Here is a 52,480-nt window from a genome sequence, read left to right on the forward strand (position 1 = left end):
TTTTGAATTGTTGTTTACATACTTGTTTTTACTTTTTATTGTTTTAATGTTTTCTTTATGTATCTAATTTAAAATGATTTTTAGGGTATTTTAAAAATTTTGATTTTTTATTTCTAAGGCTCATATAGGCAAAAACATTGATTTTTTAGGATTTTTAGGCTTTTTTAGGTTTATTTTTTAATTATTTGGAACAATCACAATAAAGCCTCTTTAATTTAGACAAAAAGATTAATAACTTTTTTTTAAATGAGCTAACTTATGAAAAAAATAATGGGCTTATTTTAGGCCCAATACCTAAAATAAGCTCCAAACACTAATTTTTTTCAAAAACCGGTTACCGGACCGGGTAAAACCGGAACCGGGACCCCGGTTAACCGGGGTCCCGGTTCCGGTTCCGGTTTCCCAAAACCGAGAACCGGGGTACCCCGGTTCCGGTTTCGGTTTTGGCCAAAAACCGAGAAACCGGACCGGGTTAACACCCCTAGGTAGAGGATTGGTTATTGAACTGCGGATATTCAAGATGATGTAGTTCATCAAATTGGGGAGTGTAATTCCCATAGCATGAGCTTGCCACGAGAAATCAGAATGGTTGCTCCAGTCTGGGGTGTAAAAATTGAAATTTGATTCAGACCCCGAACTACAGAAATTGGTGTTCATCTGCTCATGAAAAATTGGAAAATTGTCCCCAGGATGGACAATTACGAGAACTATGATAAGGGTTTGAGCAGTATAAACATGGTCCATGTGGGTGGAAATTCTAAGGGTTGTTGGTAGGAGCGGGTGTCCTACAATTAGGAGTAGCATTAAAATTACCAAATGGAAAATTCATGCTTACCCTCACCCTTTAAAACAAAATACACCTCCACATGAAACAGTAACCAAAAATGTTTTTATTTTTATTTTTTAAAGAAACTAAACTAAACAAAAATGAAAAGTAACACAGAAACACAAAACTAAACAGAAATACCCAAAAAAAAACAAAAGACTCAAAAACTCACAAAACGGACCAAACATAAGTTTAGCAAAATTTTAGGTGCTAGCAAGTTTTGATGCAGTTTGCGGAGGTGTGCTCGAGCACAGGTGATGTGCGATCGAGAGTAGATGCGCGGGGGGTGTGCGCTCGTGCGCAACTGCGGAAAAGTCGAGTGCAAGCACGCGGGATGCTTGCTACGAGCTCTTTGGTAGGGACTAGTTCCTTCAGCAAAATTGCAACAAAAACAAACAACTTTTTCTTTTTCTTTTTTGTCAGTAACTGTAAACAGAAACAAATAAAGATAAAAAGAAACAAATTTTAAAAAGAAAATAACTAGTAGAAAAATAAAATCAATTTAAACAAAACTCAATTTTCACAAACAAACAACTCCACGGCAACGGCGCCAAAATTTGATGTACAAATGTAATTGTACTCGCAAGCGCACAAGTCGTTTGCAATAAAGTGTGTACAAGTGCGAGGTCGAACCACAAGGAGTTGGGTTGCAAAAAACAATTTTCTAATTTAAATTAACCCGATTTCAACCTAGTTCCGAAGCAAAATAAAATAAACAAGGCGGTTTAAAAACAATAAATGGAAAAGCACTTGGATTTTCCAAATCCGCCTCGCCAAATCAAACAACATATTCTTGCATTTTATGCATACACCCGACAAATATTTGGTTTTATACATTGTTCAAATTTCGTAAACATGCATATTAAATAACTCGATGAATCCAACCATTAAACGAATCACAACGAATATAAAATTGAGATCAAATCATCCACTGTATCCGCAGATCACAATGGATATAAGTCTCAATCAAATCATTCGACGTATCCAAGGATGAAACACAACGAATATAAAACTTTGCATAAATAAAAGACAAATCATCCACTATATCCGTAGATCACAATGGATATAAGTCTCAATCAAATGAAATTAATCAAGCAATTGAATTAAATTTGAACAACAATTTTATTAAACATCGAATTATATTCATAAAATGATAAGAACATGAATGTTTATCAATGACGAGACTTCATCTTCAACCATAGTTGAAGGTTTTAGCCTCTCATGATAACAAAAATCATAACAAAATGAATTGACATCATGAAAAAAACGTAAAAATTACAATAGAATTGGGGTTTAAAGCTCCAAAAACCCAGAAAAGTCGAAAATTGGCAAAGTATGGCACCCCTGGTGTGTCTCTGTACGTTTACAATAGAAATGAATGATATTTATAAACTAATTTTAGGGTTTCAACGCTGCCAGGTCGGCCGGGTGCGCTTGATCGCACTCTAGGTGCTCTCGATCGCACACTAGCATGCACTTCCACTTTCGATGGGCACAAGTGCGATTAATCGCACTATATGTGCGCTCAAGCGCACTACCTGCAGAATTAGCCAACTCTTGTGAAAAATGACTTTGTAAATCTTTGAGTTAGCTTTCCAATGAAACCAAGATCACTTCAATCCGAATTAATGGATTTTTCCTTTAAAGGCGCAATTTTCCCTTAGCAACCTACAAAACACTAAAACACCATAACTAACTAAAAAATCAAAAAATAATAAAACTAAAGGCTTAGCAAATGCAGATTAAGAGGTCCAAATATGCAATATTTGGTATTCATCAATTACCCCCAAACTTACATTTTGCTAGTCCCTTAGCAAAACAAAATGAAAAAAAAAGAAACATAAGTCCGCTCTCGTGGGAGAGACGATTGCATTTAGCATATGCAACAAGCCTTTTAAACCCCTAGGCATCCCTAGTGGACAAGTGAAGTCTCGTGAGGGTTTAACAGAAATGATACCCACAAACATTGTCAGTGTTATGTCATTGAAAAGAATAAAGTTTCACACAAACCATGGATCTCATTCATAAGCAAGCTTAACAAAACAAATACTATCATCATAATCATTAGGGAACCCAGAATCAAAGAGCTCATAAATGGATAGTTGAGATAACAAATGCTCAGATAGGTGCAAAGTGAAATTAGCATACAGTCATGAGGCTTCAATTTATTCTTAAGATAAATACCTCAAAATTCATTGGAATCCCTATCAAATGAAACAACCAAGGAAATATATGCATTTTTTTTTTTTTTTTGGGTGTAGGCTGTGCAATGCTTAGCTCCCTTAAGCTTTCTAATTGACCCATGTAACGAGTGTTAGGCCAATGACTCCCAAGCCAGATGGTTTTAGGAAACTAGATGTAAAACATCCCTAAGGGTTTAATGACTCAAGTCAAAAAGGCTACGAAGCTAAACTAGCCATACAATCAACCAATCTTGAGTTTCACACATTTTTACGCGAACACTGAATGCTTAATGAGGGAAGATGTCCGGTTACTCAGTGAGGACTCAGAATGATGATTTTTTTTTTTTTTTTTTTATTTTCATGCCAAGGTTATTCATTAACAAATCATCCAATAAATCTCAAGATACACATGATTCAGTTCAAATTTCATACCTCACAGACTCTATGCTAATGTGCTCATGATAATCAACTCAAAACAAATGAAGTCTCTCTAACCCAAAAATGAGTCAAATGATTCAGATTCCTAATGACCTGATGCTATTTTCAAAATGTTAAGTAAGCCAATGAAAATTAAACCACATGTAGAGCTAACTCATGCTTAAAAACAACGTTGCAATTTTATTTTATTTTAACAGATAAAAACAAACAAACACAAAAAAAAAACAAAAACAAAAAAACAAAAACACAAAAACACAAAAACACAAAAAAAAACAAACAAACAAACAAACAAACAAACAGACAGTGTGTTCTTCCACACCCCCAAACTTAAATGACACATTGTCCCAATGTGACAAGAGATACAATACCGTGGGATGAGGAACCGGAGTGTGCAAAGGCCTGGGCGTCCCCCAAACTTGAACACCAAAACACTTGTCAACAAAACTAACAGCAATATTTTTTCACAGAAAGACGCATCACATGTTAATTGTTGTTAGAAATAAAAATAAAATGACATGAAATAAAATGAAAAGAAGAAATAAAGAAAATATGCATAAATTAAAGTGGGGAAGAAATTTTACAGTGCTTTCCCCAATCATTTGGATGTCCAACCAATCCCTTCCACCCTTTCTTCTTTAGAATTTGATATCCCTCTGGAAGGATGTTTCACCACCTTAGTTAGTCTACTTGCTTGCTTCGAAGGATCTTCTTCAGAACATGGTTCCTCAATTTGTGATCTTGTGTGCATAGATCCTTGAGACGTTCAGCTTGAGATGGCTCTTTGAGACATTGAAGAATTGAAGCTTGTGGTTCATGAACTATCTCAAGAGGAATTGTGACGAAGGAATGAGCTTCAGTACTCACTTCCTTGTCATTGGACACTTTTGGAGTTTTCGGGGGGTTCAATTTACTCAACCTGCTCCTCTTTTTCTTCCTCCTCATGGTTATACACATTGAAAGGCTTAGCTGCTAATGAAGATGAGTTAGGGAATGATATCTTAGTGGTTTTCACATTCTCAGTTCGCACCTCTGGAGTAGGATCCAATATTGCATCTGCTTGCTCAAGTAACTTATCCAAATCTAAATCATCTCCAAATTAAACAAGGCATGCTTTCAATGGATCATCTAGACTTGGCTCATTAACAGCCTCCTTGACAACTTCCTCACTTCCAAATGTGTTGGTGGCTTGGACATGCTAATGATAAGAATTGCTGGTGTCATCCTCATCAATCATGTATTGCCCTCTCGCCATCTCCTGATTTTGAAGCTCTTCTTCCTCTATTCTGTTGAGTTCAGCAACTAGATGACCAAGCTGTCCTTCCAACTTTTCAATTGCTTGAGTGTTGGCCATGGCTTCATCCTTCATTTCTTGAATGGATTGGGAGCTGACCATGATGGCATCTTTAAGCTCTTGCAAGATTTGGCCATTAGATTGCATGAACGCTCTGAGGGTGTCTTCCAATGATAAATCTTGTGGAGGATAATTGCAAGGTGATGGGGTAGAGGATTGGTTGTTGAACTGCAGATATTCAGGATGATACAGTTCATCAAATTGTGGATTGTAATTTCCTGTAGCATGAGCTTGCCACAAGAAATCAGAATGGTTGCTCTAGTCTGGGGTGTAGAAATTGAAAATTGATTCAGAACCTCGGACTAGAGAAATTGGTGTTCATCTCCTCATGACAAATTGGAAAATTGTCCCAAGGATGGACAGTTACCAGAACGATGATAAGGGTTTGAGCAGTATGAACATGGTCCATGTAGGTGGAAATTCTAAGGGTTGTTGGTAGGAGTGGGTGTCCTACAACTAAGAGTAGAATTAAAATTACAAGACGGAAAATTCACGCTTACTCTCACTCTTTAAAACAAAGCACACCTCCACATGAAACAGTAACTAAAAATGTTGTTGTTGTTGTTTTTTTTTTTTTTTTTTTTAACGAAACTAAAGTAAACAAAAATGAAAACTAACACAGAAACACAAAACTTAACAGAAATACCAAAAAAAACAAAAGACTCAAAAACTCACAAGACGGACCAAACAAAAGTTTGGCCAAATTTTAGGTCTGGCCCATTTTGATGCAGTTTGCGGAGGTGCACCTCGAGCGCAGGTGATGTGCGATCGAGCGTAGATGCACGTAGGGTGTGCGCTCACGCGCAACTTCAAAAACGTCGAGCTTAGGCACGCGGGATGCTTGCGGCGTTCGGCTCGAATGCGCTTGACTGCAGGTGATGTGCGTTGAGCGCTTTGGCATGCACTAGTTCCTTCAGTAGAACTGCAACAGAAACAACAAAAACAAACAACTTTTTCTGTTTTTTTTTTTTTTTTTTTAGTAATTGTAAAAAGAAAATAACTAGTGGAAAAATAAAATCAATTTAAAAAAAAAAATTAATTTTCACAAACAAACAACTCCCCGGCAACGGCGCCAAAATTTGATGTACAAATGTAATTGTACTCGCAAGGGCACGAGTCGTTTGCAATAAAGTATGTGCAAGTGTGAGGTCGAACCACAAGGAGTTGAGTTGCAAAAACCAATTTTCTAATTTAAATTAACCCTATTTCAACTTAGTTCTAATTTTTCAAATTGTGTCGTGCAAAATAAAATAAACAAGGCGATTTAAAAACATTTAATGGAAAAGCACTAAGGTTTTTCGAATCCGCCTTGCCAAATCAAACAACATATTCTTGCATTTTTTGTATACACCAGACAAACAATTGGTTTTATACATTGTTCAAATTTCGTAAACATCCATATTAAATCATTCGATGAATCCAACCGTTAAACGAATCACAACAAATACAAAATTGAGATCAAATCATCCACTATATCCGTAGATCACAATGGATATAAGTCTCAATCAAATCATTCGATGTATCCAAGGATGAAACACAACAAATATAAAACTTTGCATGAATAAAAGACAAATCATCTACTATATCCGTAGATCACAATGGATATAAGTCTCAATCAAATGAAATTAATCAAGCAATTGAATTAAATTTGAACAACAATTTTATTAAACATCGAATTGCATACATAAAATGACAAGAACATGAATGTTTATCAATGACGAGGCTTCATCTTCAACCTTAATTGAAGGTTTTAGCCTCTCGTGATAACAAAAATCATAACAAAATGAATTGACATCATGAAAAAAACGTAAAAATTACAATAGAATTGGAGTTCAAAGCTCCAAAAACCCAGAAAAGTCAAAAATTGACAAAGTACGACGCCCCTAGCGTGTCTCCGTACGTTTACAATAGAAAGAAGTGATATTTATAAGCTAATTTTATTGTTTCAGTGCCGTCAGGTCCGCCGAGTGCGCTCGATTGCACTCGTGCATGCACTTTCCACTTTCGATGGGCACAAGTGCAATTGATCACACTATATGTGCATTCGAGTGCACTACTTGAGGAATTAGACAACTCTTGTGAAGCATGAATTTGTAGATCTTTGAGTTAGCTTTCCAATGACACCAAGATCGCTTCAATCTGAACTCTACAACTCTAAATATGGCCTTTTTTGTGGGACTCGTCGGGTGTGAATCATCGCTCTATCCAAATTTGCTACCAATTTTCTTTGAAGTGTCTTAAGCCCCAGAATTAATGGATTTTCCCTTGAAAGGCGCAGTTTTCCCTTAGCAACCTACAAAACACTAAAACACAAAAACTAACCAAAAAATCATAAAACAATGAAACTAAAGGCTTAGCAAATGCATATTAAGGGGTCCAAATATACAATATTTGGTACTCATCAAAGGTCTATGGTGAAACCATAGCACTCTTGAGTTCTAGAAACGAACTTCCTATAAGAGTAATAACAGCATAAGTCTAACGATTTTGTAAGTAAACCTCACGTTAGGGCATGACGTGAGCTCATTATTATTAAGCAGAAATAAACGTGCAGCTTTTGGTAAGCATTTAAAAGAGTTGTTGTCTTCGTTAATACACCATAAACGTATTGTTTAGTTTGATAAAGGGTTGGCTACTCCTGGCGACAATCATCTAAGTATTTTTATGCAGAAAAACTAACGTTTTATAGGTCATAACTATCATGTATAGTCTACCCGAGATATTACCCTTTCTTAGCAGAGTTGATGCTGTCTCGAAAGACCTGTAATACAATGCCGGTGCCCCGACCATTGTACGCTACCGTCCATAACACTAGCAGCCCGACCGAGTCCGACCTCGGGTGGCCCACGCTACTAATGATGTACATTATATAGTGACCGCCTGTTAAGGCTGTGCCGGTCATGAAACAACCATTGGATCCAAGGCCTGTATCATGTCATACGATGCATCTTATCAACCAGTTATTAAAAGCAGTTACCAAGTTATTACAAAAATGTAGACATGTTCATATCATGCACGTGGTCGGTCAACTGACATATCCCACGTTTTTTAAGGAAAGTGTTCGTAAGTGTTTACTTACCTCATTCGTTCGCTCGAGTCCTCCAACATCACAAAACCCTTCTATAACGAAATATGAAACATCGTTACGCGTAGTACTAGAGGACTTATATGAGTATGATACCAAGCCTTATAAAAAAAAAAGGGTTGCTGGACCCTAAGTTTGCATAAGTGGAACTAAGGGCGAGTGCCCTGCCCTTTGGTCATACGAACGGCCTCGAGAGCGTATGTCCGGCCAATGAGTTTGGTATTCCAGCCAACAACTCCAAACCGTGTTTTGAGGCTTCTATTCAATCTAAGGGTTGATACATCTCATCCTAGGCTACGAAGTAAACACATGCATCGTAAGAAAATTCAATATTATGCAACGCAAAGAATCAAAGAGGTGTTTTAAATTCTTTTGAAAATGTTTCTTTGTTTTTGTAAGAAAATGAATACAAAAGCTTAACATAGTGTCTTTAAAACTTACAACATTAGGAAAGCAACAAGAACAACAAGAAAGTTATAAAAATGGGCAAGGGTTACCTTTTTTTGGTGGCAAGAACACCAAGCTCCCTTCCTTCTCCCTCTCCAAATCACTTCTCACATTAGGTTTTTAGGATTTCTTGAGTGCAAGGGAGGCTGAAGGTCGAAGGGTGAGCTTATATAGGGGTTTGGGGCGTGCACTTGTCTAGAAAAGTGGATAATGGGTTAAAAATGCTTTTCAGGGTGTCAGTGTACGTGCGGGTACTATTGAGCATATGTGGAGGTACTATTACACATTAGGTAAACGGGTTCTAGCGTACGTTCTAAGGTATTGCCCATTGGGTCAAGGATTGGTCAACGTACGTACGGGTGGTCCCCTAGCGTATGTCCTTACTGAAGACAGGTGCGTACGTACGGGTGGTCCCCCAGCGTACGTCCTCATTGAAGACAGGTGCTTATGTACGGGTAGCCATAGCGTACGTACGGTCAGAAGGGTGGAAATTTAGGTTTTGCCTCAAGGTTTTTTGGTTATGTGTGAGGGCTTCAGTCTGTTGTTTTCAAAACTATGTTTTATGAAATAATAACCATAATGAGTCTTTAATAAAAGCGGTTGTTTTTATCAGGGTATTACACAAAGCAACCCTCACTTCTTGGATCATGCGGCAAAGGAACAATCTCTTCAAGAAGCTCTTCAGGAACAATTGTTGAGAGAAGAGGCCCTCTGGAAACAGAAGTCCAAAGAGTTTTGGCTTACTTGCACTAATCTTAACACCAAATACTTTCATGCGGCTACAACTTGTGGAAGAAGGTACAATTAAATTTCCTTCTTAAAAACTTATGATGGTTCTATTTTTACAAGCAAAGACAATATTGGTAACTATATGGTGAACCATTTCAAAAATTTGTTCTCTTCTACTGGTCCTATTTTGGATGATTCCCTGAAAGAGATTTTTGAGGAATCTATTACTGATGAGGATAAGTCCAATTTTTGTGTTATTCCTGATGAAGTTGAGATATATTAGGCCATCATAAGTTTAGGTCTCAACAAAGCCCCAGGTCCAGATGGGATGATTGGTTTATTCTACAAAACTTATTGGAACATTGTCATACACAATGTAGTAGCTTTTGTCCAATCCTTTTTCCGTGGGGGTTTCATGTTAAGAGAATTCAACCATACTAATATTGCCTTAATTCCTAAGGTGGATAATCCTTCTCAGATGAATCACTTTAGACCTATCAGTCTTACCAATTTTAACTATAAAATCATTTCCAAGATTTTGTCCAACAGATTTAAGCTTATGCTCCAAAAACTTATCTCTCCCATGTAATCAGCTTTTTTAAAAGGGAGATCCATTAATGATAACACTGTTCTGGCTCATGAGATTTGTTGTATAAATTTTAAAACTCACAAGTGCACGAATAGTTTGCAATAAAAGGATTGCAAGTGCGAGGTCAATTCCACAGGGAATTGTGTTTTAGAAAACAATTTTTATCTAAACTAATTAAAATCTTAACCTAGTAACAAAAATTGAGTGATTTTTGAATTAAAAATAAACAAACATGAACTGAAACAAGTTGAAATTAATCAATGGACGAACACTAAGGTTTTGGAATCGGCCCTCACAAACTCATAGCAACAAATTTCATGTTCATCAATATTTTCCAAAGTTTTCAACGACACATTTTATGTATATTCTATTTTTGCGTAAAGGATGAATTAAATCATCCAAAGTATATGTTCTTTGCACAAATCACAAAGGATACCCGATTTAAATTAAATCATCCAATGTATCCGTGCTTTGCACAAATCACAAGAGATATCCAACTTCAACCGAATAATCCAGTGTATCCGTTGAATGAATCACAATGGATATCCAATATTTAAACAAATAAACCAAGCAATCAATTAAAAGTGATCGGCAATTAATTGAATATAGATAGAACAATCAGAAATACAATTCATATCATTGGAAAAATATCAATTTACATGAAACAAACTGTTGCTAATCATCTGTGAGGCTTCATCCTCAACCTTAGTTGAGGGTTTAGCCTCTCATGGAATTGAAAGAAAATGCAACAATATAGGAATCCATAGAAGTTGAGAAGCTTACAAAGAGAAAATTCAAATTGAAAGCCACCAAAAACTAGAAAACCCTAGCTTTTTTGCTCTTATTCTCTCCAAATAATCGTCCTTAGCAGCCTCCCTCAGCGTCTCATACCCTTTTCTTTTGTCTTTTCTTTTTATATAGCTCCTTAGGGTTTTTTTTTTTTTTTCTCAAAATGGCGCTGCAGAAAATCGTATCTGACGCGTCTATTCGGAAGGTAAAAATGCATGTCCAAATAGGTGCTGCTCCCAAGTCTGGATGGGCCTATTGGCCGTCCGGACGGGCACTTATTTGGTCTTCTTTGCCTGAGTGCGCTCGAGCGGCTTGGATGTGTGCTCAAACACATGGTCGTCCGGACATGAATGTTGGCCGTCCAGATGGGTCTTGCTTCCTTGGTGGCTTTCTTCCAAAAAACTGGCATTTCTCACATTAAATCCACGCTTTTCCCTTGGCAACCTTCAAAACACTAAAACACCAAAACTAACACAAAACATCATATCATAAAAAAGCTAAAGAATTAACAAATGCAAATTAAAGGACCCAAATATGCAATATTTGGCACTCATCAAGATTTTCCATACTATGAAGCATAAACTAGGAAAGAGTGGTGCTTCAATACGGTCAAGGCAAAAAACTCCTTCCATTCAAATGTTGCCACCTCACCTATTGCATCTTAAGAAAATAAGATGAAAACACTGGATTAAAAACCAAATTGTTATCAAACCACTAATAAAAAAATTAACCCCCCGTGGGTAGGTGGGGGCCCTGACCCACGCCTGGATCTGGCTCCCCTCCAACGTGGGTCTAGCTCCCCTCCGGCATCAATCTGGCTCCCCTCAGCTGCATCCCGACCAGCATGGGTCTCTCTTTTCTCTAGCCTGGGTCACGGCCGAACCCAGGTGTGGGTCGTGCCTACCCACGCCTGGGTCTAGCTCTCCAACATCGATCTGGCTCCCCTCCGGCGTCGGTCTTGCTCCCCTCAACCGCATCCCCTCCAGTGTGGGTCTCTCTTTTCTCTCTCTCTCAACTCATAATCCAGTGTTTTGCTAGTAGGAAAGTTTTGCACAATTTTTATGCTCAAGCCAACGTGTCTTTCTTTCATTGGTGGGAAGAAAACCCCTCATTTATGCAACGATCAAATAGAAGATATTCTCACAAGGAAATGGTGCTCTAATGGCTATAAAATTGGATATGGAGAAGGCTTTTGATTTGATGGAGTGGGGTTTTCTTTTGGAAATTATGAAGTTGTTAGGTTCTAACTCCAAATGGATAAACTGGATCCAGCGATGCATTTCAACTTCTTCTTTCTCTGTTTTGCCGGATGTTAAGTGCCAAAATATTCATATTTTAGCCCTTAAACTTATATGTGTTAATTCCTTAGTGTTGTTAGTTTATGCCATTTTATTCATTTTCTGTATTTTTTGTGTCTTTGTAGGCCTTCGGAAGAAAACCTGGAAGTATTGAGCTTAAAGAGCAAATTTGGGAAAAGCTGAAGGCTCTAGTAGTGCGATCAATCACAGGAGACCTGCGATCGAGCGCACACAGGCTGCAATCGATCGCACCCGTGTGCTGGAGAACAATGAGCTGCGGCCAGAATGCCCTTTCCTTCCATATTAGGGTATTCCAAGTCTCACTTCTAATAGGACTAAACCCTACGAATTTCTAGGTTTACTAGTGTAACAAGGACTTCTAAAGCCCTATAAATAGACCTCTAAACCCTGAGAATAAGGATCCTTGAAAGAAGACAACTTTGGGAAGAGAAATTGGAGGCTACTTCTAGGAGCGGTTTTCGGTTCTTTCTTTCCCTTTTCTTTTTAGTTTTATTTTAATTATGTGTAGCTAACTCTTAAGGAGGGCTAGATTGAAGCCATAATTATGTTTATTTAATATTTCAATATTGGCGCCTTTGTGATAATCATATTGTGATGCTTAACTTGATTAATGCTTGTTTTCTTGAATTCCTCAAATGTGTGAGATTGGCCATTATATGGATGTGGTATGGACTAGTTAATTAAATCAATTTGGATGACCAAGTCCTGGGTTTAATAAGAGTAACAAAAGAAATCCACACCGGGTTCTTGGGTTAATCAACATGGAAAACTGGGAGTATACACCCATGCCCTAGGTTCCATGTGTTTGTCGATTTCTATAGATTTATACTTTCTTAAAGAACAACTTAGTATACACACATGCTAAATCCTTTGAGAAAGAAAAGAGTTAGAGTATACACCCATGCCTAACTCGGTGCTTAGGGAAATCAATAGCTTAAGGAGTATACACCCATGCCCTTAGGTTGGTAAACATTAGGTATTCATAATATGATAGGATCATTAGCATATTGTTATATTATTTGAGCATAATTAGTGGTGGATATCAAAGCCCTACCTTTACTTTATCTTTATATCTTTTTATTTCTTTTTCATAATATCAATTTAGTGACAACTTGATATTTTTAATCAATTCTAAATAAAATCAACAATCCTCGTGGGATCAATCTCGTACTTGATGCACTATATTATCATTTGATGTTGTGCACTTACGAGTAAAACATACTGAATATTATCTATTAATTTAGGTAGTATTTGGCACAACAAGTTTTTGGCGCCGTTGTCGGGGATTGTTTGATTTTGTTTGGAATTTTTTTCGTTTAATTTATTTTTGTTTTAAATTTTTCTTTTTTTCTAATTTTTTCTGCAATTCCTGTTCTGCCTCTGGAGGTGCGCTAGAGCTCCCAACTAGGGCGATCAAGCGCATCAATGCGATCGATCACACATCCGAACAGCAGCACAGTTACTGTACTAATTCTAGATCCGTTTTTCTTTTCTTTTCTTTTCTTTTCTTTTCATGCAGGGTCAGTCGAGTCTGCATTTTCGTAAGTTTTTATTTTTAATTTTGTTTTTATTTCCCTTTAAATTTTAACTTCATTTTGTTATTTTATTTTTGTTTTCACATATGTAGGGAAACATTCCGACACCCCATGGACCATGTTCATTATGCCATGACCCTTATCACCATGTTAGAAATTGGCCCTCAATAAGACAAGTTTCTAACGAATTTTTTGGGCAGAGGAACATTGGGGAACGACAACTATTTTGATTCTTATAACCCGTCATGGAGCCAATAGTCTAATCTCTTGTGGCAAGTTCAAGCTCCTGGAATTCAAGCACCACAATTTCATGAAGAGGAGCCATCTCCACAGTTCTATGATCAATCATATTCTTCTCTCATTGATTGGTCTCAACAGTACCAAGAGCAACAGCAATACCAAGAAGAACCACCTCCTCCTAAAAGGCCTACCTTAGAAGAAACAGTGTCATCTTTTCTTAGCCACAGTAAGGCCTGCAATCAACGGTTGCAATCCACCATGGCCAAGATAGAGGATCACTTCAAGCAAATATCAGATATACTTAAAGAAGAAGAAGAAGAAGAAGAGTGTCAAGGTCAGTTGGTGGCCAATCCTAATGAGCACTACATGGAGGAAGAGTGCACCTACTATCATGAGCAAGCTGTCACATTGAGGAGTGAAGCGGTGATTGAAAATCAAGTGGAAGAGGGGAAGAAGGAGCAAACCAAAGTTACACAGGAGCCACATCAGGAAAGAGAAGAAAGAACTAAGATTTTTTCACCATTAGCTCGTATTCCTGAAACACCAAGAGGCTAGGAGAGAAGTCTGTTAGAGCTACCACATGAGCAAATTGAGGACATCAAGATAAAGAAGCTCCCTGAGTTTTCTTCCTACTTTATTCCAGTTCATGATTCCCCACAGGATGAGAAACTATTTGAGAAAACTCAAAGTGGTCCTCCCCGATCTATAGACATTCGGAAGCATCTTGCAATAGGAAGAATTCATTCCCTTTGGTGCAAGAGAAGAAAAGGCCGGTGCTTCAAGTTTAAAGTGCCATAGTCTGGCTGAAGACATTAAACTTAGCGCTCATGGGAAGCACCCCATAGTTTATCCTATTATCTTTCTATTTGTCTATTTTTATGTTTGTCTTTAGTTTTTTTTTTTTTTTTTTTTTTTGTTCCTTTTTATTTATTTTAGTGTTTTATTTATTTTAAGGTGTGCTTCATTCAAGTTTGGGGGGTGTGCTATGAGCCATGCTATTCCGCATAATTTCGTCCATATCCCGGGTAAATTCTTTCCATATTATAGACACATTGGGGACAATGTGTAATTTAAGTTTGGGGGTATGGGGAGACACTTTACACACTTTGTCCCAGTTTTATTTTATATATATGCATGTTCATGTTTGTCTTAAAATTTTAGTTGATCTTAAGAATTGTGATTTGATTTCATTGGTGAGCTTAAAATTTTGAACACATGATCTGATAATTGAGTTTTTCAGTTTGATTACTTGCTTAGGACAGTTGAGAATTCACATGTTTGATCTGATCTTACACAAGCACATTAACACATAATTTGTAGGGTATGACATGAAGTCTGATGTGTGTGTTTCTATGTCTTGGGTGAAACTGGATAATTTATTAGATGGATACTTTGGCATATATATGTGTGTGTGTGTGTGTGATAAAAAAAAAAAAAAATGATCATTGATAAGCTTTTCTCTAAGTAACTGGACCTCTTATCTCAAAGTATTGAGTATTCATGTCAAAATGCGAAGAATTTTGATTTGATTAAAAGTCATGATTAGTTTGGTTCCGTAGCCTTTTTGACTCGAGTTAGTAAGTCCTTAGGGGTGTTTTACACCTAATGCCCCAAAACCACTTGGTTTGGGAGTCATTGGCCTAACACTCGCTACATGGGTCAATTAGAAAGCTTAAGGGAACCAAACATTGCACAACCTGACGAAGAAGAAGAAAAAGAAAATGCCATTGTTGTTCATTCTAATAGGGATTTCAATGAACGTTGAGATATTGAGACATTGCACATTGGAAATAATTGAAAGCTTCATATTTATGTGCTAATTCACTTTACACTATTCGAACATGTGATGCCTTAGCATGTCTTTTGTAAGTGATTAAATTTTAAAATTCCAATTCATTGTGAAGATGAAGTTTATCTTTTTAAGCTTGCTAATGAATGAAAATCATGGTTTTTGAGTGATACCTTAATTTTTGGATAACATGAATTCTTGCATGATGTTTGTGGGTAACATTCTTGGAAAACCCTCACGAGACTTCACTCATTCTCTAAGGAATTCCTAAGGGTTTAAAAGGCTTGTTGCATATGCTAAATGCAATTGTACATCACACGAAAGATGGATTTATCTTTTTGTTTTCTATTTTTCATTTTGTTTTTAGTTTTGTATTGCTAAGGGACTAGTAATATATAAGTTTGGGGGTGTGTTAAGTGCCAAAATATTCATATTTTAGCCCTTAAACTTATATGTGTTAATTTCTTAGCGTTGTTAGTTTATGCCATTTTATTCATTTTCTGTATTTTCTGTGTCTTTGTAGGCCTTTGGAAGAAAAGGAAGAAAACCTGGAAGCATTGAGCTTAAAGAGCAAATTTGGGAAAAGCTGAAGACTCTGGTAGTGCGATCGATCACAAAAGACGTGCGATCGAGCGCACATAGGCTTCGATCGATCGCACCCGTGTGCTGGAGAACAATGAGCTGCGGCCAGAATGCCCTTTCCTTCCAAATTAGGGTATTCCAAGTCCCACTTGTCATAGGACTAAACCCTACAAATTTTTTAGGTTTACTAGTGTAATAAGGAATTCTAAAGCCCTATAAATAGATCTCTAAACCCTGAGAATAAGGATACTTGAAAGGAGAAAACTTTGGGGAGAGGAATTGGAGGCTACTTCTAGGAGCGGTTTTTGGTTATTTCTTTCCTTTTTCTTTTTAGTTTTATTTTAATTATGTATAACTAACTCTTAAGGAGGGCTAGATTGAAGCCCTAATTATGTTTATTTAATATTTCAATATTGGTGCCTTTGTGATAATCATATTGTGATGCTTAACTTGATTAATGCATGTTTTCTTGAATTCCTCATATGTGTGTGATTGACCATTATATGCATGTGGTATAGACTAGTTAATTAAATCAATTTGGATGACCAAGTCCCGGGTTTAATAAGAGTAACAAAAGAAATCCACACCGGGTTCTTGGGTTAATCAACATGGAAAACCGAGAGTATACACACATGCCCTAGGTTCCGTGTGTTTGTCGATTTCCATAGATTTATACTTTATTAAAGAACAACTTGGTATACACCCATTCTAAATCCTTTGAGAAAGAAAAGAATTAGAGTATAGACCCATGCCTAACTCGATGCTTAGAAAAATCAATAGCTTAAGAAATATATACCCATGCCCTTAGGTTGGCAAACATTAGGTATTCATAATATGATTGGATCATTGGCATATTGTTATATTATTTGAGCATAATTAGTGGTGGATATCAAAGCCCTACCTTTACTTTATCTTTATATCTTTTTATTTCTTTTTCATAATATCAATTTAGTGACAACTTGATATTTTTAATCAATTCTAAATAAAATCAACAATCCTCGTGGGATCGATCTCGTACTTGATGCACTATACTATCTTTTGATCTTGTACACTTGCGAGTAAAACGTACTAAATATTATCTATTAATTTAGATAGTATTTGGCACAACACTGGATGGTTCACCTTTCGGGTTTATCCATCCAACCCGTGGCCTTAGACAAGGAGACCTTCTTTCTCCTTTTCTCTTTATCCTTGGTTCAAAAGTTCTTTCAAGGCTGTGTCTTAAAGAAGAACAGCAAGACAACCTGCATGGTATCAAAATTGATAGGAAAAGTCCCCCCATCTCTCATCTTCTGTTTGCATATGATCTTACGATTTTTTCAAGAGCTACTGAGGGAGGCCAATGCTATCCTCAAATGTCTCTCCATATACGCTGATTGGTCAAGACAGAAATTGAATGCCTCCAAGTATTCTTTGTTCCTTAGCAAGAACTGCAGGTCCTCTACCATTGTTGCCATGAAGAGTATCCTCAGCCTTTCTATCATTCTGGCAAAGGCAAAATACTTAGGCATTCCATTGTTCTTCAACAAAAGTAAGAAGCTCACTTTTGATGATCTCAAGCAAAATATTATAGCCAATAGGTGGAGATCCAAGCTTCTTTCTCAAGTGGCCAACTCAATCCATTCTTACATTATGTCAATTTTTTTTGCTGCCTAAAGGATTTTGTCAAGATCTTAATTCCATCTTAAGGAAGTTTTGGTGGGGTTTTCCTCAACACAAGAACCAAAACCTTACTTTATTGGCTTGGGATAATATCTGTAATCGTAAATCCTTGGGAGGATTAGGCATCAGATCTATGGATACTATGAATCAATCCTTGTTGGCGAAGTTGGGTTGGATTTTGACAGCCAAGCAGCCTATGATTTGGGTGAAAGCTCTTTCTGGTAAATATCTTAAAGAATGTGAAAATTTCCTCAACACTTCTCCAAGCCCCCAAGCTTCTTTGCTTTGGAAAGGCTTGCTGAAAACTAGATCAGTAGTGGAAAAGGGCGCTTGCTTGGCTATTTCTCAAGGTTCCAATGTCAATGTGTGGACTGATCCCTGGATTCCCACATTAGCCACCTTCAAGCCCAGTCCCAATCCTAATCTTACTGATCAGCCAAATTTTACTGTTGTAGATTTGATTATTCAATCCTCCAGAAGCTAGAACATATCTATACTTGAGGATCTTGTTGACTTGCCTTCTGTTTTGCAAATCAATAATATTCATATTCCTTTCCTAGTAGAAGCTGACCGATGGACTTGGTCTTCTACTGAAAATGGTCTTTTCTCGGTAAGATCTGCTCATGAGCTTAGTTCTTTCATTCCCTCACGTAGATCCTCTCCTCTTTCTCCTGAAAATTGGAAATGCCTTTGGAGTCTAAAAATGCAGCAGAGACTAAAGCATTTACTTTGGAAAACTGCTTGGAACATCTTGCTTGTTCGACATTGTTTTGCTAGTTTCATAGATACAATTGACCAAGCTGATTGGCTTTGCCCTTTCTGTAAAGCTGCCCCAGAAACTATATCTCACGTCTTTCTTGATTGCTCTTTGGCAAGGATCTTATGGAGAAGTTCCCCCTGGCCTTTCAATTCAGAAGTTTTTAGTAATATCCTTATTGCAGAATTGGTAATATTCTTAGTTGCAGCTATGGTTCTTAGTGACTCTAATAGTAAAATTATCCATGCTGCTACCAAACATCTCTCTACTACTGATGCCGCTATTAGTGAAGCTCAAGCTGCACTATTAGCATCTCAAATTGCCTCTTCTCTTGGGATTTATTCCTTAATTTTGGAAGGTGACGCTAACAACATTGTTCTTGCCATTCAACACCTGGACCTCTTCAAATACTAGGATTTTGCTTCTATTATTTCTGATATTACTATTAACTTGCTATCTTTGTATAGCTGGAAGGCTTGTAAAGTCTCTAAGAGTGCAAATTATTATGCACATTGTTTAACTTGATGAGTCGCTTCTAACCTAGTGTTCGAAAGCATTCTCGACTAATCTCTCATTGTCTCTTTCATTCGGATCAATAGTGGGAAAAGACCTCCCTTTGTAACCTTTCTCCTATTGGATCAGGAAAAAATTAAAAATTAAAAATTAAAAAAAAATAATAATTTTGAGCATGAAAAATTCATTTAGATCCACAAACTAGATATTCAAAGACTAGATTAAATCCATTAAAAATCCTTGTATTAGTTGGTTAATAGTCTCATATATATATTAAACGTGGATCAAAATTCCCTTTAATTTCAAAGAACTTGTAGATTCTCAAATTATGGAAATTAGGCCATTTCTAAGAATCGAATGACTTGAAAATGCCAACTATTAAAAAAGTGGTATGTTATCGAGGCAGCCAAAAAGAATTTTGTCCCAAAAGGTTTCTATTCACTTTGGCAGAAGCACTTCTTCAGAAAACCAAAAGATAGTTATTGACTCAAAGCTTTTTTACAACATAGAGAACAAGAACCCAATAAAAATATACTCAATTCTCAAATATAACATGCCACATTTTTAATAAGTGAAATTTTCCAAGCGTTTCGAAGTAAAAATTTAAAAATTTAAAAATTTAAAAAAAAAAAAAAAAAAAAAAAAAAGAAAGCTTAAATTTCATAATTTGAGAATTTACAATTTCTTTGAAATTGTAGGGTATCATGATCCATATAAAGTTTACTAAAGTTGGAAGTAGGTAATTAGAGTTGTATAATTCAAAATTTTAGAGTGATTTGAGTTGGTCTAATTTTATCCATGAGTTTTACAACTGAACTAACACAAGCTAAGGTTTATGTCAGGCATAGATCAAAATCAACAATAATCCTTTCATTCATTACATAATGGTGATACCGTTTACCAAGCCTCCTTAGGCCCACTCAAGCTCAACATAGCCCTTTACCCCTTGGACATGGGAGGATTCATTCACCCATGAGATGGGTTGCATTCGGCTAGTCAATTCTGAGCTCAGTGAATCATCCCAGCCTCAAAGATGGCCCAATTGACAAACACCTCACTAGCAGTTAACAAGCCTAATAGACTGTCCACTGACAAGCGGTCACCTCATTGGTGGACGCACCGAAGACGGACTACATGCACAACTCTTTACTAAACTTAGCTCAATAAAAGCAATAGCCGCATATGTGTTATATGTCATTATTTTTCTTATGTTTCGAAAAAGTTTTAAAAAATTCATAAAAACTTACTCATGTCAGATTCTCTATATTTAATCAACCTTCAAGAGTTGCTATAGTGTTTTCCAATATGTAGGGAACCAAAAGTGATTTTCTATACATTATTTTAATATAAACATTTTTCTTTCATCTCTCCTTTTTCATTTTTTGTAGGGGTGTCAAACCGGTCCCGGTTTTCGATTTTTGGCCAAAACTGAGGACCGGAACCAGGGTACCCCGGTTCTTGGTTTTGGGAAACCGGAACCAAGAATCGGGTCTCAGTTAATGGCCAGTTCCGATTTGTACCCAATTATTTGGACCGAGTAACCAGTTTTTTAAGAAAATTATTTTTTTGTCTTTTTTAACAATCGGCCAAAGCCACAACTCAACTTAGCAAAATAAGCAACAATCGGCCAAACCCACAACTTAACTTAGCAAAATAAACAACAATCGGGTAGCAAAATAATTCGTTAGTTCCTTTGGAAACCGAAACTAAGCCAAACCCAACTTCAAAAGGCCAATGAACTTCAAGAAATGAGTTGCATTTTACTAAGATAAACACCAAATTGAGCCACCAAAGAACATAGCCAAAGCCCAAAGAAAGTTTCAACCATTCTACGAAACCTAAATGATCAACATAGAAAATATCAAAGAAACCCAGAAAAAGAGAGTCCATACCTGACTGCTAGTGCTCATTGCTCAACTGTAGCGAGAGAGAAACGGTCCGACGGAGGTCACGGAGCGAGAGAGGGAGACGACTTGACAGAGGTCACGAACCGAGAAAGTAGGGGTGTCAAGGCGGTTACGGTTAGCGGTTATTGTCAATAACCGCTAACCGTAACCGCCTTAGCGGTTAGTAGATTTCACTAACCGCTTAGCGGTTAACAATTAGCGGTTAACCGCCGGTTAACGATTAGTGGTTAGTGAAATAGATAACCGCCCACTAACCGCTTTTTCAAAATTGGGCTTTTTTTTTTGCTTTTTGGGCTTTCTTTAGGGCTTTTTAGGCTTTTTTTTACCCCTTTTTTTTTTTAGTGTCTTCTTGGGCCCAATTGCTATAAAAAGAGCCCATATTGAAAAATCAAAAATGTTTGACCCAAAATTTACATTTACTTGTACTTTAAAAAAATTTCATTAAATATTAAATCATAACCGGTTAACTTTTTTTTAAAAAAAAAAAAAAAAAAAAAAAGAAGTTCAAAATTCAGACAACTCTCACAACATATAATGATAATACATTAATACTTAAATTATGTTTATAAGTGACACATTGGTCATTGTTTAATCCAATATCAATTACTTAATTTGATATTATATGAATCATATCATCATTGTACATTAATAATATGATTCGCTTGAAGTCTTGAATAAAGTATTTGGATTGTCATTGAATCATATGATTAAGTATTGATATTATACATTTATATTATTCATATGCATATGTAGACTTATATAGACTTATAACATATATAGACTTATAAGTTTATAACATACATTGGAAATAAGTTTCTAGATATTTAATTATTGTATTAGTATGAATTGGTATACTTATGAGTTATGTCATATTATATATGTATAATTTGTTATTATATAATCAAATGATTTAATGATCAATTGATCATGTGATATAATCATATAAATTATAGTGATAATATATTAATACCCAAATTGTGATTTAATAATCAAGTGATTATGTTATATGTATAAATATTTTTATAATTATAATTATAAAAATATATTATATAAAAAGGCGGTTTGCGGTTAGCGGTTACGGTTAATAAACCCAATAACCGCTAACCGCTAACCGCTAGGCTGTTATAACGGTTAGGCGGTTAGCGGTTAATACACTTAAGCGGTTAGCGGTTAGCGGTTAAAACCGCCCGCATTGACACCCCTATGAGAGAGGGAGATGAAGCGAGAACGAGAGAGTCAGAGGGAGAGAGAGGCCGGGTGTTGTGAAATGAAGAGAAAAATGAGAAAGAGGCAGAATGGGCGTGAGAAATGAAGATGAAGTGCTAAACCTAAACCTAAAAAATATTAATATATATAAAAGGTACCCAGGTTCCCGGTAACCCGGTAATTACCGGGTACCAAAAACTGGGTACCGGAACCGGGGTATTCAGTTTTTGGTTTTTCCCAACCAGAACCGGAATATTTTTTGACACCCCTAATTTTTTGTCTTTAATTAGAGATTGTGTTGAGATTTTGTGAAATAAGTGAAGGTAGGTATGGAACTTGTACTGTAAAGAAATAATATTTTAATAGTATAGGGAAAGCTATGTGAAATATATTTTCATAGGGAAGCAAAAAGTAGTTTTATGCCTTAAACTTAGGAAAAATCGTTAGTGCTCAAAGATGAGTAACAGGGCAACATGCCAATTATAACTTTTAGTTGGTTAGAAGAGTCATTTGCCCCCTCTCGCTCTCCTTTGACTTTGCTTTTGCCACTTCTTTCCTAATGAAATAAATACCAGATTTAAAAAAATAAATAAATAAAACAATTGCCTTCTCTTACAATGAATATAACAATGAAGATTACAATATTGATATAGACGTTATATTACAAAGATTGAAAAGAAATATTAAAAGTGATCACAATGTTGGTACCAAACTACACGGAAGTGATATAACACTGGAGGTAAGGCTTTATGCAGAGAATAAGCGGTCATGATCTTCGCTGCTAATTGCCATGGCCACACAAAGAAAACATATTTAACTTCCCGAATGATATCGATCCTGAATTGAGTCAAAGAATCATAACCTCTTCAATTGTAGCTTTCTTCCATGTTAATGTAAAGGTAAAGATTATCTTACTTCGAAAAAGAAAAAAAAAAAAAAAAAACCATAGTCTGACGGTGGGATTGATTTTACTGTCCCACGGCCCCTTCGAAGGATCGGGATCCCTAAATTGCTAGCAATTCGCCCCCAAGTACCTGGAATCCAAATTCCCAAAGAAAGATTTCAAATCCTATTAACAGGATCAACATGGTGCTTTTTTTCTTTTCTGGAAAGAGGGTTCATGCAGTTGAAATAATTGTTGGCATTTAAAATTGCCAAGTCCTGAGTGGTGGAACAAAGAAAGATAACTGAGAAGAGGAAAAAAACTGACAAAAATATTAGAGATGAATAGTTTTTGTATGGAATACCCGACTGGTGGAACAATTGCGATAATTAACTCATATGGTCAATCATGTGTAGTAATACAGCTGAACGAACAAAATCTAGATAGATGAACTTCTGTTCCTACCATACAGGGTTCTAAACTTTTATCAAGAAAGCATCAAGGAAAGAAACTAAACAGTTTCTCCAACCCCAATCCTACTTCAAGATGCTGCCATTTCAGCTTTTTTATCCTCCAAATGCTTTAGCTCCTTATGCCAGCCTTCAAGCTTCATCAATTTGTCCAACTGTTCTGGCTTCATATCTTCTTGTGTAGTTTTCTGTTGTTGAGCTTCAGAAAGTCGAATCTACAGAATTGAACAAACAATTAAGTGAACTAGTATATAAAATGGCGTTAACACATAAAGCATGAGCCTTCAAGCCATATTGGGTGGTTGCGGTTTTTGATGTTTCCAACAAATCATAGACTTGACAAGTACCGGGAGTTAAGGGAAGTGATTGATAGGAAATCGAAGGATAGGGTATGGGTCAATTTTGGTGCTTGGCTAAGGGTAAGAATATGGGGTGCGGTTTTGTGTATTGCTTGCCTTTGTTAAGTTTGTTTTGATAAGTGTTAGTTAATGTCATTATCATTCAGGTTGGATGAGTATGTTACTTGATTGGGTTGGATGAGTGTTACTCGAATAAAGATCAGACGATCCGCTTCTATAAAGATAATGAGTAGAGCTAGGAGGAGTCATTGAGTAATTTTATCAAACGGGTTGTATGTGGCGAACTCCTACCCAAAGTGGAGTACTATTTTCAACCAAATCAATTCCATCATCTCAATCCAATTTCCAGTTTACAATTCAACCGCAATCAGTCAATCAAAATCACAAGAACCCATCAACTTGGTGACCCATGCAGGTTGAATAGCCATCATCAACACTCAGAACAACCCAACAACCCAGAGAACATTCACCTTCCCACCTTTTGCAGCATCGGTAGCCTTGGTCATCTTTACTCCACGGATCTTCTTGGCTCTGTTCTTCCATTCCCTCATTTGGTTCCTTGAATCGAACAGTTGCTCATATTATAATTTGGGCATTACAACCACGTTGATAAGCCACATATACTTCATATGGGCATTACAACGACATATTTAAATAACTAATAACTTAAACTCAAAACAAAGCTAGAGCTTTAGAAAATGCCTCCAAAACTCCACTTAAAAATGAACGCCTCGAACTTCAAGATCAAGAAACCACTTCCATAGCATTCAGATGCTCCAAAGCCCTTCCTCACCCTTTTGGGATCACTAGTCTTAGCATAACTCACCAGCTCTGATGGATAGCCCACTAGAGCGTTTTCCCTCTCTTTTTATATCCTCTTTTAACTTCTTTATTGTATCTTGCCACTTTCTTCCCACTGCTCTTAGACAAGGAAACATATTTGAATTCCAACCCTTTTTTTTTTCCTATTCACTACTTTGAAAAAGATCTACAATTAGAGGCTTTACCCTGATTGCTTCCTTCAAGATAGCAGGGCCATGCTACAACCCATAGCATGCATAATTATCTACTTCTAACCGAAAGTTCTCCTAGACAATGGGGCAAAAAGACAAACTGAGTTATTCAAGCTTGGCTTGAGATTGGCCTGCTAAGGAGCTACTCAATTGACCTACTTCTTGGGTTGTAGACAAACAAGCCAATCTGCAGCAGTCGGTTCTGAAGCTCAACTTGAGATTGGCTCAATAAAAAACACCCTTGGCATCACATCATCTCCCCCCTCCCTCCCACCCTTTAACAGACAAAACACCCAAACTGTAGAGACCTAAGTGCACAATCAGGATAAGCAATGTTTTTCAGCAAGTAAAATGCATCCACAATCAGATAAACTATCATAAAATATCACACTAGCAAATTTATTAATCTTGCCCAGAAAATATCATTTTAAAAGTCTAGACCTCATCCAAGGTAGCCTTTTTTGTCTACTCCATTTCCTTTGAACTATATCTTTATAGATGATCAGCTCAGCAAAATCAGATGAGAGAGAAAAAAACAAGAAATAAAATAAGAAAAAAAGGACAAAAGGAAACGGAGAAGTACAAAAGAAAAGAAGCAGATGGATAATAAAACAAAGGCGATGAACAGCAGTCAGCTCACAAATCACACAGTGCCACACACAAACACACACACACAAACATTACATGATGAGAAGGCAAAAGCACCCTAAACAACTTCATTTTCGCACAAACATAAATCGGTGAGGTAAGACTCCCCCCCTACGTTTGATAATATGCAGCCATTGCAAAATTTTGAACTGATTGCTGCTGAAAGCTTTTCCCTGATTTCTGCATTTAATTTCCTATATTAAGTGTCAACTTTCTTTGTTAGTAGAATATCTCAGATGAGCTGAACAATCTGCCTTTATTGTTCTGATGAAACACAAGGTTTATGCAGACTAAAGCCCAAACATAACAACTCTAAACCAAATCAACAGGAAACTGCATCTCTTGCAAGGAAGATTATTGTAAGAGCCATTACACTACAATCAGCACAAGGCAAACCTCGGGTAGACCTAATGGCTTAACTACTTACAAGCTCAATAGAAAAAAAGAAAGAGAGAAAGAGAGAAAGCTAAACTCTGCTGTGCTAGGCACAAAAACTTTTCAGAGTGCACCATGCAGGCACCTCAGTATATTAACAACTTCACACAATGCATAAACACACAACCTAATTGCCACGTCAAGTGAAAGGAACATAAAAATTCTCCTGTGATCATCAAATAAATATTTACCTCGCTCATTTTCAAACTTTAACTTTTTCTCCTGAGCTGTCAAACTTAGCATTTAAATCTAGAGAAGAGCAACCAGTTTAGCGCACAACAAATAGTCTCGCTGAACCGGGTTACAACATACTTACTAAAAAGGCAACTGACGATCAGGATTGGGACTTAGAACACACAAATACATGTCATGCTACCAGAACAGAGAAGATGATAACAAAAAGCTCCAACCATAAATGCCCAAAATGCAAGTCAGCCCATCAATCTATTCTATAGTGTTCAGATAAAAAGACCATAATACCCTCATGTTTAACCAATTTGAGGCAGTACTGCTGATACCAAGAAAATGGTTGATTTCTATTTCACATGCTATATATAAAATGTAACCGGTGGGTGTTCATTATTATGTAATGAACTGATTTTACACTCAATCCTTCTAGGTTCATTTTACTCAAGCTTTAGACCATTGTAACTTGTGCTTAAGGTAAACCTTGAACTTATATTATATTCTTTGATGCTAAGGCTAAGAAATTTTAAGTGATGACTACGGGCCCCTTGGTGTATGCGGACCATCAAAATAGGAAAGAAGTGATAATTTTCTTAAAAAAGAGTAACATCCAGTAGTGAGTTATATAGTGAACTCCTAGACAATAATGCTTAGAAATTTACGATGACAACTGTGGACCCTTTGGCATGTGCAGACCATCTAAAAGAAAAAGGAAGCGACATTCTTAAAAATGGAGGGGCCTGACCGAAAGAGAAAATTGGTGGACAAGAAATGAAAAAGAAAACAACAAACGGGTCAGTTTGGTAAACTGCTGGAAAAGTCTTTTCAGTTTCAAATGCTGAAAACTCTTCTCAAGGTTAACCAAACAAATTTTCAGATATGGCCCCCATCACTAACACATTTTTCAAAACAAACTACAAAACACTTCTAAAAAAATAGCGTTTCTTTTTTAGAAAAAAAAAAAAAAAAAAAAAAAACCTTATTATTTAAAAAAAATTTGGTGGTGCTTTTGCCGCCTCTTTGTTTGGCGGCCACCACCTAGGCTGCCAGATCACACCACAGTGGCAGCATTGCCACTGTGATGGCAACAGATGTTTCTAATTTTTTTCTTTCTTTTCATTTTTTTTTGTTTTTACTTTATAAAAATATTTTAAAATTTAAAATTTTACAAAACACTCTTCCATTTTTTTTTTTTTTTTTGATAAGTAACACTCTTCCAAAATTTTACCAAACCAATTTTCAACTTTTCTCAAATGTGGCCCCCACCAAATCAATTCTTAACTTTTACCTTTTTCAAAACCCAAAATACTTCTCAAATTTGTACCAAACAGACCCTAAATTTGATCACTGAAAATCATGGCAGAAACTCAAAGCCCCTTAGTCTAAACCTTTTTTTTTTTGATAAGTAATAAACCAATCTTATAAGAAGCGTAAGGCGTCTCTAAGTACACCGGAAGTATACAAAGGGAATCACCTAACTAGAAAGAGAAAAACAAACAAAAAAATCATCATAACTAACTGATAGAGGAGACAAAAAAGCCAGAGTCCAAAGAAAAAACAAATGGAAGAAAATGGATAAAATATCCTCCAGGGACCTCTCCAAGTCCTCAAAGCACCTATTGTTTCTTTCCCTCCATAAACACCAAAAGAGGCACGTGGGCAACATTCTTCAAACTGCAGCACTCCTCAGCCTTCCAGAGGACTACCAACAAGCCAGCAAGTCAATAACCTGTCTAGGCATCCCAAAACGACTAAAGAGATCACACCACATAGCAGAAGCCCCTAGTCTAAACCTAGAGGTGGAGAAACATCAAAAGATGGAAATTAAAGGGGAAAATGAACAAAAATTAGAGATTGAAGCATTTCCTCAAGCTGATCCAGTCATGAATCCAACCCTCTTATCGAAAAAAAAAAAAAAAAAAATGAAGAAAGAATCCAACCCCAACAAAAGCCCCTTTCTTCATCAAAACAAAGCACACCAAAACACACCAAATCTCCCTAGGATCCATCAAACTACAAACAATACCTATAAACTGCGAAAAATTCAGGCAGAGTATTGGAAAGTACAAACAATATCTGTCAAGTCTTAATCTACGAGTTTCCTTTATTGGCAGCAATGAAATCTGATGAGAACTCCGACAATGAGGTTAAGTTTAAGTCACAGTAGATTTACACACACACACACAAACAGAGAGAGAGAGAGAGCACAGGTACTTTGAGAAATCTATAGGACTAGTGGTAGGACCCACTGCAAATGAATTTTTCTTTTCAAAAATCTGACCCATTTTGGGGAGAACTTTTCCTACGGAATTCTATCAATTTAGTCCAGTTGATATATAGCCGCTTTTTCCATTCCAAAACACACTGCTAATATCCCAAGTAAAATTCAAACTTAGAGAGAGAGAGAGAGAGAGAGACCCAAGTAAAATTCAAAGTTATAAGTTCTTAGATTACAACTCATCTCTTACTTCTAAATATTACTACTCTTCTCTTGCATACAGGAGATAATTATTCATTACAATTCCCATAATAACCATCCTAAGCATTGGTAATAAAAATAAATTTTATTTTATTTTTGATTGGCAAGTTACACACGAACCCGGTGGAACTTGAACCCACGACCTCACCCTCCACCTTGCTACAAAGGGAGGAAGTGCCATTTGAGCTAAAGCTCATACACCAAAACTTAATATTAAGATTTCTACCCACCCCTTGACCAAACTAAAAACGACAACCGCATAAAGTTCGTAATGAGTAACAGGGTCAATACAATATCAAATGTGAAACATGAACAATATGGTCATTTGTATTTGCAGGAAAGCTAAATGCATGAATCCTACCTTCTTTTTAAGTGCTCGAATTCTTTTATCAACATCTTGAACTGTATTTTCTGAATTTGAACCCTCTGTTGAGTCTGAGGGTGGGGTGATTACAGTAGCATTTGCAGAAACAGCTAGCTCATTCATCTGAGACATCAACTGCTTGACAGATTCTGATCCATTATCTAAATCTTCCACACTTAGTGCTTCTTCATTTATTATCTCCCCTGGCTCTGAGTTCTTACCCTTTTCAAGAGCAGCCTGTGGAATAAATCAAGAAAAACAAGCAACTGGCATGAGATTCATAGGAACTTTTAATTCACAATAACACGGATCAATACAAAACAACTGCACTTTTTCAGTCCTATTGCCTATGCACTAGCTCATCAAAGGTGTTCAACAAAATGCTCATAATGACCATGTGCGACCTAGATGAGCTTTGGGCACAAACCAAGCCTAGGTGCATTGAAATAACGCTGGCTCCTAGGGCTAAGTGAGGCTTCCATTTAATGGAATTCTTATGCTTGTTAGCTATGGTACCCCTCACTCTTTCTTTTTATTTTATTATTATTATTATTTTTTTTTTTTTTTTGGTGGGGTGGGGGAGGGGTGGTGTTAAAGAAAAAACTTCACTAAATACAAGAATAGCAAACCTTCAAGGAGTGAAAGCACAAAGATCGTACCAGACATAATTTAACAAAATAAATATGAATTCTATCTTCAAAGTAACTATCTCTAAAGCGTGCCCCACTTTAAGCAAATATTATCTCTATCATCAGGTCAGTGCTAAAAGAGAATTAAGGCACCAATATCTGCAGCTAATCATGTAACACCTCCATGTGGTACCAAATTATTTTTCCAATTTGACCATATTTTTTTGCAATAAGAAGCAATCAACCACACCATTCATCATTCTTTAAAAATCTGATCACTTACTCCATTGTCTTCAAAATTTCACAACAAGAGCATGACAAAAATTAAGGGTCAAAGAAATGCTTCTATGTCTTAACTTTCAAATCACTTAGATCATTGGTTTTCAGATGTTACTACTCTAGTTGGTGATAGATTAGACTAAGGGTCAAAAGCAAGCAATCATACATTTGTGAGAGGTAATGAGGTGATATGGCAAAGAAGGAAACAGGGCTTGATGGCTGCAGCATGTGCTAAGGCAAAGCAAAACACTGCCTTGTGAGACCTTTACATACTATGGGTGAATTTTATTTTTTTCTACATAAGATAGAAGTTGCAGGTTTTTTATCCTAGGAAGATGTTGACTAACAATCACATCACCCTATCTAATGGTGACAAACGATCGTTTCATGAGAAAGAAAATAATTCCTTTTTGTCTTGGCTTAGATGAACAAAACATTCAAAATTTTACAACAGGACTTCCAATAAATGAACTACTAAACTGCTAAATAATTTGATCATCATTTCATCGCTTGGAATTGAATTATAGAAGAGCTCCATGCCAACAATTTTGCAAGTGTTGGTGGTTCCCACCAGGAACATTAATGCTTCTGGAGAAGGATGATCGGCACAAAGAGTCAAATTCTAAATTGGATTTGAGATCCAACAATCAAGTACATCTCTACAACTATGGCCTTTAGAAATTGCACTTCAAAAATTTCAAAGTCAAGGATGTTCAACTATAATTTGGCTATCTCATATAATGTTAAGTACACCATTATTAGATTTCTTGAAGTTATTCTTGAAACAAGCTGGCACACTATGGGACATCGATCAAAAGCTCAAGTTACGTGCCCAAAATAGTACTGTACTATCAGATCAAGTGAATATAGTAATAGACACTTGTTGACATTCCAACCTTCCTTCTCCTTTCAGGCTGAATCAGAAATATGCAAGTATTGTCAATGACATAGCTCACCTGTTAGAAAAGAGATGGCTCCTTCAGAAAAACAAAGTTATTCAAGTTCTTTTTTCTAAAGAAGTTGCAATCTAACGGCCCTAATAGTCATCTCCCCAGGGCAAGCGCACAATGTTTTGTCCTAAAACAAGTGGGTTCAAAGTAAGAACAAGAGGGATAATATGAGGTATAAATGTCCCCAGATAAGATTAAGAGGAGGTGCATGCGGGGATACATTAAAGGGGAGTGCCTCTTTTAGGCAGATATAATATTTCACTCTCAATCTAAAATTAGCTCTCTACTTTGAAGATGTTTACCTAGAACAGAAACCAATTGAACGAATAACAATAGACAACCTTATCTGCATGAGGTCAACCTTTCCTAATGCATATGCTAGGTGTAAGATCTTGGTGAGTTCAATTGTCAACTCTAGAATTGTAAAATTGGTAAGAAATTTGACTCACTTTATCAATACAAGGGTGTAGAACCAAATCACAGCACAAGATAAAGAATTTTGAATTAAACAAAAACAAAGAAAATTGTTGGTTTCAATCTTCCGTTCTTTTTCTCTAGAGTGGGTCATGCCTAGAAAAGTGGTGGAATTGTTGGTTAACTGAAGAGGTCAGTTGGAAAGCCTTTGCATTTTAGATGCTCGGATGGTGGCTCCTCTGTGCCTAACGTGGTACATTTGGAGAGAATGGAACGCGATGAACTTTGAAGATTGTAAGAGTTCAATGTTAGAGCTAGGCGCTGGTATGTTCAAATCTCTTTATACTTGGATGGAGGCGTACAATAGTCCTTACTTTTCTAGTTTTACTGAATTTCTGGACTTGTGTGTTCTTTTTCTTCCTAATAGGAGGTCTCTCTTATATACTTCATGAGTATTTGGGTTGCACCTCTCTACACTTCCTAATGAGATTGATTTACTTACAATATATATATATATATATATATATATATATAGTCATATGTTTGAAGGCTTGTAGTCTTATGACCAGCACTAGACAGAGTTTGTTTTCTCCAATATTTGGTTGGTTACCCTATCCTAGCTGGATTTTCTTCAGCAAGTACAATTCATTAAACTGATAGATAAACTCAAATAACACATGGATATAAAGTTGGGCATACAGCTAACAACTGTAATAGAAGGCTATCAGCTATATCCCTAATGTGCAAAAGAAACCTGGATTTAGGAGAAATAAGGAAACCATGGTATCAGAGGGAGAGTTGGAAAAGAAAAGAGAAGGGAAAAAAAAGCCGATTCTTCTCTTTAAAACTATGCCCTATTAGACCAAATCAAACTGAAACTCCTAGAGACAATGCAGAGGATGATAAGCATCAAGAAGAAGACTTATGATAGGACTCTAGTATTCTCCTATAGTGTTTAAACTTGTATTGTACTGTAGAGTTTAAGTTAGTAGATGATAAGCATCAAGAATAAGACTTATGATAGGACTCTAGTAGTCTCCTGTAGTGTTTAAACTTGTATTGTATTGTAGAGTTTAAGTTAGTAATGACTTGTAATTCATTCTTGGTTATATATACAAACATTGCTGCGATGGTTGATGCAGGCAGCATTATACAAAAATCCTATATGGTATCAAAGCCTCAACACGACTAACATAGATTTTTTTTTTCCATGACTACTTCTCCTTCTTCCTCTACCACCTCTTCCACCACACTACCTATGACGTATGCTGCACCCCAAAATCCGTTGCACATTGTCACTCATCATATTACCCTCAAACTCACACAGGATAACTACCCCCTTTGGAAGGTTGTTGTAGTTCCCTTTCTTGAAGGCCATGATCTCATTGGATTCATTGATGGCCCGCATCCCCAGCCACCAAAACTCATTGCTGATTCTACCTCTGGGACAAAAATCCTATATGCCCAAACCCAAAAGTACTTGACCACAGTGATAAACAAAAGACAAATGAATTAAACTTAACAGGAAAAGAACCATAAAATTGAGGCAATTACAGCATAACAAGAAATAACATACCTGTAGCCGCTTCTCCTTCTTTCTTTCATTTCTCTTTACTGACTTAGTCTTGGGTTTTGCATCCAATTCAGGATCATAACCTGGAGGCCCCGCCTGCGAGGCCATCTCCTTTTTCCACTGCATTACAAAAGCACAACAGAAACCCCATTAAATCTTGAGAAATAAGCCACTTACAAGAATCTGCGTGCTAAGTTAAAAATAAATAAATAATATATTAATCCTATGTTTTTCTTCATTTGAAAAACCCCTCCACTCAATTGAGACTATTAACAATATCACTTGGCTTAGACTATTAACAACTGAATTAAAGAGCGTTTTTCACTCTTCTGTTTTCAAACTCTGGCTCTAACCTACGCACAATGCAACTCTTTTAATCATATAATCTATAATTCCAACGCATTTTATCAAGCTTAAACAGAAAATGATAAAAATTATGACATATTATCTTCTCCTCTTCTGACTTTCCTAGCAACCAAGAACAGAGTAAGAGGGAAATGAAGAGCAATTTACGTATATACTTTCATCTTTGTTTGTGACAAGGCAATTTACAAATAACATGAATGCCACACGTAATTACTAAGAAAATAAATAAATAAATAAATAATAAAGAAGTTCTTGCATCTTTCTTGGTGCCAGGTCCCTAAGAAATTAAAAAATTAAAAATTAAAAAAAATAAAATAAAAATGCAGCGATTTTGTAGATAGGTTCGTGTGTTGTCCATGAATGTGTGCGTACGGATATATATGCATAGAAATCTGATATCATAGTTTTCATAGGGATGCCTAAGTTAGTTTTCCGAGCAACAAAACAAGGGGGAGAAAGTGAGTCCGTACCAAGGCGCCTTTGGATTGGTAAATGGCGACTTCCTCTTGAGGGACATAGCCAGCCCTAATCCGGATGGGCTTACGGAAGGTCCCATCGGGTCTCCTGGTCGGCGCCAGAAGTCTCTCCCCTTCTTTCAGGCTTTTGCTCAGCTCCGCCAATTGATTCAGCTCCTCTTCTCCTGCTCCTCCTCCTTCTCCATTGCTGCTCGCCATGATCTTGCCAAGCCTTTAGGACTTTCGCACTGACGCTGACATGCTGTTCAATGGCTTCTAAAAACACAGGGATTTTCTTTTCTTTTTCGTTTTTTTTTTTTTTTTTTTCCCCTTCATCTTCATCTTCCTCTTTCTTCTTTCTTTTTTCTGGGCTTCTGTAATCTAGCCCAAACCCGACTTCTTAGCATGAAACCGACCCGACCTAACTCATTTTTCTCTTTATTTACTGGTACATTATCCATGACCCGATTTGGATCCTACCATTCCTGTTGAAGAAGAAATTGTACGGGCTTTGAGAGAGGGCTTTTTGTTCAAGTGGGCCTTTATTCAAGTAGCCCCTATACGAGCAAGATCGCTTGATTGGACAGAAAGTCCTTCTCATACTCTCTATTCGAAAAGGAGGGAGCAGAAATAATAACAAGAATCCCATGTTGTATGTAATATTGGTCCTCCATCGTCACCTTCTTAGGCATTAGTTATATGGAATTCAAAATAATTAATATAAAATCATCTTAACTAGAACAACTGAGAACTTATTAGAAGCTATACTTGGATACGACACTGAGATTCATATTAATGCATAGTTTTTTTTCTCTTCATCTTATTCATATGAAATGACATTGATTCACAAAAATATCATTCCATAGCATAGATTTTTTTTTTTTTTTTTTTATGTATATCATATCCATTCATTTTTGTAATGTTATGCTATTGAATTATTAAGAATTTGAATGTATTTGTATAAGGATTCGTGCATTAATTTTATGTTGTAAATACTTTTTGCATATGCTATTGACTTTTTAGTATTAAATATCACATACACTACATTCATTATTATCAAATATAGGAAACCAAGCATGTGCCTTAAACGTGCCCTCCCAACTAATTAAAATGAAAGGAATTGGAAAAAATTTCAACATCCAAACAAGCTGGAGATATATGGACTCAAAGTTAAGCCAGTGCAATTGGAGTAGTGAATGTAAGCAAGAAATCAGAATCTGGTTTGTAAGAAAAAATTTTCAAACTTTCTCTTGTAGTAGAACTTGGCTTCTAAAATTGACTATATTTCTTAACATGTGAGAATTCTATATTTTTTTAATAACATGTGTTTTTCATATGCTTTTTAATAGTTTAAAGGACCTGGTTGCTTTTAAAAGCTGGTTTGTAGAAGTTTCTTACAAATTGGTTTGTCGGAAATATGTGTCCTTTCCTTTTGTGAGAAGTCTTTTCAAAAAAAAAATTATGAGGCATATTGTACAACTATCTTTTGCAAATTTAATAAATCAATAATTTGATTTACAGACTCACGTAATGAGGTGAATCCCACAAATTCAATGGTAAAAAAATAAATTTTATCAAAATAATTTTTATCATTTCTCAAAATTTATTTAGAGAGTTCTTAACAAAATTCTTAAGGGAGTTGGGGTTTTGCTATGCGCTCTGCTCTTCATTTTATTCACTCGTTAATTCTTGAAAAAATTATACTTTACCCTTTTAAAGTTGGCAACGATTTTCAATCCGATCTTTAAAGTTTTAATTTTTACAATTCACCTCCCAAAGTTTTAATTTTTTGCAATTTGATCACGTAAGACAAATGTGATCACTGTTTATTTATTTTTATTTTTTGGTTCCCTAAAATGTCCTCATCCCCAAAATGCTGAAACGAACAATTTTCAAAAAAAAAAAAAAAAAAAAGCTTAACAGTGAGTATTCTCTCTGTTGGATTCAAGCGGCCGTTTTCTGTGCATATCGGCCGGCAACGAAGTCAGTTGAGGCTGCTTTCTTTCGCTGATCGGTGGTTGTTCTGATTTTTTTTGGCTGATTATCTGACCTGAGTGGATATCTGACCTCGGTTGGTTGTTCTGATTTTGCCCCTTTTTTTTTCGCTGATTATCTGACCTCAGTTGATATCCAACACCTTTGTTCTTTCTCCTTTGAGGGATTGCTCTGACAGATTTCTATCTTTTCGCTCTTTGGATTGAATTTGCAACTGGGTTTTTCTTTTTGAGATTAGTCAATTTCTTTTTGGGTTTCTCAAAAAAAAAAAAAAAAAAAAAAAATTTATTTTTGGGTTTATTTTTTGGGGTACTTAACTGAAATCTCTCGAACTTTTACCCGTTTTGAAATATCCCTTTAAACTTCAAAATCTCTCAATTTAGTCTCCTAAACTTTCGATTATTCTCAATTTTAACCCTCTGTCAATTTTAGCCGTTAAAAATATAAAAAAATACCAAAATATTTCTGATTTTTGTTTTTTTTTTAAATAAAAAAGTTTTGAAAGTTATAATTTTATGTAAAAGTAAGGGATATAAATGTTTTTAAAATCTGAAGAAAGAGAGAATAATTGAAAATTCAGATAATTAAATTGAAAGATTTTGAAATCAAACAAGTTTATTAAATCGGGTGAAATTTTGATGTTTACAGTAAAGTTTTCCGTTTATTTTTTTTTATCTATTGGTGGGATCTATTAATAACTGAGTTTTGATTTCGAATCGAATATTGGATTGAATCTGTGACGAACCAGCCGAACCCCATGTCTGAAACACCAGAACAACCACCAATCAGCGAAAGAAAGAACAAATTGAAAAAAATAAAAAGATGAATTCCTTTTGCTTGTCCTTCCTACATTTTCTCGAGAAGAAAACAGAGCATTGCATTTCAGCAAACAAATCTTATTTCTTGTGAATGAGAAATGAAATCAATCCCAAACAGTGTCAATTGAAAGTAAGTTCCAACTCATCCTGAATGGCCAAGAATCCAGAAAATCGAAAAAATAAAAAAGATAAATTACTTTTGCTATTCCTTTCTTCAACCCATCCACATCAGAAATCTGTGGAAGATTGGTCTCGGTTTTTGGAGGGTCAAATCTCTTGGACGAGGGTTTTGGAAAAAGCCCATGAATAATCTCTTCCAACAACCCAGAGTGTGAGGGCTCTTTGGGTAAGAACTCCGAGCACTTGTTGTGGTGGTGGTGCGGGCAGAAACGGTGTCATTGGAGGTGGAGGAGTCTTGGTCTTGGCTCTTGGTTTTTGGGTCAGTGTCGTCCTTGAGGGAGGTGCTAAAGGCGTCTCTTGGTGATGGTGGCGGCGGCGTTCATGGGTGTGGCGGAGAAGAAGCAAGAAGGGAGGAATCGCCGGATAAGTAAGAAGGGGCATTTTGGGGAAGAAAGCTACATAAGTGATGACGTACATGTCACGTGATTGGTTTGATCAACTGAATGGCTGAATTGAAAAAAATTTAAAACTTTGGGAATGAATTGCAAAAATAAAAATTTGGGGATCGAATTAAAAATCGCTGTCTTTAGGGGGTAACATATAATTTTCCAGTTCTAGCTTGGTTGTTACTCGCCATTTCTATAAATCACGTAATTGTGCTATTTCCGATTTCATTTTTACTTATGCCTTGATTTCTTGATTTTTGACTGAAAATTTTCCATTAATCGATTTTGACATGGGGTTGCTGGATTTTACTAGGGTTTGAAATTATGCCCAAAACTGTTTATTGGATTTCATTCACTATTGGATGAACTTTTCCGGTGACTTCTTTTTATACAGAGTAGAATCGTGGTGTAAGAGAGATGGAGAAGAAGAGGGGGAGGAAGGTGATGGAGGACAAGGAGGAGGTTGCTCACAAGGGAATTGCGGCGTCATTCCTGTGCATTGCAGTGTTTGCATTTTTGGTGCGAGTGGCCGTATCCCTCCATCCATATTCTGGTGCAGGAAATCCTCCAAAGTATGGGGATTTTGAGGCACAGAGGCATTGGATGGAGATCACCCTTAATTTGCCACCCAAGGAATGGTATTCTAACAGTACAAGCAATGATCTCAGCTACTGGGGACTTGACTATCCTCCCCTTACTGCCTACCAGAGTTATGTCCATGGCCTGCTTCTCAGATTCTTCCATCCTGAAGCAGTTTCTCTTTTCGCTTCTCGAGGCCACGAGTCTTATCTTGGGTTTGTATTATCCGGGATTCTTTTCCATTGACTGATTTTCGTTTTTATAGACTTCAATTTACATTTTTCTTGATGTGGGGTAATGATATATTTGAGTTTCCCCATGCTGTCTATGCTTTTTTCCTGCAGAAAACTTCTCATGAGGTGGACAGTTCTATCGTCTGATGCACTGGTGTTCTTTCCTGCAGTTTTATATTTCATTGCTGTGTACTATGCGGGTCACTCAAATGGCCGTAAAACTGACATAGCATGGCACATTGCAATTATGTTACTAAATCCATGTCTGGTGCTAATAGATCATGGTCATTTTCAGGTTCGAAATTGTTTTTTTCCACCATTGTAGAAATTTTAAGGCACTTAGTATGAGTTGCTAATGTTTGATTTCTCATCCGTATTTATTCTGTCAGTACAATTGTATCAGCTTGGGCCTTACTGTTGCAGCTGTTGCTGCTGTTCTCTCTGAAAAAGAGCTATTAGCTTGTTTCTTGTTCTGTCTTGGTCTCAACCACAAACAGGTGCTTCTTATTCAAATTAGCTTGCATCATGATCAATTACTTATAATGACTACAAGTTGCCTATTTTGTCAAATTTATACATCTAAGCTTCACATAAAACGTAAAGGGGAAGGGCTCCTTCTGTTTTCTGTGGCTTCTGAAGCACACAATTTTGAAAATGGAACGCTGAAAAAGAAATCAATTTTTGTTGGATGTCCACATGTGCCCTTATTGTTGTTTGTTCTCTGTTTATGTGTTTTGGCGATCCCCAGGAAATGCCTTGAGTGTTGGGTTGAGCAAAGGGGCTTTATTTTCTATATTGTTTGTGAAAGAGACCATGTCAATCTTGTTATGGAGTATGCCTTGATGTTCTAAGAAATACTAAAATGCAAAGAAGGAAACACAATGAATAATCAATTCTTGATCTGGTAAATGTTGCTTTTATCAATGATCTGTACTTTCCTAGTATTCATTTTGTTTCATATGAAAACACTAAATGGATTAAGTTTGGGTATATTTGGTCCAATAAAAGTGGGGACCTCACTATTCTCCGTTTGTAGGTAGGAAGGGTAGCAAGTGTATATGTGAAAGGTTGTTGTACTTCACTCCTGCCAGCTGATTTGTTTTTGGGGAATGTTTTATTGTGGTTTGCTGCAGATGACAGCATATTTTGCACCTGCATTTTTTAGCCATCTCTTGGGTAAATGTCTTAGGCGCCAAAATCCTCTTCTTGAAGTATCGAAACTGGGCCTTGTGGTCTTGGGAACATTTGCACTTGTTTGGTGGCCATATCTCCACTCAATGGAAGCCTTTTTAAGGGTAAACAGCTGTGGCCAATTTGCTTTTATTTTGCAATAACTTAACTTCATAGTTCTTTGTGGTACTTCTTTACAAGGATCGTGGTCCAGTACATAGATTAAATGGCTATCCATCCTTCTGTTTATGCCATGAATCTTTGGCTTGCCCTTTATGTCCTGCTATATTTATAACACAAAAGGAGAACTGAATTTGTTAACATTACATACATTGTTTTTATATATATCCCATTCATCCTGTTTAACAAGTTTGAGCAATTATGACCGAGTACAAAAAAAAAAAAAGGAGCAATCTGTACTCAAGTATTTCAGATAATATGCAACAAGACTTTACATATTGGACAAACAGACAGGTGTACTACACATCTCTATCACTAATGCATGCAAAGAATATGTTTAGATCTCTATGTCAAGACAACAATTTTCATATATATGTCGTCATCATGTTGGTCAATTTATGTGGAAAGCAGAACAAGTACAGGTCTAAAGGGATATTATAAAAGTTGTTTTAAGAGGTTGAAGTGTTTTGAATTCATATGTCCATCTTCTGCAGTGGAAATATTTTAGGGGTTATTTTCTAGTGCAATAGTAAACACTTGCACTATCAAGCTATGTGCATCGATTCAAGTCTTGAGAGTGACCATTTCATGCAAAGAATATCTGAGCGGTAGAAATGTATGCAAACCATCCCTCCCAACACTACTTAGGTAGGACCAACACTAGGATTAGACCATTAAATTGGAAAGTACGATTTGAGGTTTTTTTAGGTAAACAAAATTTTACGCCCTCCCAATATTGGTCTCAACTCTTGACCTTAACCTGCATCCCTTGGTTAATGTGGGAGGAGATGTCATTTGGTCCAAAGGCCATTGGCAAAGTACGTTCCAAGTAATTTTTTTATATATAGATATTTATGTGCTGAGAACATGAAATAGGCTATAGAATACATGAAGTGTTCAACAGAAATTCTTCTCTTCGAGTTAATTTTGGACACCAAATATTTTACCTGAGCTTGGTGAATGTCCAGGTTCTCGCTCGCCTTGCTCCTTTTGAGAGAGGGATATTCGAGGATTATGTGGCTAACTTTTGGTGCACCACTTCAGTTCTTATAAAATGGAAGAAAATGTTCGCAACAGAATCGCTGAAGCTTTTTAGCCTGGGTGCGACTATTTCGAGTTGTCTGCCTTCAATGGTTCAGCAGATATGGGCGCCAAGCAGCCAAGGTTTCCTTTATGGACTACTGAATAGTGCATTCTCATTCTATATGTTCTCATTCCAAGGTAGGTCAAAATATATTGTTTAACATTCTTTTTCTAATTTATATTTTTCCATAGTGAGTATGTAACAGTTATTTGCATTGGTGGCTGATGTTTTAATCTGCAGTGCATGAGAAGTCAATTTTGCTGCCTCTCCTGCCTGCAACCCTTTTGGCACTTGAAGAGCCTTTTCTACTTAAATGGATTACACTTAATGCCTTGTTCTCTATGTTCCCTCTTCTATGTCGTGACAAACTGGTTCTGCCATACATTGCACTATCTGCACTCTTCATCCTTATTTGTCATCATGTGCCAGACAGAAGACAAGATAGAAAGGAGACACGTTCCTTCAATTCATTTATGACAACCTTTCTTGTATTCTGCTCTGTTGTTCTTCATGGCGTTTACTTAACCATGGATCCTCCAAGTAGATATCCTTTCCTTTTTGAGGCTGTGATTATGCTTCTTTGCTTTTCACAGTTCATGTTTCTTGCTTTTTACTCTAATGCAAAGCAATGGATGTTGTTGAAACACACCATTTTGATGGATAAAGAAAAGAAACTTCTTTGATCCTTTGCTTGAAAAATTAGGTTCATTCTGTTACTGCTTCTTCTTGGTTTCAGTCGTTGGGGGCAGCAAACTCTTGTAATTTGTGTTGATTTATGAAGGGGAGAAGAAACTTGCCCCTTGTCATGTCTTTTTTCTTTTTTCTTTTTTCCATGTTGGTGTTGTATGCTGTGTTTACTTACCTTAACGAAAAAGAAAAGGTGCTGTCGTCCTTGCTTCACAGATGGCGGCAAAATCTTTACGTTTTGTAGTGCGAGCCCCTATCACTTAGACCCACGGCTGTATATCGGAGACCTCGCCCTGGGTATTTTGGTATTTTTTCATATCACATTAAGGGTATAATATATTTTTCTTGCGAGTGTAGTTGCCTCTATATTTTATGGTTCGGTCTAGATATTTTTACTTAATCACAGCATGTGATATTCTTTACCATTGGAATGGAAGTATGGGGCTCAGCCCGTCAGGACCACGGGTCCATCTAACACTTAATTTTCATTGGCATACATGAGTAATCCAAGGAAATTGGATACTACTAAAATGGAAGTGAGGGTTGAGCCTACCAAGCCCACAAGACAACCAACCCAAACGCGACCCTAATCGGACTAGCGAACTCACCAAAACCCCACCTTACGTGAAGCACACATCCAAGAGGGAAATTCCATATTAGGCAAACCAACCTCTATGAAAAGCAATATATGCACCCATTTAGGAAAGACCATTCATTAAAAGAAGGCGGATCAAAATCACCTACACAAACGGAGGTCAAATTAATGGCTCGTTTGACGACAATTGCCTTATGAAGGCACACAACATAAATGATATCTAGTTTATATAAGGCCAGTAGGAGGCTAGACCAAGTATACTATCATCCCTCCCTTAATATTATTTATCTTTTATCTTATACCTCATATTTTACTGACTTAAGCATCGAAGGTGGCACCGCCGTCCCCTCTCTTTTTGCGGCTTACCATTCTAACGTTTGGTTGTCTTGTAGGAATCCTAGATCAAGGATTAGGCATATATAGTCACTAATTGATTTTCTGCATCAACAGCCACCAAAAAAATGCTATTAATTTTTTTTTTTTTTTCACGTTTTGTTGACTATTTAAATATTGAACTTTTATTTTATTGACCAATATAGTGCATTCAAACTATGAGCTCTTATTAGCCATGCTATTGTCATTCTTGAAAAGCAGAATCTTCATTTGATATGGTTTTACATATCATTGAAATTTTTTTTAAAAAAAAAAAAAAAAGTAAAAAAAATTATATTCTTATCATTTTGGGCGCAGAAAGGAGACATTGCAATATGCCTGTAGTTTCTCCAAAGTTTTTCTTTTACTCGTTACACATGTTAACTCCTCCGTCGGTAAACTACCTTGGATACATTTGACTGAAATGTCACTCAACGATCAATCACTTGATTTATTTATTTTTAATTGAACTAATCAAGAAACCTTGTTTGAAAATTCTCAAGTACCAAAAAAGAAAATGCAAAAATCGCCTCCACAACATCAAATGAAAATTTAAAAAAGTCGTTAATCACATTACCAACGATTACATTTCAAAAAGTCATTAATCAAATGACTCCACAACATCTGCTACAATGTCAAGATACATGAATCTCTGCTAAATACAACCGAATTTTTCCTTTCGTTCAATGTTCGGATGCATCTCACAATATATTAACACATTTGACTTACATTCCAACATCGGAATCAAAATGACAGCTTATCTAGGGCATCCACATCCAATATTTCAACCCTGTTTTGATTTACTCTTTTGATGGCACCATTTGCAACATATGTTACATACACAAAGAAACAAAGATTAAATTGTAAAAAAAAAATAATAATAATAATATGAAAAATATGAAGCCTTTTAATCCTAGAATATTTTTAGCCAAATTTTAGACCACCTCCTGGCATGCCAAGTGTTGTCACTCACCAATAAAAGTTACTCCATGGAGAATATGCTGATATCAACCCCAGAGCTCATATTAACAAGACCTTTGGGCACAACTTACCAACAAAAGTTTTCTTCAGTGATCATTGCCTCTTATCCTCTTCCCCATCATCTTCTTGTTCCAAAATGGTATTTGTTTCAACATTCTTCTCTAGCTTGACTAAACTGAGATCACCCTCATCCTTCCCCCTGGTTAGAGATTGAGCTTCTTCATCATCAGATTCTTCTCCCACTTCCTCAGAGTAAGCATACCTGTGTATGGTTGAAAGTAAAAGTCAAAACAAAACAAGTGTGAGGGGACCTTTAGAAAACGAAAAATTGTGGGACTAGTTTTCCCTATGTAATCAAGCCACAAACCACTCAGAGATTAGGCAGCTTCTTTTTTTTCATCAAAAAGAAAAGCAAGAAATAAGAAAACCCAACCACATACCTGTTTTAAGAATGGAGGAAGAGATTAGGTACATGTAAAACAAAGAAAGCGACATGGATGGAGTTACAAGGAACCTTTGCCAGACATAGTTGACAGGGAACCATCAGCTATTTTAGCTTTTTCCCTGCCTGAACATAGATGGTATGAAAAGAGATGATAAACTATTCATAAGATTGGAAGTCCTGGAACCAATTATCTAGGGATCATCAGATTTGGCTACATACACAGTGGACGTTGCAATCAGAGATGAAACTAAATTATCTGAATGTGCGAAGAAGGAGAATGTAGTTGTAGGTGGTTCTAGCTGTGACATCAGCCGACAGAGGGTTCCTAATTCTTCCTTGCTAAGAGTCCCGCTGCAAGAGTAGAAAAGCTTGGAGCAGAAGTTTGATCAATGGTTAAAGGGTGATTAGCTCGAGAGCGGGTAACACCACCAGAATGACCTCCTCTACCTCAAGTAGGGCGGCGTTGAAGTCACCAACAAGTATCTCGAGTACGTTGTGATTTATGAAAGTGATCACAAAGCAGCCTATCATTTCATCCTGAGTACCATCCATTGCTTTTTTGCTATCATGACTCTTAGAATCCCCTTTTCTAGTGTGGTGAGATGCAGTAACCAAGGGTGATCGTTCCCGGGAAGAAGAGTGGAGTATGGCACCTCTGCTACTCTCCTCATTCTGAACATAGGCAAATGCCTCTCGAAGATATGGAAGAGACTCCTCTCCCAAGATCTGAACTCTAATCTGATCATATTCAGAATTCAATCCTACTAGAAATTCATAGATATGATATTTTCAACCATTTTCTGAATTTGAATAGCATTGGCAGCACATGCAGTGTAAAAGTTTTGGTAGTGATCCAACTCCTACCACAATGCACTAAGCCAATGAAAATAGGCTGCAACATATCACTCTTCTTCAGTTGTTCCATGAATCTGACGTTTCAGTTCATAGATCTGTGCCACATTCCCCATTTTGGATTAGGTTTGAACCGCTGCATCGTAAATTTCTTTGGCCGTACTAAGAAACAAATATCCTTGGCTAATCTTTGGTTGCATTGAATGTAACAACCATAATATAATGGTATAATTTCTTGCTTCCCATTTGTCACAAGCAGGGTCATCTAATTTTGGTTCCTGAATTCTACCATTCAATTATCCCATTTTCCCTCTTTTTTTTTTTTAAATAAGTAATCAAAATATCATTAAAAGCATAAGGCCCCCCAAGTACACAATAAGTATACATGAAAAAACCCCTAACTAGAAGAAGAAAAAAGAACTAGAAAATTATGATGACTAATCACCACAAGATAAACAAATGCAGCTGCCCAAAAATACAGAAAATAAAAAAAATAGTCTTACTCTCCTCCAAAGACCTCTTACGGTCTTGAAACCTTCTGTTATTTATTTCTCTCCATAGACACCACAATAGACATAAAGGCATAATCTTTCACACAGCAACACTCCGAGCACTACCAACAATCCACCAACACGTATATAAGTCAACAACTCGTCTAGACATAACCCAAGACAGCTCAAATCAACTAAAGAAAACATCCCATAAAGCCCCAAAAACCTCAACGGAAAAGAAGATGGTCCAAGAACTCCATTTCTTTTACACATACAACACCTATCAACCGCAATGGCATGTTGCTTCCTCAAATTATCCATGGTAAGAATCTTACCTAGAACGGCGACCACGGAAAATGAGAGCCATTGGTGCGAGAACCAAGACATTGCAAAAGGATCTAACATCGAACAAACCTCTTTTGGAGGGAACCCACCAAAACTTATCTTCACTTTTCCATCTCAATCTACCTAAATACAATACCTTGAAGAATGAGACAGATATCCACCTCCTAGTCATAAGCCACTCTAGCAAAACTTATAGACCATTGATTGAGCACTCGAAATCTCCAAGTGAGCCACAATAGAAGCATCATTTGCACAAGCAATGCCATATGAATATGGAAAGGCATCTTTAAGAGCCATATCTCCAAACCACAGATCATGCCAAAAACTAGCCTTAGAGCCATCTCCCACCTCAAATCCAATATGGCTAGAGAACTCTTCCAACCCCTCCTAATATTCTTCCATAACCCCACCCCATGCATCCCAAGAGGCTCATTAGAACACCACCCACTCCACGAACTACCAAACTTAAAGTCCACCACAACTCTCCACCAAGCTTTTCTCTCATGCACAACACCATAGACATTTCCCTAACTATGACCAAGCAAGATAATTAAGCTTGTCCAATTTCATGATTGCAATTTGGAGAGTTGAGCACCTAACTCTCTACCCCCTTTTTTTTTGGTGAATTTCTGATGTCTAATTTATCTTTGACATTTTTAAATTAGACATCCAACCAAAATTGCTCCATACACAACAATTGGGCTCAACAATAGAATAAATAAAACAAACTAGGCAATGCACATCATATAGTATGTAAGCAGCAAATATAGAGCAACATTGTTTTTGGTTTTTTCCCTGCTCTAAACAACCTATCGTTTAGGGAGACTTATCTGCCGTTTGCCTCCAGATGAACGACCCTTTTGGGTCAGGACTATACAACGTATCGTTTGCTCCATGCCTAAACAACTTGTCATTCTCACCTTCATAGAAAACGACATGTCGTTTAGGTCTCTCCTCCATCACCCTCGCACAAAGCCCCTAGAATACTCACTATCGCATCAAAACACCACAATTTCTTCAGAAATCAACTCAGATCAGGCCACCTATCTTGCTTCACGCAACCACACTGATCGAGAATGAAGAGTTTTGGTTGGCACAGGTGCGCTAGCGACTAGCGGCTCACCTGAAAAGCTTTAAACTTTCTCAAAAGATCTCAAATGTGAGTCTGCTATGGCAACAAGCATAGACCAAACGTTGATCTGTTAGCGCCAATCTGAGCAGCCATCTCAAAACAAAAAGAAACAAATCTTTTGATTTCTTCTTGATTGTGCTCTGATACCAAGTTGATAGAAGAAGAAAAATTGGACGAAGAAGAAGAAAAGAAACAATCTTTTATTCCTTAATGACACTACCATACAGTTACATAGGTTTAAACAGAAGAATAATATTGCACATTACAATCAGAAATAATGGGAATAAAATAGGCAATAAAATTAAATCATGGAGAATAAAATCATCAGAAGTTTCCTTCCTCAACACAGAAGGGGAAGATTTCTGAATTTTCAGTGTGTTTAGATTTGGTATTAAATATGGAGGTAAAAATATTCTCAAATGACCTTCTTGAGAAAGGCAATTCAAAACTTAGAGACAAGAAGAAATTTTGAAAGTGTTTTCTAAGCTTTCTTCAGCAGAACACTGTCTCAAACAACATTTCTGCATCAGAAATTCCAATTTAAAAGAGGACCATCCTGTTGAATATATAGGTTTTTGCAGGTTATAACGCACCGTTGAGAGCTCTGAGATGGGGCCCAGAGATAGCAGATCACAGAAAGCAATGCAAATGCGAGAATGTCCCAAAAAGCAGTGATGACCCAAGCACTCCGCCATCGCTCATTGAATGGATCTGTTGCTTTGAAGTAAACCTGTGGGAGCCAGCTTATCAGTCTATAAAACTTGTTCAAAATGTACTTGCCCGATCACATGTTGAAGGGTAATAAAAGCAATTAATTCATAAGAAAATAACCCTTAGAAGAAGCAGAAGTTCTTGCAAAAGATAGAAAAAAGAATCTAACATAAATGGAAAAGAGATACAGATAAAAAGGATTCAAAAACACAGAGACAGCAGACGCCCCAAAAAAAAAAGAAAGTAAAGAGACTCTTATAACATTCCTTGAGTAATGCCCCTTTTAAGCCAATAAACCCAGCTTTTGGTTTGCAGAACAAGAAATCTAGCACTCCATTTGTTTGTAATTCTCAAGTAAATATAAACAGGAGAAAAGAAAAGAAAGGAGCAGAAGATATTACTTTCCACTGCTTCTTCGTGTTTTTTTCTCTCCTCATGACAAAGTGAACATTGAGAAAATAAAATTCAGTTTATTTCCCTTCTTTTCCTTGTCTCTGAAGGTGAAGCATAGACTAGGAGATGATGATTTTTCAATTTGTAGCAAGGACAAAAAGCTTGCCAAAGGACTTGAGAGATTGTAATCACCCAATGTGCTACATTGCAGTAGTCATTCTCCTATCAAGAATGCCTTCACCCTTACCTAGAAGCATGCGGCAATAGATGACAGGGGGTCCAGAGAATAATAGGTCTATATGGCAAGCTTGCTGACTAGGCTCAGGTATGTTGGGCATACTTCATAATCTGGTGTGTTATTAAGATCCTTCAAGAAAACTTGGGTACATAAGCAACAGATCCCATATAAAGGTGGTGTTCCATCTATCAATGACTTGCTGGAAGGAGTAGCATGTGATGTGGAAGGCTTTTCTGCTCCTCTAATCCCAATTTTCAAAATCACTGAACTATTAGACAGCTTTGTACTAAATTCCATGACATCTCAAAACAACGGAAAAGAAGTATAAGAACAAAGTTAATAAATGGCCAAAGATGACCAAAGATGATGTAAATTACTTTTGAGAACAGTTATCAAAGGACTTCTCTTAGGTGAAAGATGTCAACTTGTTAAACCATGCAGAAACAGATCTTTTGCTTTTTGCAGGGCTGTAAATTTCTTATCTGAGTTAACCACCATAATGGTCCACTCAAAAGGCTGAAGAAAAGTAATGAGAATATGGAATCTCAAACAAACCTCAAGTAGTCATCAGATCCAAAACTGACTTTCCAGTAATCAAGTAGTCCTAGTGAAGCAAAGTTGTTCCATGATAACAGTGTAGCAAAATGTGATTTCTAATAAAATTGTATTCATTTAGATAAAAAGAAAACACAATCATAACAATTCCACATGCAGTAAACAAGCACTTGAATTGACCAAGTATATTAAATCAATGTCAACTTGATTAAAAACCATTACACTCAATTAAAAACCATACCTCATATCCTATCCAAGCGACTGAGGCAACTACTGTCACTGCTAATGCATTTGAGAACTTCCTATATATATCCAACTTTACAGAACTCCTTTTTACCTGGACAGAAATTATATTAGTTTCTGAAAGTATCAAAGCAAAATAATGTAAGTGATATAGGAATATACAAAAGAAGTAGTGTTATTGTGATCAAGTCAGAAGATAATGCTAGAAACTATATTTTTATCCCACAATGCTAATGTGGTAACCCCAACTAACCTTTGGACCAACCATTGTTATAAAAAAAAAAAAAAAAAAAAAAAATCCAAGAATTAGCTGAGATTGACACGTCAACATTATGGGATAGTTGTGGGATAAAAAATGTGGTCTCTAGTATTACTCTAGAAAAATTACACAACGGAATAGAAACAAATCACTAGTAAAAATGTGATACCTGTAACTGCTCTAGTGTTCTTGAAAGAGATGTAAAAATCCATAGTATCAAAAATGCATCCAGGAAAGCATCAGGAAGAACTAAAAGGAGCCTTGCTCTTCCCGATATGTCATTGATGGTCCCCACATACTCGGTAATATCCAGCAACTCCGATGCCAAAAAGTAAGTTATTCCAAGAAGCAGCACCTTTGAGGTAAGACCACCAAGAGTGGGCCGCACAACACCATAACCCATTGAAACAGAGAGAATAAGAAGGCGCGTAAGTGTTTTCCTAACCGCTCCAACTGTTACAACCCAAGTTGTAACTACAACTGGCCTCATTCCAGTACTGTCAAAATTTACATACTCAAGATACCAAAGAATCATCTCAAACAATCCGAGACCAATGACAGTTGTGATGCAATGCTGAAGTTGCAGTATATCCTTCCAAAATCTCACATACTGAGAGAACCATATGACACTAAGAAACAGATAGGCAAGTGACATAAACACATAAAACTTCATCAATGGGGCCATCCTACCAGGTAAATAACCATCAGGATTTTTCCATGTTGTTTTACCACTCATTGTTAGCCCCTTGAGTTTTGGATCACATGCTACAAAAAACAAGTTATACATTCCAGTCTTTGTGATAGGAACTTCCTCGTAAGCCATTTTTGTATGTAAATAGTTCCCACCGAACTGTACATTTAAAACAACGGGCCAGTTAATATTTGTTGCAGAAGGTCTCCTAATGACTTCACCTTGTTTACAACCTTCCAATTTAGCAAGATCAGGAGTGCAGCATATAGCTCTTTGGCCACCATATGCAGAACCACCTATATTATTACGATCAGCAGCCTCAAAAATTATTACTTGTATTAAACCGGTACTATGCTCCATGTCTGAATGCTGGTCAGCAGCAGCCTTGCTCCTCCAGAAGGTTATATTATCAAATCTATCCCAATTGAAAAATTCAGAGATTTGCACTTGCAGCAATAACAAATAGCTTAATGAGGAAAAAGAAAGCAATCACATTTATGCAAAAACGTTTTAAACACATGGCCTACTACAAGAGCTTATATTTACACCCAGTTCTTGGTCATATCATTGCATAGAATCAAACCCATCAAACATTCTCTAATTCCTTACATTCTTTTTTTATTTTTATTTTATTTTTATTTTTTTATAAGCATTAAATCAATCTCATTAAAAGCATAAGACACCCCCGAGTACACTGGAAGAGGAGACACATATGCCACTGTCTAATTGCTTCCATTCATAGACACCAAATCTTAATAATGTTCACATGCATGAATGTAGAAAGGGAATTAAAAATTTAAACAACATTCTGCATCTCGTTATCAATTTGGATCGTCGCAACCAGTTATCTTTTAGTTTTTCGCTCTGGAATTTTTAAGAATCCATTCAATTGCTGAAAAGAATTCTTAAGATCATGGAAAAGAAAAAGTTCTTCAGGTGTCTTGCTAGTCATTTTCATGGCAAATTTAAAGATTCACAAACATAGCCTGAAATTGGATAACAAAAAACCAAGGTCGAAAAAAGAAATTCTAGTTCCTAAAGGATAAGAGTCTTTATCCTTAAAGGAACTCCTCTCTATCCGTTTCAACTAGCGTGCCAATCTCCTCTTCACTTGTTCCTCAAACTCGAGAACCCAACTTCTACATTTTGTGTAACCTCTTACACATGATGAATCAAATGAAAGGGAGTGGTAGAATCCCCAAACAAGAGATGGAAAAGAATAAAAAACAATATGAGTAGGAGGGGTAGAAAGAAGAGCAAGGCAGTCTCTCTCTCTCTCTCTCTCTCTCTCTCTCTCTCATTCATTAAAAGAACAAAGACAGAAACAGAACAAATAATTCAAGTGACTTTCATTTGGTTCTTTTCCTTTTAACTAGAGATTTGGAAGCTTTTTTTCTCCATGTTGTTACTTATATTAACCACTTTGCTCAGTCCAGTTTAATGGTATGATGTTTTCTTGCTTGTTTGTTTGTTTGTTAAGCCGCTGATAATGTAGGATAGTCCTCTTTTTTCTCTCTTTTCTTTCTTTTTTTCCAAGAATTTATTTGGTAGCACTGCAATTATGACTGTCAGCTGCGGCAAAAGACCAAGTCCGTTTCTGTTTACTTATCAGCAATATTAAGATTCTGAATCTTATTTTCCATTTCTGCAATTAGGAGAAAAAATAAATTAATGTGGAAAAACTAACGGAATTATTATTATTTTTTAAAAAAAAATTGAAAATTAGAAATTTCATATTTTGGGTCAATAAAAGCCACGCACAAAACCACATCTACCCAACTGGCTTCATCATTCTATCAATGTAACTCAGATTGATATCAAAAGAGCCGTAGATGTCTTATTGTTCACTAGTCCCTTCTGTCTGTTGTTAAATCTATAGAATGAGATAAGAATGAGACTATCGTAAGAAAGACGGGCTTTTAGGCCCAAAGGCCCCAAACACTTCATATTCTACGTCCCTCAAGTTTCTCAGCAACCAAACAAAAAATAAAACCAAGAAATGCACACGCTGTAACCTCAGATCTACCCAGTTTCCCCAAGATATGTCAACTTCAACCCACATATTCAGAAATGCCGCATCACTCACTTCAAGCCAAGTCACCACCACACCGTGCATAAACAAAGAAAACAAAAATACTACAGATATTAAGCATGTATGAGAGAGAAAGAGAGAAAAGAGTACCGGATATAAGAACGGCCATCGTGGATCGAAGAAGCGACGGATTTGTCTAAGGTGAGAGAAGCAACGATGCCTTCGCTGCCACCGGAGAGAAGGTAAGCATTGCCGACTTCCCTGAAGAGTTCGTTGTCGTAGCCATGGATTGAGGCATTGGTGGTGCTGATTACAATGGCTGAGAATAGGAGAGAAACGATCACCAAGAGCTCCGGAAAGCCACTTCTTTGAATTGCTCCTGCGAAATCCATGCCCGCGAGAGAGAGAATGGATCGGCGGGTGTGGAGGGAGAAACTGAGCGAGAAGCAATATCGTTGTCGGTGAGTTGGAGGTCACTGTCAGTGTATGTACTGTATCACAATACGCGCGTAGCTAGCACGCGAAGTCGGAGAAGAAGACTTTCTTCTGAGAGGGTTTTAGACTTTTTAGTATTTTACGCACACCAAACGACAAAAAAAAAAAAAAAACTGTATATTTGTCCTTTTCTTTTCCTAAGCAATAAATGATAAATACTCTTTATCTATGAGCATCTCACCCTCATTCTATTTTCTTTTTATTTTTTTTTTTTAATAAAAATTTTAGGCTTTCATTAACATCGTAATAAAATAATTTTTCTCCGCATGTATAATATAATGAATAAAAGCTTGATATTCTTACGTCTAAATTTGCTACAAAGATTTTCGAATTGCCTCTTTGGTAGTACGTGTGTTGCCATATTTGCTCCCTCTTAATGAGCCTCACACATCATTATTGGAAACAATGAAGTAACATTTTTAGAGAATAAGATATTTTTCGGTCCATTATAGACTAGAGGGTATTCAATTTATTGTTAAGATTTCTTCAAAAAAATCCTAACATCATAAACATGTCACGTGTCCTTTTAATAAAAAATAATAAAATATTAATTATAACTTAAAAACTAAAATAAAATAAAATAAAAAAAGATGGTGGCCAGCCATCCCTGGCCACTACGGTTGTACCTGGGGTGGCTTCGGCCACCTCATGGTCCTTGGGGGTGGCTCGACCACCCTCAAGGGCTAAAATGAATCTATATATATATATATATATATATATATAGGGTTGAGATTTGGGTAGGGCTGGCAAAACGGGTAATTGGGTAGACCCGATTAGGACCCGTTAAGACCCACGACCCGATTACCCGAAACACGAACACGACCCGTTTAGCTAAACGGGTTAGCGGGTTTGACACGATTATAACACAGAAAATATCCGGGTAACCCG

At 36.6% G+C, this 52,480-nt stretch overlaps 3 protein-coding genes across 5 annotated transcripts; 1 reads left to right on the forward strand and 2 right to left on the reverse strand.

The window, feature by feature from the left end:
• Positions 1–23,147: 23,147 nt before the first annotated feature.
• Positions 23,148–33,782, reverse strand: LOC132166927 (partner of Y14 and mago). The gene is made up of 4 exons (XM_059577783.1): positions 33,466–33,782; positions 32,633–32,749; positions 28,782–29,021; positions 23,148–23,515 (listed from the first exon to the last, which is right to left on the reverse strand). The coding sequence occupies exons 1-4, from the start codon at positions 33,667–33,669 to the stop codon at positions 23,372–23,374; spliced, it is 705 nt and encodes a 234-aa protein (XP_059433766.1). The 5' UTR covers positions 33,670–33,782; the 3' UTR covers positions 23,148–23,371.
• A 2,624-nt stretch (positions 33,783–36,406) lies between these two features.
• On the forward strand, positions 36,407–40,899 carry LOC132167230 (probable dolichyl pyrophosphate Man9GlcNAc2 alpha-1,3-glucosyltransferase). Of its 3 annotated transcripts, none has more exons than XM_059578137.1 (7): positions 36,407–36,810; positions 37,224–37,623; positions 37,753–37,936; positions 38,031–38,138; positions 38,775–38,936; positions 39,960–40,212; positions 40,316–40,899. In XM_059578137.1, the coding sequence occupies exons 2-7, from the start codon at positions 37,247–37,249 to the stop codon at positions 40,756–40,758; spliced, it is 1,527 nt and encodes a 508-aa protein (XP_059434120.1). In that variant the 5' UTR covers positions 36,407–36,810; positions 37,224–37,246; the 3' UTR covers positions 40,759–40,899. The 3 variants fall into 3 exon arrangements, with proteins under 3 accessions (XP_059434120.1, XP_059434119.1, XP_059434121.1); XM_059578136.1 differs by lacking the exon at positions 36,407–36,810 and adding an exon at positions 36,832–37,033; XM_059578138.1 differs by lacking the exon at positions 36,407–36,810 and having other exon boundaries at positions 37,310–37,623; positions 37,812–37,936.
• A 1,375-nt stretch (positions 40,900–42,274) lies between these two features.
• On the reverse strand, positions 42,275–51,623 carry LOC132184731 (uncharacterized). Its single transcript, XM_059598469.1, has 5 exons — positions 51,248–51,623; positions 48,544–49,480; positions 48,114–48,209; positions 46,569–46,705; positions 42,275–42,972 (listed from the first exon to the last, which is right to left on the reverse strand). The coding sequence occupies exons 1-5, from the start codon at positions 51,487–51,489 to the stop codon at positions 42,804–42,806; spliced, it is 1,581 nt and encodes a 526-aa protein (XP_059454452.1). The 5' UTR covers positions 51,490–51,623; the 3' UTR covers positions 42,275–42,803.
• Positions 51,624–52,480: the final 857 nt, after the last annotated feature.

Source organism: Corylus avellana, chromosome ca1 (assembly GCF_901000735.1).
Source record: "Corylus avellana chromosome ca1, CavTom2PMs-1.0".
Classification (NCBI taxonomy): domain Eukaryota; kingdom Viridiplantae; phylum Streptophyta; class Magnoliopsida; order Fagales; family Betulaceae; genus Corylus; species Corylus avellana.

Coding starts and splice junctions, on each gene's coding strand:
- LOC132184731 (XM_059598469.1), bottom strand. CDS start 51,489: ATGGATTTCGCAGGAGCAATTCAAAGAAGTGGCTTTCCGGAGCTCTTG. Junction 48,210..48,543: donor GAACACTAGAGCAGTTACAG/GTATCACATTTT, acceptor ATTTCTGTCCAG/GTAAAAAGGAGTTCTGTAAA. Junction 46,706..48,113: donor TCGCTTGGATAGGATATGAG/GTATGGTTTTTA, acceptor TGGCTCCCACAG/GTTTACTTCAAAGCAACAGA.
- LOC132166927 (XM_059577783.1), bottom strand. CDS start 33,669: ATGGCGAGCAGCAATGGAGAAGGAGGAGGAGCAGGAGAAGAGGAGCTG. Junction 32,750..33,465: donor ACCAATCCAAAGGCGCCTTG/GTACGGACTCAC, acceptor TTTGTAATGCAG/TGGAAAAAGGAGATGGCCTC. Junction 23,516..28,781: donor TTCGAGCACTTAAAAAGAAG/GTAGGATTCATG, acceptor TCAATTCTGTAG/ATTCGACTTTCTGAAGCTCA.
- LOC132167230 (XM_059578137.1), top strand. CDS start 37,247: ATGGAGAAGAAGAGGGGGAGGAAGGTGATGGAGGACAAGGAGGAGGTT. Junction 38,937..39,959: donor CAATGGAAGCCTTTTTAAGG/GTAAACAGCTGT, acceptor GTGAATGTCCAG/GTTCTCGCTCGCCTTGCTCC. Junction 40,213..40,315: donor CTATATGTTCTCATTCCAAG/GTAGGTCAAAAT, acceptor TTTAATCTGCAG/TGCATGAGAAGTCAATTTTG.